The sequence below is a fragment of the Primulina huaijiensis genome, chromosome 3, assembly GCF_012295235.1.
Source record: "Primulina huaijiensis isolate GDHJ02 chromosome 3, ASM1229523v2, whole genome shotgun sequence".
NCBI classification, from domain to species: Eukaryota; Viridiplantae; Streptophyta; class Magnoliopsida; order Lamiales; family Gesneriaceae; genus Primulina; species Primulina huaijiensis.
The window spans coordinates 24,921,320-24,993,408 of record NC_133308.1 but is presented as its reverse complement, the minus strand read 5'-3'; the positions used below and the strand labels follow the sequence as shown (position 1 = coordinate 24,993,408).

General features: G+C 33.5%; 4 protein-coding genes, 2 long non-coding RNA genes and 2 pseudogenes across 8 annotated transcripts; 2 read left to right on the top strand and 6 right to left on the bottom strand.

Annotated features, from left to right (window-relative positions):
- Positions 1–3,452: 3,452 nt before the first annotated feature.
- Positions 3,453–4,573, bottom strand: LOC140972298 (uncharacterized). The gene is made up of 3 exons (XR_012174489.1): positions 4,130–4,573; positions 3,818–3,908; positions 3,453–3,671 (listed from the first exon to the last, which is right to left on the bottom strand). It is a non-coding gene; the product is annotated as an uncharacterized lncRNA (long non-coding RNA).
- Positions 4,574–5,360: 787 nt separating this feature from the next.
- LOC140972297 (uncharacterized) lies at positions 5,361–6,472 on the bottom strand. Its single transcript, XM_073434744.1, has 3 exons — positions 6,044–6,472; positions 5,721–5,811; positions 5,361–5,575 (listed from the first exon to the last, which is right to left on the bottom strand). Exons 1-3 carry the CDS (start codon positions 6,129–6,131, stop codon positions 5,395–5,397), a joined length of 360 nt encoding a protein of 119 aa, XP_073290845.1. The 5' UTR covers positions 6,132–6,472; the 3' UTR covers positions 5,361–5,394.
- Positions 6,473–7,237: 765 nt separating this feature from the next.
- Positions 7,238–8,045, bottom strand: LOC140972296 (uncharacterized). Its single transcript, XR_012174488.1, has 3 exons — positions 7,919–8,045; positions 7,594–7,684; positions 7,238–7,448 (listed from the first exon to the last, which is right to left on the bottom strand). It is a non-coding gene; the product is annotated as an uncharacterized lncRNA (long non-coding RNA).
- Positions 8,046–9,513: 1,468 nt separating this feature from the next.
- On the bottom strand, positions 9,514–12,050 carry LOC140974008 (probable CoA ligase CCL5; annotated as a pseudogene).
- A 9,309-nt stretch (positions 12,051–21,359) lies between these two features.
- On the top strand, positions 21,360–33,465 carry LOC140972611 (uncharacterized; annotated as a pseudogene).
- Positions 33,466–35,208: 1,743 nt separating this feature from the next.
- On the bottom strand, positions 35,209–37,056 carry LOC140974006 (lysM domain receptor-like kinase 3). Of its 2 annotated transcripts, XM_073437200.1 has the most exons (2): positions 35,667–37,056; positions 35,209–35,523 (listed from the first exon to the last, which is right to left on the bottom strand). In XM_073437200.1, exons 1-2 carry the CDS (start codon positions 36,947–36,949, stop codon positions 35,481–35,483), a joined length of 1,326 nt encoding a protein of 441 aa, XP_073293301.1. In that variant the 5' UTR covers positions 36,950–37,056; the 3' UTR covers positions 35,209–35,480. The 2 variants fall into 2 exon arrangements, with proteins under 2 accessions (XP_073293301.1, XP_073293302.1); XM_073437201.1 differs by having other exon boundaries at positions 35,210–37,053.
- A 1,333-nt stretch (positions 37,057–38,389) lies between these two features.
- LOC140974007 (uncharacterized) lies at positions 38,390–50,140 on the top strand. Of its 2 annotated transcripts, none has more exons than XM_073437203.1 (10): positions 38,390–39,519; positions 39,700–40,414; positions 41,322–41,814; positions 43,039–43,190; positions 43,297–46,671; positions 46,847–47,029; positions 47,646–47,849; positions 47,940–48,143; positions 48,975–49,133; positions 49,715–50,140. In XM_073437203.1, exons 1-10 carry the CDS (start codon positions 38,447–38,449, stop codon positions 49,817–49,819), a joined length of 6,663 nt encoding a protein of 2,220 aa, XP_073293304.1. In that variant the 5' UTR covers positions 38,390–38,446; the 3' UTR covers positions 49,820–50,140. The 2 variants fall into 2 exon arrangements, with proteins under 2 accessions (XP_073293304.1, XP_073293303.1); XM_073437202.1 differs by having other exon boundaries at positions 46,817–47,029; positions 49,715–50,139.
- Positions 50,141–65,108: 14,968 nt separating this feature from the next.
- LOC140972609 (uncharacterized mitochondrial protein AtMg00300-like) lies at positions 65,109–65,720 on the bottom strand. The gene has a single exon (XM_073435003.1). The coding sequence runs from the start codon at positions 65,718–65,720 to the stop codon at positions 65,109–65,111; it is 612 nt and encodes a 203-aa protein (XP_073291104.1).
- Between the last annotated feature and the right edge of the window lie 6,369 nt (positions 65,721–72,089).

The window sequence follows — 72,089 nt, the reverse complement described above, 5'->3', positions numbered from 1 at the left end:
AATGCACTGGCTCCTACACATGTCGCAATTGCACTCAACCTCGCCACCTTGTGACATTCCTGGAGTCAGTAAACGAGTCAAAGCACAATTCTAGTATGTAGAGCATCAGTGTTGTCCCGGGTCGTAAGGACTAATGGTGTACAATCACAACCACAGACTTTTCCTCTCGATGAATTATAACCACTTGGAAAGTCCGAGGGAGGGTTGTTCAGTACAATCATTGTATGATTACCCATCTGTATAATTGGACATCTCTATGTCCTTACCATGAAACACGGTAAACAACATCACATATGCTAGTCTCAAGCTCAAGCGACCTTTATCCTTATTTTATGCGGCTGAATCGACTAGGAACAAATTTAGAATACATAGTGTTTACAAATGAGTTTCATCATCGAATGATTCATTTGTATTAAAGTATAATCAAGGACTTTATCTATGCTGATTGCATGGGTATACAGATAAAGCAAAATAAAACCATAAAAATTTAAATTATATTTAAAATAAAGATTGTTTATTACACATGAGTCAATAAATTCCCTAGCCAACTATTGGCTTGCAGGGCATCTACTCTAACAGTTAGTATTAAATATATTGACTAAAAAAAACAAATAAAATATCTTACTTGCAATGGATGAAAAAATCCATTCAAAGTAAAGGCTCCATATTCCATAAGCTTTTTTTTTCTTTTACTTTGATAACAATTAAATATCGCTTTAAACTCTTAAGCACTTCCTTATAGAGCGTTCTCCAAGGATATTTGTTAAACAAATCCAAATCTTCTACCAAACTCAAATGCATATCGTCAACTTGAGGAACAACCTTTTTTCGTACTGGCCAAAGTACATTAACGCCAAAGTACAAATATAATAATTGAAAATTTTCCAAATTTATAGTACTTTCATATGTTTTTCTTATTTTCTTTGGCTTTGTAATCACCTCTTCAATACACACGTTTTCATTTCCACTAAAATTTTTATCACAAAAATCCATCGTTTCTTTAAATTCGGGAAAATCTTATGAACAATCAAGCCCAGTTATAAGTGCATATTCCATTTTGAAAATCTCAAAGGCTATTGATTCATAACCATCCGCAACTCATCATTAGTATTACATTATTAAGAACCGTATAATCTGGCTGGATAAATTGTAATCTCCTTTAAATTTCCAAATTGAGTTCTATCTGTTGGTCCCAGGTGCAGTATCTTGATATAGAAATATAAAAATAAATGTTAAATTTTGACACTAAGATTAATGTGAAAAATCTGTAAAAATTATTGGGGGGAACCACGAGAAAGATAAAAAGAATTATACTATAATATTTAATGGGTTACAACCTCTCACTGTGTTTTCATAAAGAACACTCATTCTCTTAATATATAATAACAAACACATCACAAATAATACAGAACTAAATACTCAAATTATATGAATGCTCTTACATGAGATAATGAAAATGCCGAAAAATGGATCTATTTATAGATGCTCTTCCTTTTGTGAACATTGAAGCTTCTGCACAATATCTTCATTGTCAAAGTTGGTTGTCTACTTTGCCTAACTTTGTCCGCACAACACGTTGCCAATTCCAACTTTGTCTGCACAATACGTCGTCATTTGGATAGAAATATACTCATTTCCCATTCATATACATGGAACTAGTCCAAATCTTTTGTCGTCATAAAATTAGAGGATGAATATTTCCTCCTTCCAAGAATTATTGAAGCAATCTTGAGAAGTTTTTCACAAGCATGAATCTCATCCAGTTTCTCCATTGCATTACGGTCCAATGAATGATATCGCGAAGGCTGGTAAAATGACATGTCCAAAACCCAGAATGTTTTTCACATTGACAAAATCCAAGAAACAAAGAAATAAACTTGGTTCGATTTTCAAGTAGCTAGTGCTGGGATTTTTAAGGATGCTACATTTGTCGAGAGAAGATTTGAAATGTGCAAGTATCTTACCATCTCCAAGAAGGTTGGCTTCGACATGACATCGTGTGTTCACACAGAGAGATGGTAAAAAAATCCCATGACCATCCAACAACTTCGATCCTATATAATAATTGTTAAAAAGATACATTAACGATGCAATATGCAACATGATAAAAAAAATGAGTTCACTCAGTGATCAAGATGAGAGATTCGTTAAATGAGGGAGTGTAGACATCAAGAAAAAAAATGAAAGATCGATTATAGACTTCTATAATCCATCTTTGTTTAGAAAGAAATCTTGCACACGAAATGACAAAAAGAAACAAGATAACACGGAAAAGTAACCCATACCTTATTAGGACCCGAAAAGGAGTAGAAGACAAAGTGCAACAACTGCTAACGGAAGCAAGTTGTGACTAAAGCCCACGAGCTGCAGCAGATAAATTATTGATGTGACTAATATATCTTCAGAGCCACATCCCACATCTTCACCAAATCCTTGTTCGATAAATTCTAACAAAGACCACAAAGTTCGGAGGCTCGATCTCTCCAACAAAATAGCAGTGTTAAATTTGCTTGATTTAGAGAAAATATTTCCAAGGATCACTGATGCAGTCAGCCAGCGCAAAAGCTTTTGTGCAAGGGAAACTATGTCTTGTTTTTTCATAAAAAAAACTTTTATCAAATGATATTTAGAATCTTCATGCTGAAGCATGCCAATTGAATTTGATTGTACAACAATTGTTATGGACTATCGCAGTAATTTTAGAAGGTTCTTATGATCCTGAATAATATTTATCAAAATGTTAAAATAAATAAAATACCAGAAAAATGTCAATTAAGGCAATAATCAAGCTAGTGGTGAAAAGGTCTCTCACGCCCCGGGGGCCGAGGCGTAAATGACATCCTGCATTGTTATACAACAATAAGCCTCGTAGCCAGACCTGTCTTTTTGATAAAGAAATATTGTCTTTTACAATGACAATGGAATAATAATAAAAATTTACATCCGTAGTTTGCGGAATTGGAATGCAATAGAAAACAATACTAAGAATAAACAAACTCTTGATCTTCAATCTTTTGATACTATCACCAGCCCCAGAACGTTTCTTGCTCTTCATCATTCATTTGTTCATCAATCTTATCTGGGAGAGATGTAAGGGGGGTGAGCATTTTAGAAATACACAGCAAGTGGGGGCCTGTCGATTACCACAAATACATATAGAGTAGATTTAAAATACATATCCAAAAAAATTTTCAAAACATAGTATATTGACTTATCATATCAGAAAATTAAGAGAACCAAAATCGAAATGTGGAACAGAGCTTATCTCAACAAATCAGAACAAACGAAACACTATTATTCATCTCGTTATCCATGGTCAAATTGTCCTCTATATGTTAATCCTCTAAAGGGTGCGGTCAGAACACAGTTTTATACCCACTGATGAGGGCCACACATAACATAGTTATATACCTACTGATGGGGGCCAGACATGATTTACAATCTTCGTCCGCACAACACGTTGTCATTTGGATAGAAATATACTTCTTTCCCATTCATATACATGGAACTTGTCCAAATCTTTCATCGTCATAAAATTAGAGGAAGAAGATTTCCTCGCTCCAAGAATTATCGAAGCAATCTTGAGAAGTTTCTCACAAGCATGAATCTCATCCAGTTTCTCCATTGCATTAAGGTCCAATGAATGATCTCGCCAAGGTTGGTAAAATGACCTGTCCAAAACCCAGAATGTTTTTTTCATCAACAAAATCCAAGAAACAAAGAAATAAACTAGGTTCGATTTTCGAGTAGCAAGTTCTTGGATTTTTAAGGATACTACATTTGTCATGAGGAGATTTTAAATGTGCAAGTATCTTACCATCTCCGGGAAGGGTTGGCTTCGACATGACACCGTATGTTCACACAGAGGGATGGTAAAGAAATCCCATGACCATCCAACAACTCCGATCCTATATAATAATGGTTAAAAAGAGACACTAAGCTGTGAAATAAGCAAAATGAGTTCACTCAATGATCAGGATGAGAGATTCATTAAATGAGAGAGTGTAGACATCAAGAAAAAAAATGAAATTATCGATTATAGACTTCTATAATAGATCTTTGTTTCGAAAGAAATTTTACACACGTAATGACAAAAAGAAACAAGATAACAAGGAAAAGTAACCCGTACCTGATGAGGAACCAGAAAGGACTAAAAGACAAAGTGCAGCAACTGCTGACGGAAGCAAGCTGTGGCTAAGCCCACAAGCTGCATCATGTAAATTATTGACATGACTAATATATCTTCAGAGCCACATCCCACATCGTCACCAAATCCTTGTTCTTAAAATTCTAACAAAGACTCCAAAGTTCAGAGGTTCGATCTCTCCAACAAAATGACAGTGTTATATTTGCTTACTTTAGAGGAAATATTTCCAAGGATCCCTGATGCAATCAGCCAACGCAAAAGCTTTTGTGCAAGGGAAACTTAGTCTTGTTTTTTCGTAAAAAAACGTTTATCAAATGATATTTAGAATCTTCATGCTGAAGCATGCCAATTGAATTTGATTGTACAACAATTGTTATGGACTATCGCAGCAATTTTAGAAGGTTCTTATGATCCTGAATAATGTTTATCAAAATGATGCCAAAGTTAAAATAAATAAAATACCAAAAAAATGTCAATTAAGGCAATAATCTAGCTAGTGGTGAAATTTCTCTCACGCCCCGGGGGCCGAGGCGTAAATGGCATCCTGCATTGTTATACAACAATAATCCTCGTAGCCAAAGCCAATCTTTTTCATAAAGAAATATTGTCTTTTACAATGACAATGCAATAATAATAAAAAATTTACATAACTTGTTTGCGATATCAGAATGCAATAGAAAATAATACTAAGAATAAACAAAGTCTTGATCTAATCTTTTGATACTATCACCAGCCCCAGAACGTTTCTTGCTCTTCATCATTCATTTGTTCCTCAAGCTTATCTGGGAGAGATGTAAGAGGGGTGAGCGTTTTGGGAAACACTCAGCAAGTGGAGGTCGATCGATTACCACAAATACATATAGTGATAGATTTCAGATACATAACCTAAATAGATTTTCAAAACTTAGTATATCGACTTTTCAAATCATAATATTAACAGAACCATAATCGAAATGTGGAATAAAGCTTATCAGAACATATCAAATCAGAACAAACGGAACATTATTATTCATCTCGTTATCCATGGTCAAATTGCCCCCCGTATGTTAGTCTTTTAAGGGTTGTGGCCAGAACACAGATTTATACCCACTGACGGGGGCCAGACAGAACACCGTTTTATACAAACTGTTGGGGGCCATAATACAGTTTTGTACCCACTGATGGGGGTCAGACAGAATTTACAATCTTCGTCTGCACAACTTTGTCAACACAACACGTCGTCATTTGGATAGAAGTATACTCATTTCCTATTCATATACATGGAACTTGTCCAAATCTTTCGTCGTCAAAAAATTAGAGGACGAAGATGTCCTCATTCCAAGAACTATTGAAGCAATCTTGGGAAGTTTCTCACAAGCATGAATCTCATCCAGTTTCTCCATTGCATTAAGGTCCAATGAATGATCTCGCCAAGGCTGGAAAAATGACCTGTCCAAAACCCAGAATGTTTTTCACATTGACAAAATCCAAGAAACAAAGAAATAAACTTGGTTCGATTTTCGATGGCAAGTGCTGGGATTTTTAAGGATACTACATTTGTCGGGAGGGGATTTGAAATGTGCAAGTATCTTACCATCTCCAGGAAGGGTTTGCTTCGATATGACACCGTATAATCACACAGAGAGATGGTAAAGAAATCCCATGACCATCCAACAACTCCGATCCTATATAATAATGGTTAAAAAGAGACATTAAGCGATGCAATACGAAACATGATATGAAAATGAGTTCATTCAATGATCAAGATGATAGATTCATTAAATGAGGGTGTGTAGACATCGAGAAAAAAAATGAAATTATCGATTATAGACTTCTATAATCAATCTTTGTTTTAGAAGAAATCTTGCATACGTAATGACGAAAAGAAACAAGATAACACGGAAAAGTAACCCGTACCTGATGAGGAATCAGAAAGGACTAGAAAAAAAAGTGCAGCAACTGCTGACGGAAGCAAGCTGTGACTAAAGCCCACGAGCTGCAGCATGTAAATTATTGATGTGGCTAAAATATCTTCAGAGCCACATCCCACATCTTCACCAAATCCTTGTTCGTTAAATTCTAAAAAAGACCACAAAGTTCGGAGGCTCGATCTCTCCAACAAAATAGCAGTGTTAAATTTGCTTGATTTAGAAGAAATATTTCCAAAGATCACTGATGCAGTCAGTCAGCGCAAAAGTTTTTGTACAAGGGAAACTAAGTCCAGTTTTTTCATAAAAAAAAACTTTTATCAAATGATATTTAGAATCTTCATGCTGAAGCATGCCAATTGAATTTGATTGTACAACAATTGTTATGGACTATCGCAGTAATTTTAGAAGGTTCTTATGATCCTGAATAATATTTATCAAAATGTTAAAATAAATAAAATACCAGAAAAATGTCAATTAAGGCAATAATCAAGCTAGTGGTGAAAAGGTCTCTCACGCCCCGGGGGCCGATGCGTAAATGACATCCTGCATTGTTATACAACAATAAGTCTCGTAGCCAAATGCAGTCTTTTTCATAAAGAAATATTGTCTTTTACAATGAAAATGGAATAATTAAAATTTACATAAGTAGTTTGTGGAATCGGAATGCAATAGAAAATATTACTAAAAATAAACAAAGTCTCGATCTTCAATCTTTTGATACCATGACCAGCCCAGAATGTTTCTTGCTCTTCATCATTCATTTGTTCCTCAGTCTTATTTGGGAGAGATGTAAGGTGGGTGAGCCTTTTGGGAAACACTCAGCAAGTGGGAGCCGATCGATTACCACAAATACATATAGAGATAGATTTAAAATACATATCCTAAAAATATTTTCAAAACTTAGTATACCGACTTATCATATAATAACATTAATAGAACCAGAATCGAAATGTGGAACAGAGCTTTTCAGAACAAATCAAATCAGAACAAACAAAACACTGTTATTCATCTCGTTATCCATGGTCAAACTGTCCCCCATATGTTAGTCCTCTAAGGGGTGAGTCAAGAACAGAGTTTTATACCCACTGATGGGGGCTAGATAAAACACAGTTTTATACCCACTGATGAGGTCAGACACAATTTACAGTCTTCGTTCGTACAACTTTTTCCGCACAACACATTGTCATTTGGACTGAAATATACTTATTTCCCATTCAAATACATGGAACTTGTCCAAATCTTTCGTCATCTTAAAATTAGAGGATGAAGATATCCTCCTTCCAAAAATTATTGAAGCAATCTTGAGAAGTTTCTCACAAGCATGAATCTCATCCAGTTTCTCCATTGCATTAAGGTCCAATGAATGATCTCGCCAAGGCTGGAAAAATGACCTGTCCAAAACCCAGAATGTTTTTCACATTGACAAAATCCGAGAAACAAAGAAATAAACTTGGTTCGATTTTCGAGTAACAAGTGCTGGTATTTTTAAGGATACTACATTTGTCAGGAGGGGATTTGAAATGTGCAAGTATTTACCATCTCCAAGAAGGGTTGACTTCGACATGACACCGTATGTTCACACAGAGGGATGATAAAGAAATCCCATGACCATCCAACAACTCCGATCCTATATAATAATATTTAAAAAGATATATTAAGCGGTGTGATGGGCAATATGGCAACAAAAATTGAGTTCACTCAATGATCAAGATGAGAGATTCATTAAATGAGGGAGTGTAGACATCAAGAAAAAAAATGAAATTATCGATTATAAACTTCTATAATCCATCTTTGTTTCGAAAGAAATCTTTCATACGTAATGACGAAAAGAAACAAGATAACACAGAAAAGTAACTCGTACCTGATGAGGAACCAGAAAGGAGTAAAAGACAAAGTGTAACAACTGCTGACGGAAGCAAGTTGTGACTAAAGCCCACGAGCTGCAGTAGGTAAATTATTGATGTGGCTAATATATCTTCAGATCCACAATAAGCCTCGTAGCCAAAACCTGTCTTTTTCATAAAAAATATTTTCCTTTACAATGACAATGGAATAATAATAAAAATTTACATTAGTTGTTTGCGGAATCGGAATGCAAGAGAAAATAATACTAAGAATAAATAAAGTCTAAATCTTTAATCTTTTGATACTATCACAAGCTCCAGAACGTTTTTTGCTCTTCATCATTCATTTGTTCCTCAGTCTTATTTGAGGAAAGATGTAAAGGGGGTGAACATTTTGGGAAACACTCAAAAAGTGGGGTCGATCGATTACCACAAATTCATATAGAGATAGATTTAAAATACATATCTTAAACAGATTTTCAAAACTTAGTATATCAACTTATCATATCTGAAAATTAAGAGAACCAAAATCGAAATGTGGAACAAAGTTTATCAGAACAATTCAAAACAGATCAAATCAGAACAAACGAAACACTGTTATCCATCTCGTTATCCATGGTTAAAATGTCCCCCCTTATGTTAGTCCTCTAATGGGTGAGGTCATAACACAGTTTTATACCCACTGATGGGGGTCAGACATAACACATTTTTATACCAACTGATGGGGGCCAGAACACAGTTTTCAATCCACTGATGGGGGCTAGACAGAATTTACAATTTTCGTTCTATATCCAACTCGAATCATAATTGTGTGTTATAGAATAAAATTCATCAAATATAACTTATTAGAATTTTGAATGGAAATAGCATAATCAAAGAAAATCAATAACAGAATAACATATATTACATCGATTGTGATCTAAAATATATTGTAGCATTTTTCAAACAATTAGTAGACATACTTACAATTAACAAACATGTCATATAATATTTATGCAAAAACTCACTTACAATAATTCAAAGGTGTGGTTCGAAACTTGCTCGATTCTTGAATGAATGTAAGGCCCTAGAATATATTATCTGGTAATTTAGCATAATTAGAATAATTATTGTGTTGATAAATTAAAATAATTATTTAGTCAAATAATTGTTGAATGTGTGTTAAAAATATATATTTTAGAATATCAGAGTAAATATGAATTTTAGAATATCAGAGCAAATACGATATAAAATATATATAGAGATTGAAATAACATATTTGATCAATTAAATGCAAAACCGGGACAATTGAGCTCAAGTTCAAGTTACTACTTTTGAAAGCAAACATACACATACACATACACATACACCCACACTTACCTCGAATATTAAGAAAGGAAACGAAGAAAGAAAGCCCCAAAATCCCCAAACCAAGCGCCAAGCCGTAGGTCATTTTTCCTCTCTCCATGTTACTCATCGATCTGCCGCCACAGTCGCAGGAAGTCCTCGTTTGAAGCTAGATATTGTTAGAGATCGTCCTTAGCTTCATTTTGGCACCAAAATCTTGGAGAAAGTTTGCCCCAATGCTCAATCCCGTCAGCCCTCTTTCTCCGTAGTTAGTTTCTGGTGAGTTTACTGCTTTTGCTTCTGATTTTCGGGTTTATGTGTAATGTGAACTAAGAATCTCGACTTGTGGTTCAAATATAACTTGTAGATATATTTGTTAGCTTTCTGTAGCCGTTAGAAAACTGGAATTCCAATTAGAAATCGATTTGATATGATTTTTCTATCAAACGATGTCAAAATCGGACTCTGTGTTTGAGCTGTGTAGAATGGCTATTATAATTCGAGGTTATGACCTTTTTGCAGTTGGATTCCGGATCTTTAGTTAAAATGAAAATTGTAGATCTATGTGTTATCTTTGGAATGAGGCTTGAATCGTTAAATTCCATTAAGAATTGAATAAGTTATGCACGTTTTACTGAAACTGCTCGTTTAAGGAAAAGTCAGATACAAGAACCGTTCCTTAAAGTACATACTTTAGATGCCAAAATTCTTTTATGTGTGATACCTGGTAGCCGTTGTGCTTTATCAGTTCTTTCATCCGGTCAACTATGTAAATGTAGCCCTCCTCATCAAAGTAACAAAGGTCACCAGTTTTAAGCCACCCGTCTGAATCAAGCGTTGCAGCAGTTGCCTCCTCATTTCCCAAGTATTCTTTCATCACACTTGGACTCTTCAGCCACAGTTCTCCCTCCCTATTTGGTGGCAAAGGAAGTCCAGTCTCTAAATCGACCACCTTAGCACTAAAGTATGGAGCCAACCTAGCTGATGAAGCTGGACGAGCCTTCACTTCTCCACGAGACTCAAAGAAATTAAGTACCAGCACCGCAACTCTGAGTCAACCCATAGCCTGGCCTCAGCTCAACCCATGGAATCTTCTCTCGGAATCTATCAGTCACCTCTTTGCTCAATGGTGCTGCTCCTGAGCCCACTCATCTCAAAGACGACAAATCATATCCATTATACTTCACCAGCCCAAGTATCACTGGAGGAACTGCAGGCATGTTACTCACCTTATGATTTTGAATAGCTTCAAGCATTCCTTGAAAATCAAATCTTTCCATTACCACAGTGGTAATACCCGAACAAAGTAATATATCCTAGTCCAAAAAATGCTTGACCGTAGATATGAAACATCGGTAGGAAGCATCGGAACACATCATCTTGTGCCTTTGATACGTCCACAGACCATTTGAGCAGTGTCCTGACAGATATAAAGTTAGAATGGCTTAGTACAACTCCTTTACTAGTTCCTGTAGTCCCAGAAGAATAAAGTATTGCTGCTGTATCTGTTTGAATCGGCTTCTCTTCTGGAATTTCCAATGGTTCACATTTCTCGATCAACTCTTCCACTGAAAGTTGGTCATTTTCTTTACTTCATGACGTGAGGAGAGTAGACACTCCAGTGGGGTGTAACTTTCTAATCTCTTCTGGGGCAGAAATGGCAAGTTTAGCACCCGAATCATGTACCTGCTTCGCTAACTCTGTCGAAGTATTGAGTGGATTAGCAGTTGTTATCACAGCTCCAATGGAAAGCACGGCAAGACAAATTGTCGGATACATGACGGAATTTGATGATAAGATGAGTACAACGTCACCCTTCCTTACCCTGAGTCCATGATACAATCCAGCAGCAAGTACAGTAATGGATCGGTGGAGTTGAGGGTAGGTGACCCTTCTGTTACTCGAGGAGTCAACGAGAGCCACTCGGGTCTCAGCTTGATCAGGTGCCGTGAACTGTGATAGAACATATGTGGCCGTGTCAAGGTTAGGATGAGTAGGAATCTGCTGTTGTTCACTGAGGCTAACAAGGGAATGGTGGATCCCTGTTTGTGGTTTGTAGCCGCTTCTTCTATCTACCATTATTGTATTCGTCACCGATCCTTCCTCAACGATCGCCATCCCGATCCACCTTTCGTCGCCCATTTTTGGGGTATATATTCCTATCAATTCTCTTTTTTGATTCAAACTTTTATATCAAATATATATATACGACGAATGAGTTTCTGTTTTGTGCTGATTTGTCCTGGTAGTTATCGCCATTGGTTTGAAGGGTTGTTGCCGGCTGGTGCTATCAAGGCGATTTAGTTGACGGAATGAAATTTATGTATATTCCTTAGAATTCTGTGTTCCTCGATCAAACGACAAACAAAGCACCAGTTTGTGTTTGGATTTTCTTACAAGAGTCCCCTCTCTCTTTTGCCGGCTTAAGGAATTGTAAAATGTTAATGTTCATTAGACGAGAATACTTTATTACAAGTGAGCCTAAGTTGGGTTGTGGAATCTATATTTTTTGTTTGAAGTGGTAGTCTAATTCATTTATAGTAGAAACATACAGTTTTAACATGTAAAGTTAAAATATATATGTATCGTTCAAGTAATTACGTGATTTCAATTCATTTATCTGTAAAAATAAATCTCTAATAATTTTTTTGTGATGTATACCGGTGGGTTAGTTTCATAGGATTGAGTTATTCCACTTACTCATGTATTTTTGGTGCACGTGAGGAACCTAGAATTAGATATATATATTTATAAATGTCTAGATAAAATTTTAAAACTAAATAAAAGCGATGTAAAATAAAAAACTGAACAGATATCATGTTTATATAAGATAGAGATATGATGATATCATCATTTAAGTTTTCATAATTTGTTTATTGAGATGTTATATTTTATCATTTTTTATACAAATATAAATTTAATTTTGTTTAAACAATATTTTAACCAAAAAAATTCTAATATTTTGTTTAAACAATATTTACTAAAAAATTTATTATCACAGTATAATGAGAAATATTATTTTTATATTTTGAAATCCATAATATTTTTTATACTTAATTTTATTAATAAAATATTTCTCTTTGTAGAATTATATAGTAAAGATAAGAAGAAGAAGATTTGTATGTATAGTATATAATATATGTTGAGAGGAAAATTGGCTGATTCACAATCAACAACAACAATACTAAATAATAATATATATATTAGCAAACCATGCAACCGTAGGACTATATTAATTAATGCCAAAATATTAACTATTCAATAGACAATGAACTTACAAGAAAACAATAAAGAAAAACAATTTGCTAACTTAAATATTAATCAATGCCAAAATATTAACTAGTCACTAGACAGTGAACTTACAAGAAACCCATAAAAAAAACAACTTGCTAACTTAAATAAAAAAAATAGTCAAAGGCATATAGAAAAAATCACAGTTGATAGTGATATATTTGTATTAAATATTGAATATTGATATTGATATAGATATTTAAGAAGATATAAAGCTAGCCAATAAAAAACTAGTAACATGAGATAACTAATGAAACTAGCTAGTAACCTATAAAATATATCTTGGAATGTCATGTCATTGTTAATATATCACCGTTACTCCAACCGTGTGTACAATTGCTATGCCATTTATAGATTATCACTAAACTAACCAACCAACCTTTGGAAGTTGAAAAATGTGATTTTACATGTTTCAATAATTGTCTCTCCACAGTTGTTTCAAGAAAGCTTCCTCCTTCAGTGCATTGTCGTAAATCACTGTTCGGGGCTTACAGAGATCCATGACCTTGCAATCACTTTTTCTTCTTCTAGTGACCAAGCTATCTTCTTCTTCTTCTTTTGAGCATCCTCTTTGTTGCTCGTATCCCTGTTGAGGGTAATGTTTCTGAGTCCAAATGATGACAAATGTGGGAGAAACGGATACTCTGGTAGATAAGATAGCGTTGGGTACTCTTTGTCGGTGCCAACAACATCTAAATTGACCCTTCTTGATTCATATGAAGGGAACGTGGATGCTTCTGTATGATTGGAATAATACGATGTTGCATGATATTACATGTTCAGGTTCATGTATTAATAACATTAAGCATAAATTGATTACTACTAAATTTTAAATGAGATAATGATTAAAAATACAAAAAGAAAACGTTATAAAACATAAATTTTGGAAGAATCGTGGAAATATTTTTTGGCCCATTTAAGAATTGACCTATACTTTTTAAAAACAATTTTCCTCCATTTGGTATTCATGATTCTTTGACCATTTGTCTTCCAATGTACAACAATCACTTTTTTTGATGTAGCAGTACTATAAATCTCGAAATTTAGAAATCATAAAACATATAGGAATTAAAAGGATTTGAATTTGAACATATTTGAGTGCATATATTTGTCATATGATGTCTCTATGTCTCTTTTTTTAATGCAATTTCGTATAGATAGATCTATAATTATATAAATTTGTTAATTAGTTACGTACACCCAAGGGAAAACCAAATTAAAGAAGCGTCTATGACTTGGCTTCAGCCCAACGTGACCTTTCCCCTATAACTCAATAACATAATACGTGTTTTATTCTTTAAACTAGCTCAATGTTATTCTAAATTTCTTTAACCCGATTTGCTCCCCTTTCTATTTCTTAAACGGGAAAATTAGAATTTAGGTCTTATAAGTTGTCATATTTTGGATTTTAGTTTTGTAACTTGTCGAAATTTGGTTGGAAATTTTTTGGTTTTGATCATTTTTTGCCCAAAATTACTATATTCAACGAATATTTCTTATTTGGCATCAATGTTCTCGTACGTGACTCATTCGACGATAAAAAAAACTGTATTACGTATATTAAAATCAATTCAAGCAAAATGATAGGTTTTTCCCTTCATTTTGAAATATTTGGCCCTTTATTTTTGTTTGAATTAATTTTAATGTATGTACCATTGACTTTATTTAAATCATATGAGTTATGTAAGACAAAGTCGGTGTCAAAAAAATCCAAGTTACTGGATGAAAACTAAAATTCAACAAGTTACAAGACTAAAATCCGAAACATGACAACCTACAAGACCAACATCCTAATTTTCTCTTCTTAAACCCTTATATTTTCACCATGCAATGCTCGAGTCCAAGACCAAGACTGTACCGACTCTAAGAGTTATGCTAACAAGTCATCGCTTGAACACACGCACGCCAAAATTTTGTAATTTTGTTCTAAGTTAAGTGGCCAGTAGGCTCATAGCATGCATAATTATTAAAATATTAAAAGTATATATTCTGGCTAAGGAAGAAGTCACTCACGTTTGGAACATTTTTGAGTAGTTGAGAAACAGACATCTCGTGGGAAATATTGGAATACTCTAAGACCATATAGGAAATTACCTAAAATGTGTTGGACAAGTGATTTGAACATTCTACGTCATGTGGAACGACATAAAATTTCGTGAAAAGTATTAAATATAAAAGATTTTTGAGCAATCATGTACAAACTTGAAGGAAGATCTAGATTATTTTAAAGATTTCTTATGTTAAAATATGAGTGTAGAAAGTTTTAAAACTCTCTATTTGTAATTAATTATTGTAGAATATTCTTGAATGAGGATCTCCACTTTTAAATTAGGTGGTGACTTGTATATATACTGATAGAACTTTACTTTCTGCAACAAGGTATTTTCTTAGTGATATTTTTTGTCCACTAATTCTCCAAATCATTTGTGTTTCACTCATAAACGGACACACTTATACATTCTTCCTTTTAATAAAAAAATATATAAAATCTACTTTACTAACTTCGTAACATATCTATATCTATTGCATCTCATGTTCTAATTATATTCAAAGTTATTAAAATATTTATCTATTTTTACCCATAACTTTGAATTTATAAAAATATAGGTTAGGTTGTTTATAGGGTTTAATCATATTTACGATTATATAATATAAAAAAATATAATCTAAAAAAAACAATCCAGTTTAAAAAAATCGCAAGGAAAACAAGGTACATTTCATAGCTTAATTTAATTTTTTTATATAAATTTAATTCAATTAAAATATTTATGCAAACAACCACACAAAATCCACTAATCTATTACGGTATAAAGGAGAGCTCTTTTTAGAAAATTAACTTTTGATTAAGTCATTTTCCTATTTCAAATTGCTATTTCATTAAATTTTTATCTTAACTAGTTTACCATTTGTTTGATGTATTAAGATAATATGGCAAATAGTTTATATAACATATTGCTATAATTAAATTTTAAAATATAATATTTATTTTTTTTGTCTAATCACTAATCGAAGTAATGAAATTGTAAATTATAATACAAATGATTTTCATTGACTTTTTAAAATTTATTTTAATTATAATGATTAGAAAAATTCATAATAAGAATATGATATAAACTTGTAGCCCTAGAACTAAAATTTAGTTACCAAACTGCAAAGAACCTGAAGCCATCCAAAACTAGATGTAATCTGAGTATGGTTTTGGTTCTCGAAGCTGTTCTCATGAGTGCTCCTCCAATCAATATTCTTCGGCTGGTATCTCTCCTTCACTCTTAAATGGTTTCATTCTACGTGTGGTATTCTGAACATCAATTGCAAGCATTAAAATGGACACAATTATACATTCTTCCTTTTAATAAAAAAATAGATAGAATCTACTTTACTAACATTTTAACATATCTATATCTATTGCATTCTCATGTTCTAATTATATTCAAAGTTATTAAAATAGTTATCTATTTTTACCCATAATTTGAATTTATAAAAATATAGGTTAGGTTGTTTATAGGGTTTAATCATATTTAAGATTATATAATATTAAAAAAAACAATCCAGTGTAAAAAAATTGTAAGGAAAACAAAGTACATTTCATAACTTTATTTTATTTTATTTTTATAAATTTAATTCGATTAAAATATTTATGCAAACAAACACATAAAATCCATTAATCTATTACTATATATAAACAACCACATAAAATCCATTAATCTATTACTATGTATAAACGAGAGCTTTTTTTAGAAAATTAACTTTTGATTAAGTCATTTTCTTATTCCAAATTGCTATTTCATGAAATTTTTTAATTTTAATTAGTTTACCATTTTTTTGATGTATTATGATAATATGGCAAACGGTTTATACATATTGCTATAATTAAATTTTAAAATAAAATATTTATTTTTTTCGGTCTAATCACTAATCGAAGTAATGAAATTGTAAATTATAATACAAATGATTTTCATTGACTTTTTAAAATTTATTTTAATGATAATGATTAAAAAATTCATAATAAGAATATGATATAAACTTGTAGGCCTAGAACTAAAATTTAGTTACCAAACTGCGAAGAACCCAAAGCCATCCAAAACTAGCTGTAATCTGAGTATGGTTTTGGTTCTCGAAGCTGTTCTCATGAGTACTCCTCCGATCAATATTCTTCGGATGGCATCTCTCCTTCACTCTTAAGTGGTTTCATTCTATGTGTGGTATTCTTAACATCAATTGCAATCATTAAAAGTATGACATGTGTAATGTTTCTTGAATTCTTGCTTTTGGATGTTTGTGTTATGTTGCTGTAGTTGTATCTTTTCCTATTTTATGCATGTTTATTTTTTGAAGATTGTTTTTGTCATTCGTTTTTCTTTAAAAGTATGTTTATTTCTTGTTTATTTCAAAACATTTTACTATTGTTATAAACATTCCCTCCAATCTCAAGGGGAATTGGTATTGAAATGGGAAATACGAGCACATAATTTATTGGTATGTTTCTATTTTTTTTTTCCCATTACATTTTCCATCACATTTTTAACTTGTCTGAGATGGACATTTTCATCACTAGCTTGATTATGGCCTTAATAGACATTTTTTCTTGTATTTTATTTATTTTAACTTTGGCATCATTTTGATAAACATTATGCAGGATCACAACTTCGAGATTATATTTCACAGTGGATTTTTCCATTGATTCTTAACATAAAATTGATATGATGATTTGAAAGGAAAAAAAATCAAAATCAAAAACAAAAACAAAAATAAAAAAAGAACGAAAGAAACTGGAAGTGAAAAATGAGTCCTCTCTTTTAAACCCTAAACCAGGAGAGCTCCCTTATGGGCCGGACTTTTTAGCATGATCGATTAACCGCTCGTAGAAACTCAGCCCGAAGTAGTTAGCCTTTCTTTTAATCTATAAAGTTTATTTATAATTATTTAAATTATACCAAGGATGCGAATAAATATGTTAAACAATTAGGGTTTCTTTTGGATAAATATTTGTAAATGTTTTTACAAAAATTTTATAAAATGTTTTAAAAGTTATTTTAAATATAAATATGTGTTTTCAAAACTATTTAAAAAAAATATTTTTATAGTTAAAAATAATTAAGATATGTGTTCTCTGAATTATTCTTTAAAAATTATATTTGAAGAACAATTTTTTTAAAATCTTTTACCAAAATCTTGTACAAACGCATACTTTATTTTTTCCATTTATAAAATTACTAAAAATGTTTTAAAGATACTTGTTTAACCAGACAAGTACTATAAATATGATACAACGGGGGTATTTTTGTTTGTATAATTTTTTGTGTATATTTTGTGAAGTCAAAGAATTTGATTTATAAACAATATATAACGATTACTTATTCGATTAAGCTCTTGGAAGTTGAATGTGATATTGAAGTTTATTAGAACGTGTAATTTCAGCAAAGACAATTGTGTGTGTGTGTGTGTGTTTTTTTTTTTTATCGAAAGTTGAAGATAAGTTTGGACAAATTAGTATAGAGTTTGGACTAAAATTGAGTTGTTGAGAGTTACATATATCAGTTGTATTAAGCTTAAAGTCCTTTGAATTATTCAATATCATCATCGCGGGATAATTAGCATACTCCAGTATGGACATAGTATCGTCAAAGTGGTTGTCTATGTTTGTATATATTTCGAAGGGTTGTAGACTTCAAAGTTAGGCATAGAACAAATATTTCATAAGAGTGGACGTAAAAGGTAATTACAAAATTTATATTCTATTTTCAATACAATTTTTACTTGGATAAAATTCATATTCACCCACGTTTGAAACCAATTTCAAAATACTATTTAAAATTACTTCATGTCAAACATGTCTTTGGATGGAGTCCAATTAATTATTTGTAAATCTATTAAATGTATGATAGATCCAAATATTAAATAATATAGTTTTAACATATTTATTCACATCCTTGATATAATTTAGATAATTATAAAGAGAGGCCAACTACTCCGGGCTGAGTTTATACGAGCGGTTAATCAATCAGGCTAAAAAGCCCGGCCCATAAGGGAGCTCTCCTGGTTTAGGGTTTAAACTAGAGGACTTGTTTTTCACTTCCAGTTTCTTTAGTTCTTTTTTCGATTTTGAATTTTTTTTTTCTTTCAAATTTCATATAATATTTATGTTCAGCATCAACGGAAGAATCCACTGTGAATTATAATCTCGAAGTTAAGCTCAAATAGCTACTCCGAAACCTCACGTCGGCATGCTCAAATCTTTTTGCCGAGTCTTCGAAGATGATTCAACATACACCCGAATATATACAGCACCCGAATATGAACTGAGGATTCTGATGAACTGCTTCGAAGACTCGGCAAAAAGATTTGAGTCTGCCGACGTGAGGTTTCGAAGTAGCTCTTTGAGCTTAACTTCGAGATTATATTTCACAATGGATTCTTCCATTGATTCTGAACATAAAATTGATATGATAATTTGAAAAAAAAAATGAAAAACAAAAACAAAAATCAAAGAAAGAACGAAAGAAACCGCAGGTGAAAAATGGGTCCTCTCGTTTAAACCCTAAACTAGGAAAGCTCCCTTATGGGCCGGGCTTTTTAACATGATCGATTAACCGCTAGTAGAAGGTCTCTCTTTTAATCGATAAAGTTTATTTATAATTATTTAAATTATACCAAGGGTGCGAATAAATATGTTAAACAATTAGGGTTTCTTTTGGATAAATATTTATAAATGTTTTTACAAAAATTTTATAAAATGTTTTAAAAGTTAATTTAAATGTAAATATGTGTTTTCAAAACTATTTAAAAAATATATTTTTATAGTTAAAAATAATTAAGATATGTTTTTGGATAAATAATTTTTTCTCAAAAAATATCTCTCAATTATTCTTTAAAAATTATATTTGAAGAACAATTTTTTTAAAAACTTTTACCAAAATCTTGTACAAGCGCATACTTTATTTTTTTCATTTATAAAATTACTAAAAATGTTTTAAAGATACTTGTTTAAACAGACAAGTACTTTAAATATGATACAACGGGGGTATTTTTGTTTGTATAATTTTTTGTGTATATTTTGTGAAGTCAAAGAATTTGATTTATAAACAATATATAAGGATTTCTTATTCGATTAAGCTCTTGGAAGTTGAATGTGATATTGAAGTTTATTAGAACGTATGATTTCATCAAAGACAATTGTGTGTGTGTGTGTGTGTGTATCGAAAGTTGAAGATAAGTTTGGACAAATTAGTATAGAGTTTGGACTAAAATTGAGTTGTTGAGAGTTACATATATCAGTTGTATTAAGCTTAAAGTCCTTTGAATTATTCAATATCATCATCGCGGGATAATTAGCATACTCCAGTATGGACATAGTATCGTCAAAGTGGTTGTCTATGTTTGTATATATTTCGAAGGGTTGTAGACTTCAAAGTTAGGCATAGAACAAATATTTCATAAGAGTGGACGTAAAAGGTAATTACAAAATTTATATTCTATTTTCAATACAATTTTTACTTGGATAAAATTCATATTCACCCACGTTTGAAACCAATTTCAAAATACTATTTAAAATTACTTCATGTCAAACATGTCTTTGGATGGAGTCCAATTAATTATTTGTAAATCTATTAAATGTATGATAGATCCAAATATTAAATAATATAGTTTTAACATATTTATTCACATCCTTGATATAATTTAGATAATTATAAAGAGAGGCCAACTACTCCGGGCTGAGTTTATACGAGCGGTTAATCAATCAGGCTAAAAAGCCCGGCCCATAAGGGAGCTCTCCTGGTTTAGGGTTTAAACTAGAGGACTTGTTTTTCACTTCCAGTTTCTTTAGTTCTTTTTTCGATTTTGAATTTTTTTTTTCTTTCAAATTTCATATAATATTTATGTTCAGCATCAACGGAAGAATCCACTGTGAATTATAATCTCGAAGTTAAGCTCAAATAGCTACTCCGAAACCTCACGTCGGCATGCTCAAATCTTTTTGCCGAGTCTTCGAAGATGATTCAACATACACCCGAATATATACAGCACCCGAATATGAACTGAGGATTCTGATGAACTGCTTCGAAGACTCGGCAAAAAGATTTGAGTCTGCCGACGTGAGGTTTCGAAGTAGCTCTTTGAGCTTAACTTCGAGATTATATTTCACAATGGATTCTTCCATTGATTCTGAACATAAAATTGATATGATAATTTGAAAGAACAAAAAATCAAAAACAAAAACAAAAATCAAAGAAAGAACGAAAGAAACCGCAAGTGAAAAAATGGGTCCTCTCGTTTAAACCCTAAACCAGGAGATCTCCTTTATGGGCCAGGCTTTTTAGCATGATCTATTAACCTCTATTAGAAGATTTCTCTTTTAATCTATAAAGTTTATTTATAATTATTTAAATTATACCAAGTGTGTGAATAAATATGTTAAACAATTAGGGTTTCTTTTGGATAAATATTTATAAATGTTTTTATAAAATGTTTTAAAAGTTAGTTTAAATGTAAATATGTGTTTTCAAAACTATTTAAAAAAAATATTTTTATAGTTAAAAATAATTAAGATATGTTTTTGGATAAATAATTTTTTCTCAAAAAATATCTCTCAATTATTCTTTAAAAATTATATTTGAAGAACAATTTTTTTAAAAACTTTTACCAAAATCTTGTACAAACGCATACTTTATTTTTTTTCATTTATAAAATTACTAAAAATGTTTTAAAGATACTTGTTTAAATAGACAAGTACTATAAATATGATACAACAGGGGTATTTTTGTTTGTATAATTTTTTGTGTATATTTTGTGAAGTCAAAAAATTTGATTTATAAACAATATATAATGATTATTTATTCGATTAAGCTCTTGGAAGTTGAATGTGATATTGAAGTTTATTAGAACGTGTGATTTCAGCAAAGACAATTGTGTGTGTGTGTGTGTTTTTTTTTTATCGAAAGTTGAAGATAAGTTTGGACAAATTAGTATAGAGTTTGGACTAAAATTGAGTTGTTGAGAGTTACATATATCAGTTGTATTAAGCTTAAAGTCCTTTGAATTATTCAATATAATCATCGCGGGATAATTAGCATACTCCGGTATGGACATAGTATCGTCAAAGTGGTTGTCTATGTTTGTATGTATTTCGAAGGGTTTTAGACTTCAAAGTTAGGCATAGAACAAATATTTCATAAGAGTGGACGTAAAAAGGTAATTACAAAATTTATATTCTATTTTCAATACAATTTTTACTTGGATAAAATTCATATTCACCCACGTTTGAAACCAATTTCAAAATACTATTTAAAATTACTTCATGTCAAACATGTCTTTGGATGGAGTCCAATTAATTATTTGTAAATCTATTAAATGTCTGATAGATCCAAATATTAAATAATATAGTTTTAACATATTTATTCGCACCCTTGATATAATTTAGATAATTATAAATAAGCTTTATAGATTAAAAGAGAGGCCAACTACTCCGGGCTGAGTTTCTACGAGCGGTTAATCGATCAGGCTAAAAAGCCCGGCCTATAAGGGAGCTCTCATGGGTTAGGGTTTAAACTAGAGGACCCGTTTTTCACTTCCAGTTTCTTTAGTTCTTTTTTCGATTTTGATTTTTTTTCTTTTAAATTTCATATAATATTTATGTTCAGCATCAATGGAAGAATCTACTGTGAATTTTAATCTCGAAGTTAAGCTCAAATAGCTACTCCGAAACCTCACGTCGGCATACTCAAATCTTTTTGCCGAGTCTTCGAACAGTTCATGAGAATCCTCAGTTCAGATTCGGGTGCTGAATATATTTGGGTGTATGTTGAATCATCTTCGAAGTTGGTTGAATTTTGGCAAGCCTGGGAATCTCGGAAAACGAAACCAGAGTTTTTGCATGTTTTGAAGTTAGTTTCTGAGATACTGAAGCATCATCGTGGAAAGGTTAGTGATGATGTGGGTCGCGTGTTGGATAAGTTTGGGCGTATAGTGATTGAGGAAAAGATGTGGGATTTATACAAGGAGTTGAACAGCAAAGAGGGCAAGAGACAGAATGTGGTGCTTTTGTTGTTGGCTTCCATTGTTCGGCGCAGTTCATACTTGGCGTGGGAGGTTGCCAAGATTTGTGATTTCAAGCTCCCGGTTTTTTCCAAGCTGGCAGAGGTTAGGTTGAGGGGTAAGCAATTTGGTAAGGGCAAGAGAAAAAGTAGTTCCACTAGAAAATCTTTTGTTGGTTTTGCTATGGCATTTTTGGAAGTAGGCTATCCAAGGTTGTTGAGGGGAATTTTGCAGCAGAAGGAGATGTACTCTGGGGTGTTGAGGGGGCTGGGGAATGATGATGATGAGACTGTGATTTATGTTTTATCCATTCTGTGTGACTGGGTTCTTGTTCCGGAGTCTTTAGTGCCTACAGGACTAAGGAGCGTGTTGTTTGGAAGTGTTACTTTGGAGCAGTTGATTAGCATTTCAGGGAGGAATGATTTTGGGGATGCCACAAAGTTGGCACATGAAGTGATGGTTTTGGTGTGTACTGACCCTTTGAACGGATTGATGCCAGACTTGAAGAGGCATCCAAGTCCTCACTTTGGTAATCGGAAGCGACTTCTGGATTTAATGAAGAAATTAAAAGCAACAGAAGTTGAGTACCATTTAGGCCTGCTTCTTGCCATTGTGAAAGTGACGCCCTCTTTTGGTTCTGCTTATCTGGATGATTTCCCGTGCAACATTGAAGATCTTTCATCATCTGACTGGTTAGAATTTCTCAGTACTTTTGTGTTATGTTTATGATGCTATTTATGCAAGTACACATATAAGTTATAGCATACAAAAGTGATGTGTTATGTAAATAAGATGTGGAGAACTTAATATACATATATGCGTATATATGTCTATGTATACAATTTTTTTATAATTACTTGCAACTTGCAGGTTAGCGGCAGTTTCCACCGCTGCTGAGGTGGTTTCGTCAGTGAGCGATGGGCTCAACCTTGGTTTTGCCGATCATCAAGAGCTGCTCACATTTAAAAGTCCATTTGTGCAGAATGTTATGAAATGCATTGTACCACGTCCTTTCAGTAGATCAGTTATTAATAAAGGGTTACTTCATTGTGAGCCTCTTGTAAAACATGGAACATTGAGGCTTGTACTGGTGGGATTAAAGTTACTGGATTCTTTTCTTAATTATATGGGCAGTTCTGTTCATTCAAATAATAAAATGACTCAGAAATGGAACACTTTAAGGACGGACATTGAAAATGAAGTCCGGATGTTGCTTCCCGACCCCCAAGTCCTATTATCATTACTTTCTCCTCTAACTAACCACATCAGTTGTCTTATGCATCTTACGAAGAGAAAATGTGAAACAGAAATTGGGCCAGAAAAATCATTACATGTTAGTAAGAGGATGAAAAGTTATGCTGCAAATGAAGACATTGATATTCTCGTGGGTGGGGTTTCTGAGGTAGATATGTCTTGGGTTGATCAAGGAAGTAGTCATTCGAGCAGTGAGCAGGGGTTAGAGAAAGGATCTGACGTTAAATCTATTGGTAATCTGTGGGGTTTACACCACTGTTCCATGGCGGATGTGAACAACGGTGAAACGTATTTTTACTCAAAGCTACTGGACACTCTTAAAATTTATCACGTAAGTTATGAGGGTTGAAATTGTTTTGGTCAATGTGAACTGTTAGGATAATTGAGAGATCAATTGATTTTTTGATTTTCAACTAGTTTTCCACCATGAAAGCAAATTTATGCGACATAGGGTTGAATCAATGATGATTCTTACTGAGTTTTGGCACTTCATAATCATTTTTTTTTCTTCCTAGAGGTTTTAGACTTGCAAATCTGTATTTTACTTTTTGCTCATATGTTAAGGGTGGATAATTTAAGGATTACACACATTGAACTCTCTTAGTTTATAGTATTAATTGCGTTATTATGTTCTACATTTTTTTGAAGCTGATTCAAGCAGTAACTATATTAGTTTGATGAGCATTTTGAATTTTAGAAAAGCCATGACTGATTGTTTTTAGTGGCTGGATGGCCTTTAAAGTCGCTTCTTTCTTGATATGCAAGCCTTAATTCAGACGACTTGTTAACTTTCAAAATCAACTCCTTACATGTCATTTAAGTATGTTAACTACTAATAATTGGGACGTTAATGTTGTTGCTTCTGGGTTGTCAATCAATTCTCTTGGATTTTCCTTTTTATTTATTTATTATCCTTTTCCTGTCATTTCAATTCTTTTACGAGGAAAAGTCTCAGCTAATAAGAACTCGTGTTTACCTATCTATACTTTCTTCAATCTAAGCTACATAGTTGGATTTTTCCTTGTGCTTTCGCTCCGTACGTGTGTGTTTGCCATGAACTGGTATTTTCTTGTTATTTTTGTGTTATTCAGCAAGTCTACTTTTGATTAAAAATAAGAATCTCCACATTCTATTTCTTGAAAATTTTCCATCCCTGCCCAGAGTTCTTGTATAAATTTAAATTCCATAGTTGATTTTTTGGCACTGCTTACAACTTATTGTGAACTCCGTTCTGTTGCAGCGAACGATGCCCTTGGCCTTGAAAGGACTGTTTGATTTGTTTAGGTTTCTGCCAAGCAATCCTCTATCCTTACCATCAATTCTGCAGCTGTCTCTGTTACAATTTCTGAGTGAACATGTCTGTCAGTTTTCTAGAGATGTGTGTCCTGTTAGAACCCAAGCACAAATGTACAAGCATCTTCATTCATTTATCGTCCTCTTGATGTATTCACCTGTCAGAGAGATAAAGGAACATGCTTATAATTTAGCCAATGCTGCCATGTCAAGCACCGGTGCATTTGACAACTCTAGGGAAATATGTGCATGGTTCTCTTTTATACCTGGCTATGGCTGCAATCATCCTTATGTCAGTGACGTGGAAGTTGAAATCTTCCAAAAGTTGTCATCAGTTATTATTTCATTTTTATGTGATGCTGTTTCTACGATTGGAAATAATTTATACAAGTATATGGAATTCTTGAGGCATTACACCTATGATCCAGAAGGTGGCAGAGGTAATCCACATTATATCCAATCTCCTTTTTTCTTATGAGAGTTTTGGCTGAAAAGCTATAGGCCTTGTGTCAACTTAGTTGGCATGCAATTTGTCATAGTCTTTGAAAATTGCGTGACTGTTGTTTCCGAATTAAGAATTGATAATTGAATGTTACGAAGAAAGTGATATAGGGAAATGTCTTCTAGAGGCTAAATTTTCAGGGGCTGAATCTTGAGAACTTAACTTGTCCGAATATAAATCTTCATAATAGCCAAGGACAAACTGGTTAAGAATTTGAGTTTTCTGTCTATGTTAATTATTGCTATTTGTGCTCAGTTGTGTAGGTTATGCCAAAATAACTATGTTGTCTTGCACTTTTACTTGTATTCCTTGAACTTAATGCTTTCTCGTAGTTTGGTCTTTTGTTGATGAATTTTGTGGAAAAGGTTTTGTTTTGCATTTTCATTACATTGCAGTGTTGGCTTATCAATTTTGATGCGACAGAACACTTGTCTTTGATCTCTCACACTCAGTTAAAGTCTTTTAGAACAACAAATCTTATTAAATAGAATGCTTAATAGACGTCACTTATTAGATTTCATATTCTTCTAACAGGGGAAAAATCCTCTGTGACATCTAATTGACAAGCTTGTTACCCCCTTTAAACTGTTATCTGAAGAATACTTCTTTTTCTTGTTTAGTTTTCTTTTTATTTATAGTTCAATAACTAATCTGGGTATATTGTAATTCATGTTTGTAGCATCTTGGTCTTTAGTGGCTGAAGATTATCATCCTTGTTCATCTATCGAAAAGGGGAAAAACTGTATATTTATTCGCATGGTAAAAAATCTACAAGAAACCTTTTTTTCTGCATATTCCTTTGCTACTAGTTCTTCAGCAGGTTAAAGAAGAAAATCAAAACAGAAACACAACCTACAGTTCAGGTTTAAAAATTTATATCCACTTTCTTACTTGACAGCTAGTTAAATAAGAAAATCAAAGGCATAAACATGATTACATTTGAGGTTATGAAAGTTATATCCACTGTCCACTTTAAATTGTTGGCGCATAATTTCTATGGTGAGGAAGTGTCGTTCTGAATTCTGAGCAGAATCGTGATTTTTTGTATTGTTGAACTTTTATAATCTGCTGCTTCCCTTTTCTTTCTTTTGCTGTTGAGCACTTGACCAGGCCATTCACCACAATACTCTGTAGGAATTAGATTTATCATTGTTGAAATTGAGGTTTTGGTCTTGGAGGTGATGTATTCTTTTTCACTAGAACAAGCACAGGTTTGCCGTTATATCTGTTGTGAAATTTGTGCTGAGGTTTTTCATATTGCAAAGATGCATCATCACCTCAGTTCATATTAGATTCGTGGCCCAATTTAATCTTCCTGAAGTTGCTTTATAGATCAATTTCTGTCCTAAAACAATTATAGATTCTAAAATTCCAGATTTTTGTTTCTTTCTGCCTTTGGTTTCAGTTTCTCACCGTTTTTATGTGAGTTAATTTCGCATCTGATTTCTGATGTGCTATTACTAGCAGATCAATCTCCTGATGTGAGCCCTTTCATTATTTGTGTTTTGGAGAAGTGCATCAGGTTGTTTAGCTCTGAGTCTGTGGCCTTCACACTACCTCAGAAGTCACTCATATCGCAATATGTTTGCAACACAATCAAATATTTATTGGATACTCAGGTAGAAACAATTTTTGACACAATTTTTCATGCTTTGTTCTGTTTTTCTGCGTTTTTGTTTTCTATATCATGAACTTTGACAAGCAAACACGATGAAATTATAAAACATTCCAGGTGAATTCTGGGCCATTATCATCTCTAATTGATCGTCTCTTATCTGAGAAACTTGAGAGTTTAAGCAGCATAGCCAATGTCTTGGAACTCGTCGAATGTCCATGTGAGCTGAGGCCATTGAAGACCCTGTTATACTTTTCACATCATATGTTGCATCGACAATCTTACAGAGTCAGTTCAAATGTTGTGGAAGTTATTCAATCCAGCTGTTGTTTTACGAATACTCTTTGCGAAATTAAAGGAGTTTTGAGAAAGGAATGTGACAGTGGCATCGTTGGATTGGCCGTGGGATTTTCCTCTTCATTGATATGCGCAAGGCGTATTGAGATACTGCAGAATTTTCCATTAGTCTTATGCATCTCAAGAAACTTACGTGAGGTCCCGTTCTCAATTGTCGCATCAATATTTTTTCTTGAACCAAGCTACCTTACGGATGTCTTTAACCTATGGCCTGATATGCTTATTAGTGGTGTGCAAAGTGTTATTCATGGTAAAGATGAGGAGGAAGAGATGCTTTCAATGGAAGCTGCTTCTATGGCATTTGCTTTTTATTTGAAGCTCTTTTCAGCGATTTTACGAAGCAGCAGCTTACACTTGTTTGAGCAGTCAGCCTTACAAAAGTTTCTTTTGGCTAAACTGACTGAGATGCCACCGGACCATTTGGTCTCTTCATTATGTAATATACTCTTTTGGATAAATGACATGCGTTCACCCCACAAAGTCAGGACTTTTGATGGACTTGAAATGCAATCTGAGATCTGCTTTATACTTGCAGAACACTTGTTGAGACAATTGCTGGTTCAAAGTTTGGACATTGTTACTCCTACTCATATTAATGGTCGCCAGCCCTTGCATTATGCTGTCTAAGTGGCAGAAATAATCTTAAATCATCCTGCCATGAGAGAATTGAATTTTCCTGTGTCTGGTGATATATCTGGTTCAATTTTTAAGGGAAATTTGGAAATACTTCTTGAATGGGCTGAACTGGGAATTCAGCGAATGGATCACCATGTCTTGAATCTATTAAGAACATCTAATCAGCTGTCGTTTAAGATTTGCAGTGGTCAAAGATCTGAACGAGTTTTAAATGCCAGGCAGAGAATTTTGAGAGCTTTTAAAGTGCTAATGCAAAAACTGTTCCTTGTTTTCAAAAAGGAGTTTGATGGATGTATCCGATTGATGGACTTTAAGGCTCTTGTCCCTAGGTTTTACACGTTACACACTTTGATTTGCTTCATATCTCCGTTTGAGCTGTTTGAATTGGTCAGCTGGCTGTTTTCCAAGGTTGATTTTCGTGATACTTCCTGGCCCCTATTCCCAAAAGAAGATGCTCTTTGTGTTGGTTTGCACTTAGCTAGCTTCGCTTTTGATTTTCTATTAGGCAATATGTTGCATCCGTACTCAAAAAATAAAGACAATATGGGTGCGATAGAGGAGATACATCTTAATCTTTCTCTCTTGGAACAAATCTTTTTTCAAGTATTCGAGATGGCCTGTATTTTTAATCTTGATGCTGCTGATAAATGTCTGCTTAAAGCTGTCAAGGTTGTGAAAATGCATAAAGACATTCAACAGCCTTGCATTTATTCTATTATGGATTTATCGGTAATTATTGCAAGTTCTCCTGTAGATATGATATCTCATTGCTTGAACAGGATGAATAGAACCAAAGCTGAACTATTATTTCTTGTTGCTGAATTGAGCCCCCTGCATCTGTCTGTCTTTGGACACCTGTTTTCTGAAACACTGAAAAATTCACTGCTACCTATGGCCAATTGGAAGCAAAAAAATTATATATCCCCTTTTTCTGATGAAGAATTATTGATGATTTTGCCCACGGTTTTCCTTTGTGTGAATTCGATTGAGTCAAAATTTGGCGGAGAACTCCGCGAGCCCTTCGAACATATAATTTTTCTGTATAAGCAGATAGTTTTGGATGGTTTTTCTTACTGAGATTATTTTTGAGATGGGATTTGGTGACTCTACACCGTCCTCCTTCCAAGAGTTCTTTACTATTTTCTCAAACACTCTTCTCGGGAAAACAATCCATGTGTTTAGAGACCACCTGGAGGCAAGTGGGGGTGTCATGAAGTTTGAAAGGAGGTTGAGTTTATTTGATTCTGTTTGCCCAGATGCTAGTGCTGCATGTGATGATTTATTCGACTGTTATTGTGATGAGAGTGGATTGCCTTCAGTGGCACAGTCTTTAGATTATGTGAACAGAGTGGTTGCGAAGATAAACTTGTCTTTAGATTATGTGAACAGAGTGGTTGTGAAGATAAACTTTTGTAGGGTGCTATTGCTTCCAGATTATAATCAATTTCAGAAACCGGATAATGGAGAAGAAAAGGTTTCGTTAGAAGTTGACTCTGCTGTAGCGAAGTCAAGAATCCGATTCTTAAGGATATTGATCAATTCCTGGACGTTGATGGTTCAGAAATCCTCTGCAAATATTAATTACCTGGACAATATCAAGAACCAGAATATTTTCTTGATATACGTTTTTGGAGAACTTTATAATGAGTAATATCTTGAACTTGACAGCAGAGTGGCATAATCATCTAATCCAGTTGAGTTCTCTTCCCTCATAGAACAGCTTCTAAAGTCATTTCTTCTTTATAGGTTTGAGGATCCTACAACAGTAAAGAATGTCTTAATTGTTCTTACTTCTTTAACTCGGGGAAAAATTTCATCTGATTCCTTCATGCAGCTGTTGCCTGCTCATTCGCAATTTGCAAAGTTGATTAATCCATCCTACAGATCACCTAATTCCACTCAGTTAGGCTTGGCTTTTACTCCTATGATGAGCATTTTAAAATCAATAACTTTTTTTGGCTCTGGACTAGTTCCCCCAGATTGCAAGAATAATATGTTAACATCTCAGCGGTGTTTACATCAGCTAGAACTTGTCAAACTGGTCAGGGTACTTTTTATTATTAATGTACAACACTTTACTGTGGAGAAGGCATTGGTGTACAGTCTAAGGAATTGATTTATTTGCTTTTGTCTTCATATGGGGCAACATGTAATGATGTTGATGTGGAAATATATAGTTTAATTTTAGAAATTGAGTAGGCACCATTGCTCAGATGGATTACCTATGGGGTATCGCCTCTTTAAGGGTGAGAAAAGATCGGGAAAAGTATGAGGATACACGAATGGTCAACCCAGAAACTGTAGAAGTCCTTGAAAGTCGAAATATTCGATTCAGAGAAAATCTTACAGTCGATCCTAAGTTGTGTGCTCAAACTGTGCTTTATTTTCCTTATGGTTGGAGTGTCAATGGCAGAACTTTACTCGAGTTTCAGAAGGATGACTCTACGATGGTAAACAAGGTACATTTCTGGCCAGATCATTGTGATAATTTTTAAGCTTTATTTCAAGTTATCTCCTTCACCACTTCAGTATATTTGTTACCTTTGATACGCAAATAGCTTTTCTGTGGGCTACACCTTTATTATATCAAATAATATTCTGTTCAGGGGCATTCTCTGACTGCTGATAAACTGCAGATGTATGATCCTGTCTTCATCCTCCGCTTCTCCATTCATTGTCTTTCAGTGGGCAATATTGAGCCCATTGAGTTTGCCAGTTTAGGCTTACTTGCCATCACTTTTGTCAGTATGTCTTCACCAGATGATAATGTGAGGAAATTGGGTTATGAAGCACTTGCCAAGTTCAAAGATGCATTAGAGGTATTGAAAGTTTCTTCTATCATAGGTATTTAGAGATATGGATCTTGATATGTTATTTTTTGTGTTATGGGTGCATTCTGTGGAAGGGCTTTCTGTTTCCCCAATTTACTAAAAGATCAAGCCAAATACATTTTTAATATTACTCTGTAAGTCTGAATTATCTTGTAGTTAATATCTGACGGTAATATATTAGTGTAGGTCAGTATATATTTTTGAAAACTAGAATACCGTGTTTTCATTGTTTGTTCCAGCATTTTAGGAACAGCAACATGGTTGTTGAATGCTAAATAATAAGTTCATGAATTTTTATTCATTGCTGGCTTGATCTATAATGCGATAACTTCTTAAATGAGAGCAGGTCTCAGCCTAATGATTGATGGCTGGAAGTTTTTCCGGAAGATCTAAACAGTATTATATCTTGCAAAAAAATTGTCTTGTCCTGATCTCTGTTCCAACAAAAATGATATCTTGGTCCTGTCGGTGACTTTTCTGTTAATTGTTATAAATATTGCAATCATGAAGCTTAAGTCAATTCGTATAAAAAAATTTGATGGTATGTTCAATAGCACAAGTAAAACTCAAGAATTAAAAGGTGAATTCAATTCCTATCAGAAATGTAAGAAGAAGCAGCATGTGGCACAACTTCGTCTCTTAGTCTTATATGTGCAAAATGGGATAGAAGAGCCATGGCAGAGGATTCCATCCGTAATTGCTGTATTCATTGCGGAAGCTTCTTTGGTGCTCTTGGACCCATCACATGACAATTATTCAACCATAAGCAAGTTTCTTATGAATTCTGCTCGTGTAAATATGAGGGTATGTTGGATCACGATTCTGTGTTCTATTAATTTGCTTCTGTAGAACAATATTCTAATGTTTGTCTGCTCTGTGCTTTAACCATGACAGACTATACCTTTGTTTGAGAATCTTTTCTGGAGTAGCTCTGTTAGTTTCAGAAATGACAGGGTGTGGATTCTTAGACTGTTGTATGCGGGATTGAATGTGGAAGATGATGCTCAAATATATATTCAAAACTCCATTTTTGAGAAGATTTTTGGTTTTTATTCTTCTCCTCTTTCAGATAATGATTCCCAGGAACTTATTATCCAGGTGAGCATGGTTAAATCTATTTAATTTATCTTTATACTGTGAGCACATGAATTGTATTTAAAAGGCATTTTTTTGTTTCCTTCTGGTGCGACCTCTCAATTTAAGTTGGTGTTTTATCGCTTCTACTAGAAATAATGGGCGGTTTGATGGCAGCTTGTGAGCCATTGTGGCCAGCAAAACAATTTATTATGAATGTATCGAATTCTTTGAATGTTTGAAGAAAGCTTCGCAAAATAAAGATTTCAGAATTACATGTGGGAGGGCATACACCGAACCATAATCTATTAAATGATATTTTCTGGGTAAAGCCTTAAGTTCAGTGATCTGCACATCCAAATTAACCCCATGAATGTGGGTGGAACTTCAGATACATCAATGAGACTAGTTTTTCCGACCTTTTGACCTTTCCATAAATGTTTTTTTGATGTTCCTAAAGACATCTCTAGCATCGTTAGGTTATGTTTGTTTTATTTTTGGATGTAATACTATGAGGGCAGAAATCTCGGTTTTTTACTCTATTATTTGAACCATGTCTTGACTGGCGCCAAAATGCTTGCCTGTCTGAGCATCATCTTTGAGCAGTCCAAAATTTAAATATACCCCTTGCATCTTTGTTGAAGGAAACAATTTATTCACTCGCCTTTTAATATCAAGTACCAATTGTTTTTCAACTCTATACTGTGAACATATGCTGTTCATTTTCTGCTTTTGATTATTTACAGTCTCTCAGTTTCACCTGTTTAGAAAAATTTTGTTGTCTGGTTCTGTGATTTTCGCTGACACACAACTCACAGCGAAGAGCTATATCCAAGTTAATCTTTTATTGTGCAGATATTGAGGAAGGCGGTCAAACTACACAAGTTGGCCCGGAATTTAGTCGAGCAGTGCGGTATGATTTTATGGTTATCATCTATTGTTTCATCTCACTACTGGACTGAATTTCAAAACAGAAAAAGATTTATATCCACGCAATTACCTATAATAATGGAACTCTTGCAAATGAAAAATCTCTTTTGAGATCTTTGATTAATCTTTTCAATGTGGTTAGGAGAAAATTTTGAGCAATTAATCAGTTGTATTCTTTGTGAACTTTAAATTTCCTTGACTTTTATTATTATCAGAAAAGGAAACATGATATAAAAAATGGAACATGATATAAAAAATGGTTGCAACAAATGTGTATTGTAACTTTTATTTCTCAAGAGCTCTCTTTTTCGATCTCTAACTTTCTATCCAAAACATATTCAAATTTTTTGTTTACATTTATGTTTTTATTCATGCTGTGCTAAATCTCAATAACAAGAGTGAACATAGATAATTTATGTAAAATATGGTAAGGCTGTTTGATGGGCATATATGTGTGATTGTTTATTCTATATACCACCTTGGCAGTGGCACTGGTGGCACTATATGTATGTGGAGCGATTTATACTTTTTAGCATTTTATCGATTTTAGTTTAGAGAGAATATAATACCATAGCAAGTTTATATGTTTTTCACTCCCTCTTACCCAGTCCAATTAGGAAATGTCGTAGCAGGAATTAATCATTTTTTAAAATTTATTTCAATTAATTCAAAGAAAGTAATTATATATATAATTTGGTGAATTGGATTTTGTTTTCTATTTTACTGATGTTGATAGGACTAAATTATTAAATTCCATTGCATTATGATATTATCCATATTATTAAAAAAATTATTGTTGACAGCTGTATTTGTCATTTGGATAGAAGCTGAGGAATTTTATTGTTGTCAAGGGCCGAGCTAGACGTTTTTTGTTGAATTTTTTTTTCTTTCAAAATATTTATATTAAATTTTTTTGTTTAATATATATTATTATTACTAACAAAATGATACTATTAATTATATTCACTGTATTCGAAAGTCATCAACGATGGAGTTAATGCTAATGTTTCAATCATCTACTAGTAATCTACAAACTCATTTTCCAAACGACTCATTCTTGAAATTTTACGACACGTCTCATGAATAAATTTTGCTCATATTTCAATAATAAATAATATTTTTTTACATAAAAATAATATTTTTTATGAGTGACTTAAATAGAAGATATGTTCACAAAATTGACTCGTGAGATCGTCTCACAAATTTTTTTTTATGAATTAATTATCCCCCTAATATCCAGTTAAAAGTGAGTATTTGATTATAATCGAATCAATCGACAAAAAAGCAACAAACTGAACCGACTTAAATTTACTATTAAAATCAAATAAACCATATCGATAAAAAATCTGTTGTCTAACCGAAATTTTTAGGAAAAATTTTAAAAATCAAGTTTGTAGGGTGATGGTGATGGTGACGAAGAATATAGATAACGTATTATACAACACTTCATGATAAATTTTATATTACGTTGACTAATATTCTTATTCATAAAAGGCTAATTAAATTATAGAACATAGGGAAAAGTAATAAATTATCACGAATGAAATATCTTTCCAAACCTTTGATTTGGACTAATTCAGTTGATTTCAACATATTTCACTATCACAAGTGAAAAGTTATCACAAAAAAAAAGTAAAATAAAAAGTTAAATCAATAACACAATTGCTAGTTTTTTTTTGAATGAAACACTAATAATACTAAACCAAATACTGAAGAATCATATTCTGAAATACATAAGGTTGAATGTAAACTCGGCTTTCAAGACCAGACAAAGAAACAACAGCCTTAACTAAAGCATGAGCAGTATGATTTACTGATCTACTAACAAAAACAGATGATAAAGATTGGAAATCCAACGCTAAAACAATTGCTAGTTTGAAAATGAATAGATTTGGAATAATTCAACTACTCAAATATTGAATGAAATTACTGAAACATTTCTTAACTTGTGTGTTGTATTGGTCAAATTTATCCGGTGTAACGGATGCCATTGTACCAAAACCTACATTTAATAAATGATAATAATGCATACCAAAAAAAATATCATATAGTCACCAAATCATCATGTTTCGATCGTTGTCCTATCTTGAACAACTTATATTTCAAACATATGAAATTTAATTCCATTCCTTTAGGGCAGAACACACAGTATTGTATAAAAGGTATAACGAATAAAGTAATGGAAAATTAAAATCTTTTAAAACGTATGCTAGCTTCATCACCGTATAATCTCTACAAAAGCTCAGGCTTCCGTCGGTCGCCTTAGGAAGAAGATGGAAGCTAGTCTAATTTCATCTTAAATTTCCTCCAATATAGCAAGAATATTGTTCGTTGTGCTCATTCGAATCCTCTGAAGATTTAAATGTTTCAACTGGACAATGACTAACAAGTTAAAACCTGGGATGGGGAACAATATATTTCAATGACTCGCCAATGGCTCAATGCATTTCTGTTCCTCTGAATCTCCCCAATATAAACCATCTCGTAAAAAAGTACAACTTAAGAAAGCACAAAAAAGAACTATCCAATCAATAGTCAAACTATAGTTTTGTACAGGTTAGTGTATATGCCTAAACTTAGAAAGGAAAAGAAAATATAAAAGAATTTGAGTCTAGAGGGGTCACCGTGGTGCTACAGAAATTGTAATATCTGTTACCGCACCCATCCTCTCAGACCAGTTCTGTGATTCTAAGAACATTTGTGAAATCCGACCCACCACCTTACCCATTTCCGGCCGGATTTCAGGATCATCAACCACACAATCCAATGCGAGACGTGCCAATTTCTCCACCACCTCCACCGGGTAAGAGTCATTCAACCTCCTATCAATCCACATCCTAATCCCACCACCACCACCCTCCATAGCCTCCCTAGCCGCCTCCACCACTGATATCCTCACATACCCTCCACTCTCCTCGTCAACAATATACCTCAATGCCTCCATCCCAGATAACAATTCAAGAATCACGACCCCGAAAGCATACACATCACACTTTTGTGTCACTATCCCGCTTGTCTGAAACTCAGGAGCCATGTACCCTCTTCTCCCCTCAAACTTCTTACTCTTACTATTCGATCTCTTCAATTCTTCTTTCCCCTCATGAACTCTAATTACCTCACCACAAAGCTCGGCAGTGCCGAAATGGCAAATCTTTGCATTCAATAACGGTTCTTCAATAATAATGCTACTACTATGTATATGATTATGCACAAAATCGAATCCTAATCCCGTGGAGTTATGAACATAATCCAAACCATGGGCAATATCAGATGCAACACGAACACGAGACATCCAGTTAGATAAAACAGTAAAACTAGGATTTTTGGTATTTCTCAAACAATCAGCAAGACTAGCACCTTGGACATATCCGTACACCAAATATATGTAACTACCAGATATGGAGGCGCCTTTCAACTTTACCAAACTGGAGTGATGCCCCCGGCAAACCACAGAAAGCCGTTCTACGAGCTGAGACGTGTCCATCTGCCTGCGGAACCTACGCTGAAAGATGATCACAGGCTGATCGCGAATGCTGCAGCGCCATGCGGTGGAGGAGGAGGAGGAAGAATGTGGCTTCAGCAAGAAATTATTGGTGGCTGCAGAAATTTCTCGCAATTCGTACACGTGGGGCTGTTCGGGGAGGACTGATTCGCGGATTCCGGACAGAGAATTTCGGCTGGAAGCAGAGGATTTCCATGATTCTTTGTTGAAGGCTGAGGTAGACGCCGTGCTCGGGAGTATAAAATTGCTGGTGCTGCTTGAATTTAAAGGCGTGGATGAAGAATTTTGAAGTGTTTTCTTGGATTTTCTTGATGATGGCGATCGAGCAGAGCGTGAATGTGGTGATTCGGGTTCAATTACCTGTTTCTGCATTTTTTTCTTGGATTTACACAGAGAGAAAAGCATTGAAAGAAAAGCAACAGAAAAGGGGTGAACTGAAAAGGGGCGGAGACGTATTCGTCGGCGGCGGAGCAGGTAGAGTACGCACTACGCACCTTGGAACGGGGTGCGTTTATTCTTGTACATTATTCTTGGGGTGCTTTACCAACACATACCAAACTTTATATGTTGCATAGTTTTATTACAATAATTTTTTTAACTGTACCATTTAAATAATATAAAACTTATTGGATTAAAGTCAATAGGAATGAAATTATAATTAATATTTTTATATATATATATAATGTTATAATATCTCAGATAGAGACTATAAATATATCATCATTATTTTTTTTTCCAAATTACCTTTATGCAAACTCTTTTTTTTCCCCCTAAAAATCGCTTTTGCAACTTATTTTCAATATTGTTCATATCAAATTTAATAATTTATACTATGATCTCTCAATAATTTTTACTAATCATTATTTTATTATAAATCAAGTTATTATAAAAAAATTTCACACATACGCACCACGTGTACGAGTGCACTAATGTATTATACACTATTATATAAAAAAATTTTTATCTTTTGTTTTTCAAATTATCCTTACACTAATATTTTTTTCAAAATCATCATTACAACTTATTTTTAAAATTATATTTCTCAAATTTATACTATGACATCTCACTGATTTCTATAATTATGATATAATTTTTATTTTAATATAAATCAAATTAATGAAAAATAATTTATACGCACACAATATGATACGATGGTAAGAAGCTTTAGACGTAGTTTGACACATGAAATGACATGTCCAGTGAATTTATGTTGTATGATCTAAAATCGCTGCAAAAAAATAACAAACAAATAAGTAAAACTATATTATTTAATATTTAGATCTATCAGATATTTAATCGATTTGCAAATGATTAATTGGACTCCATCCAAAGCATGATGATCCATATCGAACACTTTGACTTCACAAAATATACACAAAAATAATTATCCAAATAAAAATACCTCGTTGGCTCATATTTATATTACTTATATGTTTGAACAAGTATCTTTAAAATATTTTTAGTAATTTTATAAATAAAAAAATAAAGTATGTATTTCAAGATTTTTTTAAAAGTTTTTTTTTTAAAAGTTGAAAAATAAAGTATGTATTTCAAGATTTTTGTAAAAGTTTTTTTTTTAAAAGTTGTTCTTCAAATATAATTTTTAAAGAATAATTGAGAGATAATTTTTGAGAAAAAATTATTTGTCCAAACACATATCTTAATTATTTTTAAATATAAAAATATTTTTTAAAAATAGTTTTGAAAACACATATTTATATTTAAAATAAAATTTTAAACCTTTTATAAAATTTTTGTAAAAACATTTATAAAATTATTTATCCAAAAAAAACCCTAATTGTTTAACATATTTTTCAAACCCTTTATTTAATTTAAATAGCCGGCCCATAAGGGGTTCAGGGTTTAAACATTTTTTCTCTTTCGACTTTCATATCAGAATCAATGGAAGTGGAATATAATCACGAAGTGAAGCTGAAAGAGATTCTTCGAAACCTCACCTCCGCAACCTCCCATCTTTTTGTCGAGTCTTCAAAGCAGTTCATCAGAATCCTCAGTTCAGATTCGGGTGCTGAATATATTCGGGTGTATATTGAATCATCTTCGAAGTTGGTTGAATTTTGGCAAGCCTGGGAATCTCGGAAAACGAAACCAGAGTTTTTGCATGTTTTGAAGTTAGTTTCTGAGATACTGAAGCATCATCGTGGAAAGGTTAGTGATGATGTGGGTCGCGTGTTGGATAAGTTTGGGCGTATAGTGATTGAGGAAAAGATGTGGGATTTATACAAGGAGTTGAACAGCAAAGAGGGCAAGAGACAGAATGCGGTGCTTTTGTTGTTGGCTTCCATTGTTCGGCGCAGTTCATACTTGGCGTGGGAGGTTGCCAAGATTTTTGATTTCAAGCTCCCGGTTTTTTCCAAGCTGGCAGAGGTTAGGTTGAGGGGTAAGGAATTTGGTGAGGGCAAGAGAAAAAGTAGTTCCACTAGAAAATCTTTTGTTGGTTTCGCTATGGCATTTTTGGAAGTAGGCTATCCAAGGTTGTTGAGGGGAATTTTGCAGCAGAAGGAGATGTACTCTGGGGTGTTGAGGGGGCTGGGGAATGATGATGATGAGACTGTGATTTATGTTTTATCCATTCTGTGTGACTGGGTTCTTGTTCCGGAGTCTTTAGTGCCTACAGGACTAAGGAGCGTGTTGTTTGGAAGTGTTACTTTGGAGCAGTTGATTAGCATTTCAGGGAGGAATGATTTTGGGGATGCCACAAAGTTGGCACATGAAGTGATGGTTTTGGTGTGTACTGACCCTTTGAACGGATTGATGCCAGACTTGAAGAGGCATCCAAGTCCTCTGTTTGGTAATCGGAAGCGACTTCTGGATTTAATGAAGAAATTAAAAGCAACAGAAGTTGAGTACCATTTAGGCCTGCTTCTTGCCATTGTGAAAGTGACGCCCTCTTTTGGTTCTGCTTATCTGGATGATTTCCCGTACAACATCGAAGATCTTTCATTATCTGACTGGTTAGAATTTCTCAGCGCTTTTGTGTTATGTTTATGATGCTATTTATGCAAGTACACATATAAGTTATAGCATACAAAAGTGATGTGTTATGTAAATATGATGTGGAGAACTTAATATAAATATATGCGTATATATGTCTATGTATACAATTTTTTTTTATAATTACTTGGAACTTGCAGGTTAGCGGCAGTTTCCACCGCTGCTGAGGTGGTTTCGTCAGTGAGTGATGGGCTCACCCTTGGTTTTGCGGATCATCAAGAGCTGCTCACATTTGAAAGTCCATTTGTGCAGGATGTTCTGAAATGCATTGTACCACGTCCTTTCACTAGATTAGTTATTAATAAAGGGTTACTTCATTGTGAGCCTCTTGTAAAACATGGAACATTGAGGCTTGTACTGGTGGGATTAAAGTTACTGGATTCTTTTCTTAATTATATGGGCAGTTCTGTTCATTCAAATAATAAAATGACTCAGAAATGGAACACTTTAAGGACGGACATTGAAAATGAAGTCCGGATGTTGCTTCCCGACCCCCAAGTCCTATTATCATTACTTTCTCCTCTAAGTAACCACATCAGTTGTCTTATGCATCCTACAAAGAGAAAATGTGAAACAGAAATTGTGCCAGAAAAATCATTACATGTTAGTAAGAGGATGAAAAGTTATGCTGCAAATGAAGACATTGATATTCTCGTGGGTGGGGTTTCTGAGGTAGATATGTCTTGGGTTGATCAAGGAAGTAGTCATTCGAGCAGTGAGCAGGGGTTAGAGAAAGGATCTGACGTTAAATCTATTGGTAATCTGTGGGGTTTACACCACTGTTCCATGGCGGATGTGAACAACGGTGAAACGTATTTTTACTCAAAGCTACTGGACACTCTTAAAATTTATCACGTAAGTTATGAGGGTTGAAATTGTTTTGGTCAATGTGAACCGTTAGGATAATTGAGAGATCAATTGATTTTTTGATTTTCAACTAGTTTTCCACCATGAAAGCAAATTTATGCGACATAGGGTTGAATTAATGATGATTCTTACTGAGTTTTGGCACTTCATAATCAACTTTTTTTTCTTCCTAGAGGTTTTAGACTTGCGAATCTGTATTTTACTTTTTGCTCATATGTTAAGGGTGGATAATTTAAGGATTACAAACATTGAACTCTCTTAGTTTATAGTATTAATTGCGTTATTATGTTCAACATTTTTTTGAAGCTGATTCAAGCAGTAACTATATTAGTTTGATGAGCATTTTGAATTTTAGAAAAGCCATGACTGATTGTTTTTAGTGGCTGGATGGCCTTTAAAGTCGCTTCTTTCTTGATATGCAAGCCTTAATTCAGACGACTTGTTAACTTTCAAAATCAACTCCTTACATGTCATTTAAGTCTGTTAACTACTAATAATTGGGACGTTAATGTTGTTGCTTCTGGGTTGTCAATCAATTTTCTTGGATTTTCCTTTTTATTTATTTATTATCCTTTCCCTGTCATTTCAATTCTTTTACGAGGAAAAGTCTCAGCTAATAAGAACTCGTGTTTAGCTATCTATACTGTCTTCAATCTAAGCTACATAGTTGAATTTTTCCTTGTGCTTTCGCTCCGTATGTGTGTGTTTGCCATGAACTGGTATTTTCTTGTTATTGTGTTATTCAGCAAGTCTACTTTTGATTAAAAATATGAATCTCCACATTCTATTTCTTGAAAATTTTCCATCCCTGCCCAGAGTTCTTGTATAAATTTAAATTCCATAGTTGATTTTTTGGCACTGCTTACAACTTATTGTGAACTCCATTCTGTTGCAGCGAACCATGCCCATGGCCTTGGAAGGACTGTTTGATTTGTTTAGGTTTCTGCCAAGCAATCCTCTATCCTTACCATCAATTCTGCAGCTGTCTCTGTTACAATTTCTGAGTGAACATGTCTGTCAGTTTTCTAGAGATGTGTGTCCTGTTAGAACCCAAGCACAAATGTACAAGCATCTTCATTCATTTATCGTCCTCTTGATGTATTCACCTGTCAGAGAGATAAAGGAACATGCTTATAATTTAGCCAATGCTGCCATGTCAAGCACCGGTGCATTTGACAACTCTAGGGAAATATGTGCATGGTTCTCTTTTATACCTGGCTATGGCTGCAATCATCCTTATGTCAGTGACGTGGAAGTTGAAATCTTCCAAAAGTTGTCATCAGTTATTATTTCATTTTTATGTGATGCTGTTTCTACGATTGGAAATAATTTATACAAGTATATGGAATTCTTGAGGCATTACACCTATGATCCAGAAGGTGGCAGAGGTAATCCACATTATATCCAATCTCCTTTTTTCTTATTAAAGAAGAAAATCAAAACAGAAACACGATCTACTGTTCAGGTAGAGGTGGCAAAATGCAACACGACCCGTCAACCCAACCCGACACGATTCAACACGAAAGAAATCAGGTTCGGGTTGGGGTTTTCCGGGTTCGGGTTGGGTCGGGTCGGGTCGCGCGTTGACCCGAAAACTTTTTTTTTTAAAATATTACCTATATTTTTATATATTGTATGTTTGAACAAAATTTATCATAAAATTTATTGTATATTTATATGATAAATTTTCATCATTTAATATTTATTTTGTATATTTTTTTAACAATTGTTTATTTGATTTAGTAAATATACTTTTAATTTTTTACAATTAAACTTTCAAATTTAAATCGGAAATTTTGTTATTATGTGTTTAAATTAAAATATTATTATTATTTTTTATTTTTTCGAATTTTTTTCATTAATTTTTTTAAAAAATAAAAAAAATAAAAAAAATTCGGGTTAGACGTGTTGAGTCGGGTTAGACGGGTTCGTGTTCGGGTTTGGTTCGGGTTGAAAAAAAATTCGCGGGTTGACCCGAAACCCGACCTGATTGACACCCCTAAGTTCAGGTTTAAAAATTTATATCCACTTTCTTAATTGACAGCTAGTTAAATAAGAAAATCAAAGGCATAAACATGATTACATTTGAGGTTATGAAAGTTATATCCACTGTCCACTTTAAATTGTTGGCGCATAATTTCTATGGTGAGGAAGTGTCGTTCTGAATTCTGAGCAGAATCATGATTTTTGCAGTGTTGAACTTTTATAATCTGCTGCTTCCCTTTTCTTTCTTCTGCTGTTGAGCACTTGACCAGGCCATTCTCTACAATACTCTGTAGGAATTAGATTTATCATTGTTGAAATTGAGGTTTTGGTCTTGGAGGTGATGTATTCTTTTTCACTAGAACAAGCACAGGTTTGCCGTTATATCTGTTGTGAAATTTGTGCTGAGGTTTTTCATATTGCAAAGATGCATCATCACCTCAGTTCATATTAGATTCGTGGCCCAATTTAATCTTCCTGAAGTTGCTTTATAGATCAATTTCTGTCCTAAAACAATTATAGATTCTAAAATTCCAGATTTTTGTTTCTTTCTGCCTTTGGTTTCAGTTTCTCACCGTTTTTATGTGAGTTAATTTCGCATCTCATTTCTGATGTGCTATTACTTGCAGATCTGTCTCCTGATGTGAGCCCTTTCATTATTTGTGTTTTGGAGAAGTGCATCAGGTTGTTTAGCTCTGAGTCTGTGGCCTTCACACTACCTCAGAAGTCACTCATATCGCAATATGTTTGCAACACAATCAAATATTTATTGGATACTCAGGTAGAAACAATTTTTGACACAATTCTTCATGCCTGTTTTCTGCGTTTTTGTTTTCTATATCATGAACTTTGATAAGCAAACACGATGAAATTATAAAACATTCCAGGTGAATTCTGGGCCATTATCATCTCTAATTGATCGTCTCTTATCTGAGAAACTTGAGAGTTTAAGCAGCATAGCCAATGTCTTGGAACTCGTCGAATGTCCATGTGAGCTGAGGCCATTGAAGACCCTGTTATACTTTTCACATCATATGTTGCATCGACAATCTTACAGAGTCAGTTCAAATGTTGTGGAAGTTATTCAATCCAGCTGTTCTTTTACGACTACTCTTAGCGAAATTAAAGGAGTTTTGAGAAAGGAATGTGACAGTGGCATCGTCGGATTGGCCGTGGGATTTTCCTCTTCGTTGATATGTGCAAGGCGTATTGAGATACTGCAGAATTTTCCATTAGTCTTGTGCATCTCAAGAAACTTACATGAGGTCCCGTTCTCAATTGTCGCATCAATATTTTTTCTTGAACCAAGCTACCTTACGGATGTCTTTAACCTATGGCCTGATATGTTTATTAGTGGTGTTCAAAGTGTTATTCATGGTAAAGATGAGGAGGAAGAGATGCTTGGTACTGTTGAACTCGATTCAATGGAAGCTGCTTCTATGGCATTTGCTTTTTATTTGAAACGGGTTCCTTTTTGTGTGCTCTTTTCAGCGATTTTACAAAGCAGCAGCTTACACTTGTTTGAGCAGTCAGCACTACAAAAGTTTCTTTTGGCTAAACTGACTGAGATGCCACCGGACCATTTGGTCTCTTCATTATGTAATATACTCTTTTGGATAAATGACATGCGTTCACCCCACAAAGTCAGGACTTTTGATGGACTTGAAATGCAATCTGAGATCTGCTTTATACTTGCAGAACACTTGTTGAGACAATTGCTGGTTCAAAGTTTGGACATTGTTACTCCTACTCATATTAATGGTCGTCAGCCCTTGCATTATGCTGTCGAAGTGGCAGAAATAATCTTAAATCATCCTGCCATGACAGAATTGAATTTTCCTGTGTCTGGTGATATATCTGGTTCAATTTTTAAGGGAAATTTGGAAATACTTCTTGAATGGGCTGAACTGGGAATTCAGCGAATGGATCACCATGTCTTGAATCTATTAAGAACATCTAATCAGCTGTCGTTTAAGATTTGCAGTGGTCAAAGATCTGAACGAGTTTTAAATGCCAGGCAGAGAATTTTGAGAGCTTTTAAAGTGCTAATGCAAAAACTGTTCCTTGTTTTCAAAAAGGAGTTTGATGGATGTATCCGATTGATGGACTTTAAGGCTCTTGTCCCTAGGTTTTACACGTTACACACTTTGATTTGCTTCATATCTCCGTTTGAGCTGTTTGAATTGGTCAGCTGGCTGTTTTCCAAGGTTGATTTTCGTGATACTTCCTGGCCCCTATTCCCAAAAGAAGATGCTCTTTGTGTTGGTTTGCACTTAGCTAGCTTCGCTTTTGATTTTCTATTAGGCAATATGTTGCATCCGTACTCAAAAAATAAAGACAATATGGGTGCGATAGAGGAGATACATCTTAATCTTTCTCTCTTGGAACAAATCTTTTTTCAAGTATTCGAGATGGCCTGTATTTTTAATCTTGATGCTGCTGATAAATGTCTTCTTAAAGCTGTCAAGGTTGTGAAAATGCATAAAGGCATTCAACAGCCTTGCAATTATTCTATTATGGATTTATCGGTAGTTATTGCAAGTTCTCCTGTAGATATGATATCTCATTGCTTGAACAGGATGAATAGAACCAAAGCTGAACTATTATTTCTTGTTGCTGAATTGAGCCCCCTGCATCTGTCTGTCTTTGGACACCTGTTTTCTGAAACACTGAAAAATTCACTGCTACCTATGGCCAATTGGAAGCAAAAAAATCGTATATCCCCTTTTTCTGATGAAGAATTATTGATGCTTTTGCCCACGGTTTTCCTTTGTGTGAATTCGATTGAGTCCAAATTTGGGGGAGAACTCCACGAGCCCTTTGAACATATAATTTTTCTGTATAAACAGATAGTTTTGGATGGTTTTTCTGACTGGAAAACTTTTGTCTCTGGTAATATTTTTGATATGGGATTTGGTGACTCTACACCGTCCTCCTTCCAAGAGTTCTTTACTATTTTCTCAAACACTCTTCTCGGGAAAACAATCCATGTGTTTAGAGACCACCTGGAGACTGGTGGGGGTGTCATGAAGTTTGAAAGGAGGTTGAGCCTATTTGATTCTGTTTGCCCAGATGCTAGTGCTGCATGTGATGATTTATTCGACTGTTATTGTAATGAGAGTGGATTGCCTTCAGTGGCACAGTCTTTAGATTATGTGAACAGAGTGGTTGCGAAGATAAACTTTTGTAGGGTGCTATTGCTTCCAGATTATAATCAATTTCAGAAACCGGATATTGGAGAAGAAAAGGTTTCGTCAGAAGTTAACTCTGCCGTAGCGAAGTCAAGAATCTGGTTCTTAAGGATATTGATAAATTCCTGGACGTTGATGGTTCAGAAATCCTCTGCAAATATTGATTACCATGAAAATATCAAGAGCCAGAATATTTCTTGTTATACGTTTTTGGAGAACTTTATAATGAGTAATATCTTGAGCTTGACAGCAGAGTGGCATAATCATCTAATCCAGTTGAGTTCTCTTCCCTTCATAGAACAGCTTCTAAAATCATTTCTTCTTTATAGGTTTGAGGATCCTACAACAGTGAAGAATGTCCGAATTGTTCTTGCTTCTTTAACTCGGGGAAAATTTTCATCTGATTCCTTCATGCAGCTGTTGCTTGCTCATTCGCAATTTGCAAAGTTGATTAATCCATCCTACAGATCACCTAATTCCACTCAGTTAGGCTTGGCTTTTACTCCTATGATGAGCATTTTAAAATCATTAACTTTTTTTGGCTCTGGACTAGACCCCCCTAATTGCAAGAATAATATGTTAACATCTCAGCGGTGTTTACATCTGCTAGAACTTGTCAAACTGGTCAGGGTACTTTTTAATATTAATGTACAACACGACAGACTTAACTGTGGAGAAGGCATTGGTGTACAGTCTAAGGAATTGATTTATTTGCTTTTGTCTTCATATGGGGCAACATGTAATGATGTTGATGTGGAAATATATAGTCTAATTTTAGAAATTGAGTCAAATAATCAGTCATGTGCTGGCACCATTGCTCAGATGGATTACCTATGGGGTATCGCCTCTTTAAGGGTGAGAAAAGATCGGGAAAAGTATGAGGATACACGCATGGTCAACCTTGAAACTGTAGAAGTCCTTGAAGAAAGTCGAAAAATTCGATTCAGAGAAAATCTTCCAGTCGATCCTAAGTTGTGTGCTCAAACTGTGCTTTATTTTCCTTATGGTAGGAGTGTCAATGGCAGAACTTTATTCGAGTTTCAGAAGGATGACTCTACGGTGGTAAACAAGGTACATTTCTGGCTAGATCATTGTGATAATTGTTAAGCTTTATTTCAAGTTATCTCCTTCTCACTTCAGTATATTTGTTCCCTTTGATACGCAAATAGCTTTTCTGTGGCTACACCTTTATTATATCTAATAATATTCTGTTCAGGGGCATTCTATGACTGCTGATAAACTGCAGATGTATGATCCAGTCTTCATCCTCCGCTTCTCCATTCATTGTCTTTCAGTGGGCTATATTGAGCCCATTGAGTTTGCCAGTTTAGGCTTACTTGCCATCACTTTTGTCAGTATGTCTTCACCAGATGATAATGTGAGGAAATTGGGTTATGAAGCACTTGCCAAGTTCAAAGATGCATTAGAGGTATTGAAAGTTTCTTCTATCATAGGTATTTAGAGATATGGATCTTGATATGTTATTCTTTGTGTTATGGGTGCATTCTGTGGAAGTTCTTTCTGTTTCCTCAATTTACTAAAAGATCAAGCCAAATGCTTTTTTAATATTACTCTTTAAGTCTGAATTATCTTGTAGTTTTTATCTGACGGTAATATATTAGCGTAGGTCAGTATATTTTTTTGAAAACTAGAATACCGTGTTTTCATTGTTTGTTCCAGCATTTTAGGAACAGCAACATGGTTGTTGAATGCTAAATAATAAGTTCATGAATTTTTATTCATTGCTGGCTTGATCTATAATGCGATAACTTCTTAAATGAGAGCAGGTCTCAGCCTAATGATTGATGATGTCTGGAAGTTTTTCCGGATGATCTAAACAATATTATATCTTGCAAAAAAATTGTCTTGTCCCGCATCTCTGTCCCAACAAAAATGTTGTCTTGGTCCTGTCGGTGACTTTTCTGTTAATTGTTATAAATATTGCAATCATGAAGCTTAAGTCAATTCGTATAAAAAAATTTGATGGTATGTTCAATAGCACAAGTAAAACTCAAGAATTAAAAGGTGAATTCAATTCCTATCAGAAATGTAAGAAGAAGCAGCATGTGGCACAACTTCGTCTCTTAGTCTTATATGTGCAAAATGGGATAGAAGAGCCATGGCAGAGGATTCCATCCGTAATTGCTGTATTCATTGCGGAAGCTTCTTTGGTGCTCTTGGACCCATCACATGACAATTATTCAACCATAAGCAAGTTTCTTATGAATTCTGCTCGTGTAAATATGAGGGTATGTTGGATCACGATTCTGTGTTCTATTAATTTGCTTCTGTAGAACAATATTCTAATGTTTGTCTGCTCTGTGCTTTAACCATGACAGACTATACCTTTGTTTGAGAATCTTTTCTGGAGTAGCTCTGTTAGTTTCAGAAATGACAGGGTGTGGATTCTTAGACTGTTGTATGCGGGATTGAATGTGGAAGATGATGCTCAAATATATATTCAAAACTCCATTTTTGAGAAGATTTTTGGTTTTTATTCTTCTCCTCTTTCAGATAATGATTCCCAGGAACTTATTATCCAGGTGAGCATGGTTAAATCTATTTAATTTATCTTTATACTGTGAGCACATGAATTGTATTTAAAAGGCATTTTTTTGTTTCCTTCTGGTGCGACCTCTCAATTTAAGTTGGTGTTTTATCGCTTCTACTAGAAATAATGGGCGGTTTGATGGCAGCTTGTGAGCCATTGTGGCCAGCAAAACAATTTATTATGAATGTATCGAATTCTTTGAATGTTTGAAGAAAGCTTCGCAAAATAAAGATTTCAGAATTACATGTGGGAGGGCATACACCGAACCATAATCTATTAAATGATATTTTCTGGGTAAAGCCTTAAGTTCAGTGATCTGCACATCCAAATTAACCCCATGAATGTGGGTGGAACTTCAGATACATCAATGAGACTAGTTTTTCCGACCTTTTGACCTTTCCATAAATGTTTTTTTGATCTTCCTAAAGACATCTCTAGCGTCGTTGGGTTATGTTTGTTTTATTTTTGGATGTAATACTATGAGGGCAGAAATCTCGGTTTTTTACTCTATTATTTGAACCATGTCTTGACTGGCGCCAAAATGCTTGCCTGTCTGAGCATCATCTTTGAGCAGTCCAAAATTTAAATATACCCCTTGCATCTTTGTTGAAGGAAACAATTTATTCACTCGCCTTTTAATATCAAGTACCAATTGTTTTTCAACTCTATACTGTGAACATATGCTGTTCATTTTCTGCTTTTGATTATTTACAGTCTCTCAGTTTCACCTGTTTAGAAAAATTTTGTTGTCTGGTTCTGTGATTTTCGCTGACACACAACTCACAGCGAAGAGCTATATCCAAGTTAATCTTTTATTGTGCAGATATTGAGGAAGGCGGTCAAACTACACAAGTTGGCCCGGAATTTAGTCGAGCAGTGCGGTATGATTTTATGGTTATCATCTATTGTTTCATCTCACTACTGGACTGAATTTCAAAACAGAAAAAGATTTATATCCACGCAATTACCTATAATAATGGAGGTATGAGAATTTCCTTGTTACATCATATTGCAAGTTCAGCTTAAAAAGTTAGATCTCTATGTCTGTTCTTTTAACTCTTGCAAATGAAAAATCACTTTTGAGATCTTTTATTAATCTTTTCAGTGTGGTTAGGAGAAAATTTTGAGCAATTAATCAGTTGTATTCTTAGTGAACTTTAAATTTCCTTGGCTCTTATTATTATTAGAAAAGGAAACATGATATAAAAAATGGTTGCGGCAAACGTGTATTGTAACTTTTATTTCTCAAGAGCTCTCTTTTTCGATCTCTAACTTTCTATCCAAAACATATTCAAATTTTTTGTTTACATTTATGTTTTTATTCATGCTGTGCTAGAACTCCATAACAAGAGTGAACATAGATAATTTTTTTGGTGGCACTTAAAAGGAGTTTTTTAGCACTTAAGAGTATTTTTCGGAAGAATTTTACAGAAAGTAGAACTTATAAATTTTTAAATAACATCCTAGATTTAAAAACGAGAATATAGTGAAAAGAACGGTTTTGTTTTGTTTTTTTTTTGGAATTTTTTCTTTTCACTGATTTTTCATTTCTTGTCAAATTAGGTGTTAAATGCTATTACATTGCCTCGAAAAATTGATAAGTTGTTGCAAAAACATGCTTTGGAGCAGCTCTCAGAACTTTCAAACTGCCCAAGTTTGAACAGCTAACTCTTCGAACTCGGACTTCGTTGGCATCTCCATCCATTGGCAGAGGTACATTATGTATTCGCCTGTAGCAGCCTTTAGTAGGTGCGCAAATCTGGTTGCCTTCCAAATATGTCTAATTGCCGAACAATAGAATAGGGAATGATGTGTTGTATCAAAAGGAGATGCACACAGGGAACACATACCAGAAACTGGGACATGATGTCTATATAAGTTCATATATTCCAAGTTAAATATGTTACTCATTATTCAATTTGAAGTTTTATAACATTAATTTTGTAAAATATAGTAAGGCTGTTTGATGGGCATATATGTGATTGTTTATTCTATAGAGACTCCCTTATCTTCGACACATCCTCCGGGTTCGTATCCTTCCCCTGCAAGAACCGGCTGCACCCACAACGTTAAAATATCATATATTCCCTTGAAGAAATTAATGTTTATTTTACTTTAAAAGTTTATTGAATCGCCAAATATCTCATGATCAAGTGGTAAGGATGAGACTTCGAGACCTACGAACTCAAATCTCACTCGTGTTGGTAGTTTAGATATTTTAGAACAGAAAAGACCTAGATTGTATATATATATATATTTTTAAAAAAATTAGACATTCCAAGCAATCTGAATTAAATGAGCAGAATTTAATTTCTTTAAATATTTTCACCAAATGAGAGCCAAATATAGCTGAAAATTTAGTATAGTTGCAGTCTTATCAACTAAAAAAGAAAAGGAAAAGGTTACCAGTTTCTGCCTATGACCTCCTTTGAAGTGTATCCAGTCATCTTGAAGAATCCTCAATCAATAAATGCCATTCACTGAGGAATATTATATTAATTATTTTTATGATATAAAATCATTTCAACTGAGTTAATAAATTTTAGTATAAGGCATGCATTTTACTAAGATAGCTGAATATATGAAGATGAATTTTTTTTTTTAGTAAATTAAAATGAAAGGTTTGATTTATTATGATATAAAATCATTTCTCGTAAAGGATTTCAGTCGACAAACGACTAAGAGACACGATATAGACACGTCATATTAGTTATGTATATTTACACAGGAGTCCATCAAAAAGCTGTTGCACATTTCGTGCAAAAATCCCATAGATTACTTATCGGGAGGAGGTTGATGGTAGAGATGACAATTTCTTTGGAATTTAATGGAGGATTTGATATTAGGCTGAACGAAGGAGTGTATGAATGAGATTTTTTTATCTGATTAAATAAATGAGTAATTGAGTATAAAGATTTTTGGGTATGTGATGGAGACGGGTATTAAAGAATCCTATTTTTATTTTATAATGTTTAATTTGCTAATTTTTATATTTAATTTTTTGCTTATTGATCAAATTTGACAAAATGCAATTATATATCATAATAAGATATTTGGGTAAGATATATATATATATACAATCTCCCGACGGGTGTCGGGATGATGATGAAATTGAATGCCCGATAACGATGAGGATGATGATAAATATATTTAATGAAGATGAAGACGGATGATATAAAATCATACTTAAACATGTCTCACTGACATCCCTAATTAATAGGGATCAATAATTTCATCTATTGAAAGAACGATCGAAATATGATGCTTAATCCGATCTAAAAAATGTGAGTTCCACTAACAAATATAACCTTTCATCAATCGACAAGATGTCGATTGACAAAAATTTTAGGCTGGTTTATTTTTGTAGGGGGAAATAAAAGATTCATTCAAAAGTTAATCCATTTATAATATTTCCTCGCCAAATTTTCTTAAATGATATTATTTACGATGTGTACTTACTCGACGTGAACCATGCTTACTTTTTTTTTTTTTTTTGGATCTATGTAGTTGATGGCTAGTTAAATTTCGTACCGGATCTATATATACAGGGAATAGGGCAGAATATTATATGCTCCACTCCATCGATACTTGGATAAGAGCACTTTAATCAAGTGGTGTATTTCTTCCAAGATTAGTCATATGCCAAATGAACAAATGGGGACAAACACAAGACTCTTCCGATAAAAGTGAATTTATGATCATTGATAATCTACTCTAACAACTCATACATCTTCTTGGGACTAACTGATATTCACTGCGTGTTTCTCCATTTCGTTTGTACCGTTTGAACATATCTTATAAACAATCACTTAATGTATGGAATATTCTAAATATTAATCGATCGTTGATCGAACTGGCTTACTTACAAGATGATGCTAATTTTTAATCAAATGGCACAATACTAAGAGAACTCCAAAGTGATATTCAGTATTCTAGGATTGACTTTGATTAGTTATTTATGACAACTATATGTCCAAGAATTAAATACTATTCTGCATTGATATTTTCTGTTACTTTTGTTTCGATGCTGTTCTCCATGTGTAAATCCAAGAAGAAATTTGCCGAAACAGGAACCAAATCACCCGCTGCTCGACAATCAAGAAAATACAAGAAAACCCTTCAAAATTCTTCATCGATTCCTTTAGATTCAAGCAGCACCAATAATTTCATACTCCCGAGCACCGCGTCCACCTCCACCTTCAACAGAGAATCACGGAAGTCCTCTGTATCTGGCCTTAACTCTCTGTCCAAGATCCGCGAGTCAGTCCTCCGGGAGTAGCCCCACGACTAGCTGGAGCCACATTCCTCCTCCTCCACTGCCTGGCGCTGCAGCATCCGTGACCAGGGCGTGCGTAGGCTCCGCCGGCAGATGGACATGTCCCAGCTCGTCGAACGGCTTTCGGCCATCAGCCGGAGCCATCACTTCATTATTTAGCATATGAATATGTCCAAGGTGCTAGTCTTGATGATTGTATGAGAAAATTAAATGCCAAGAATCCTAGTTTTACTGTTTTATCTAACTGAATGTCTCGACTTTTCGCGTTGCGTCTGATATAGCACATGGTTTGGACTATGTTCATAAATCCACAGGATTAGGATTTGATATTGTGCATAATCATATAAGTAGTAGTACCATTATTATTACGGAAGGAACCGTGGTTGAACGGTAAGATTTGCCATTTTGGCACTGCCGAGCTTTGTGGCGAGGTTGTTAGAGTTAATGAGGAGAAAAAAAGCGGATAGTACGAGTAAGAGCTTCGAGGGGACAAGAGGGTATTGAATTTCAAAGAAGAGGGATCGTGAGACAAAAGTGTGATGTGTACGCTTTCGGGGTCGTGATTCTTGAATTGTTATGAGGTATATAGTTGATGAGGAGAATGGAAGGTATGTACTGGTGGAGGTGGCAAGGGAGACATCGGAGGGATTAGGATGATCGGAGATTGAATCACGTATATAGAATGAAACCGTCTTATGAGATATATACTCATTGTTAAATATAAAATGATGTTTATCTTAAAAATTCATAAAATAAACTTTTTTTATGGACTCAACATATGAGTAATNCGATTTTTTTTCATGTTATCGATCAATTTACAGTTTATTTTGTTAATTTGTATTTTTTAAATATTAATCATTTTTCACCATAATGTTGATTTACCAACGGATAATAGCAATGTTCGTTATTATGTCATCATTTTCCGGTGCAGCGTCAACACAGTGATAGAAAATTACTATAAGTGAAAAAATTGCAAATTGATATATTATAAGATTGTAAATTGACCGAAAACATGATAAAAATGAAAAACATGTAAATTACATAACAAAAAACATGATATTTGGTTTTTAACTACATTACTTTTAAGTGGTTATTTCTTAAGATAGATCAACATATGAGCACATCGCTTTATTAATTTTAAACTTGGAAGTTATGCCATGAATTGAAGAGATCTATATTTATAGAAAATCAAAATAATAAATTATAAGGATAGTTATAAAATTGTATTTTAATAATAATAATAATGATAAAATAAAATATAGCGAAAAATATAGATAATTATATATGTAATCCGTCCTTTATAATATAATAGAAATACAAAAAAAAAAGTGGATTATAGATAAATTTTATGCAATTAAAACACTGTGATCCGTACATTAGGATTCTTAACACTTATAACTCTTTGTTTGACTTTGACCAATACATTATTTACATTTTTAAAAATTAATTTCATAATAAAATTTAGAATTGAACAGTTAGTAAATGGAATATTTTTTATCTTTAAAATAAAAGAAAATTATAAAAGATACGGGAAATTTATATGCTAGCAATCTAAAGCACACAAAATACGTGTGTAACCCAATGAATATTTTTGTTTTTGAAGTATTTGATTTAGTTAGTGAGTAGGTCTAATGTGAGACTGTCTCACGGATCTTTATTTGTGAGACGGGTCAACCCTATCGATATTCACAATAAAAAATAATACTCTTAGCATAAAAAATAATATTTTTTCATGGATGACACAAATAAGAGACCCGTCTCACGAAATTGATTCGTGAGATCGTCTCATAAGAGTTTTTGTATTAGTTAGGATATTATATAAAACCGATAATGTATGATGTTTTATAATAATAAATTAAATAATTTTATAAACATCAACTTATTTATTTTGTCATAAAAAATATAATCAACTAAAATATAAAAAATGAAAATAATAACGAAGCAAAAATCATAATCACCAAAATCAGATCAAATAAGCATTTTTTTATTAGGTCAACATCTTTTGAGATCCCAATATAATTTTATTCTCTAAATTCTGAATTCTCACAATATTTGAATATATTAATCATAAATTGTCGCTTAAATAGATTTGACAAACTCTAGCCAAATATATAAAAACACATAAATTGTACCACAAACATTGCATTCATTCTTGCATCATGGATCTTACAAAGACTAAAAATTTGCTAAAAGTTTTAATATTTTTTTCGATCGTTCTCCAAACAATGGCCGTGTCAAAACGAAAATGCAGATTCACCAAAAAATATGAAGTTGTAGTTGCCAACAATCTTCCTCCGAACTCACCATCGCTTTTGGTGCATTGTGCTTCCAAAAATGATGATATGGGATATCATACGCTCTACAAGGGTGGAGAATTCCGCTTCAACTTTTGCGCAAATGTGTTCCAGAGAACCTTATTCTTCTGTCATATTTGGTGGGATAAAAAAGACCTCTCTTTCGATGTTTTCAATAATACACTTCTTCATATGTATTGTTTTGACGTGTGCTATTGGCAAGTATCTGGCGACGGTATCTATTATTCGAAATCGTTTCCTTTATATAGCCCAGAGAAAGTGATGGACTGGCCGAAGATGCCCCAAGCTCTTGCACCCTGATCGACCATTTCATGATTTTATGTGCGTATGAATATGTAAAATTATACTTGATGAAGAGAATAAATTTTAAAATAATATATCTCCCTCTAATCTAATTTGTAGAGAGATTTCACGAATTATAACAAGACCAAGTACATGTTTCACTTTAGCTTCTCGCTTTCTTTCACGACTCTATTTTTTCTGTCGGATCTGGTGGGGTGAAAAATATGTCAGTTTCGACATTATTAAGTACAATTTTTTTTTATACCTAGCCATGCTATTGCAAAAAGACACATAGTCACTTTCAAAGTTTAAAATTCCTGTCCTGAATAAATTTATTTTTATTTGATAAACAATTCCTTTATTTTTAAATTACATTTATAAAAAAAATTTAACTAGCATTAATGTATTGGAAATTATGGCAATCTTCATTACTCAATTTTGTGTTTTGATCTTGTAAATAAATATTCACTTTTGGTCTTTGGTCTTGTGGTTATGTTTTTGCTTTTGGTCATTTTTTGTCGAAGTGGTGACGTGACGCCGGAAAACACTGAGATGCCAGCGTAAAATGCTGATGTGATATTGGAAAATATTGACGTGTCCGACGTCATGTTAGTACTCCGTAAAAAGAACTAAAGACAAAAACACAACCTAACTTATAAGACCAAAACTCAAAACTGAATATTTACAGGACCAAAACACAAAGTAGACAAACTTGCAGACTCATTTTGGCTATTATCCATATGTGCGTGTGTGTTTCAAAATTAAGGATTAAAAGAAGGGACACACATAAATCATTTAATTTAGGATATGATTTTGTATTACTATGATATATTTAGTTGTTATTATAAACTATATAAATAATTCAAACTGATTTCTGCATCATTTTTAGACAATCAATTTTCAATAAAAATAAAAATTACAAAATAGGTGCAGCGTTCAGTATCACTCGTGAGATAAATCTTTCAAAAAAACATTTGACGCTTAAACTCTTATTAATTCGTTGATATGATGTACCTGCATATGAAAACAACAAAAATTTCAGTTTACAACGTATTTTCCATTATCAAAAGTTTTTAATTATTTCCCAGAATTAAAAAGAATTGAATGCTCATATATTGAATCAACGTGAAAAATGCCACTGGAGCCAACTAAATGGTCAAAACGAGCTTATGTACATTTCCACTAATCCTATGCTATATCTTATTCATGAGAGATGGTCAATATATCTTATAGACTATAGTAACTCTTCAAATTCCCTCCTTAAATTATATCAGTTACGACATTTATTTAATTTCCCCTCAGAATTTACAATATTTAGAATGTGAAATTTGTTGGAAGAAGACCATAAATTACACATGATTGAAAACTTAATAAAAATAATGTTATAATATATGAAATTTATTTGCTAATTATTTGACATTGAATTCTATTCAATTTATAGGTAAGTAGTTGGCAATAGTATATTTTCATATGATATATTGATTTGATTTTAAATTGAGGTCTAAATTATAGCCAGTCCACTAAATCATGGCCGGATCGAACGGCTTTCGGCCATCAGCCGGAGCCATCACTTCATTATTTAGCATATGAATATGTCCAAGGTGCTAGTCTTGATGATTGTATGAGAAAATTAAATGCCAAGAATCCTAGTTTTACTGTTTTATCTAACTGAATGTCTCGACTTTTCGCGTTGCGTCTGATATAGCACATGGTTTGGACTATGTTCATAAATCCACAGGATTAGGATTTGATATTGTGCATAATCATATAAGAAGTAGTACTATTATCATTACGGAAGGAACCGTGGTTGAATGGTAAGATTTGCCATTTTGGCACTGCCGAGCTTTGTGGCGAGGTTGTTAGAGTTGGTAAGGAGAAAAAATGGATAGTACGAGTAAGAGCTTCGAGGGAACAACTGAGTTTCAAAGAAGAGGGATCGTGAGACAAAAGTGCGATGTGTACGCTTTCGGGGTCGTGATTATTGAATTATTATTCGGGATTTTAAATTGTAATATTTATAATACTTATAACTCTTTGTTTGACTTTGACCAATACATTATTTACATTTTTAAAAATTAATTTCATAATAAAATTTAGAATTGAACAGTTAGTAAATGGAATATTGTTTATCTTTAAAATAAAAGAAAATTACAAAAGATACGGAAATTTATATACTAGCAATCTAAAGCACACACAATACGTGTGTAACCCAATGAATATTTTTGTTTTTGCAAATATTTGATTTAGTTAGGATATTATATAAAACCGATAATGTATTATGTTTTATAATAATAAAATAAATAATTTTATAAACATCAACCTATTTATTTTGTCATAAAAATATAATCAACTAAAATAAAAAAAATGAAAATAATAACGAAGCAAAAATCATAATCACCAAAATCAGATCAAATAAACTTTTTTTATTAGGTCAACATATTTTGAGATCCCAATATAATTTTATTCTCTAAATTCTGAATTAACACAATGTTATTGGATTATATTAATCATAAATTGTCACTTAAATAGATTTGACAAACTCTAGCCAAATATATAAAAACACATAAATTGTACCACAAACATTGCATTCATTCTTGCATCATGGATCTTACAAAGACTAAAAATTTGCTAAAAGTTTTAATAATTTTTTCGATCGTTCTCCAAACAATGGCTGCGTCAAAACGAAGTTGCAGATTCACCAAAAGATATGAAGTTGTAGTTGCCAACAATCTTCCTCCGAACTCACCATCGCTTTTGGTGCATTGTGCTTCCAAAAACGATGATCTCGGATATCATACACTCTACAAGGTTGGAGAATTCCGCTTCAGCTTTTGCGCAAATGTCTTCTTTAGAACTGTATTCTTCTGTCATCTTTGGTGGGATAAAAAAGACCTCTCTTTCGATGTTTTCAATAATACACTTCTTCATATCAACTGTTTAGACGTGTGCTATTGGCAAGTATCCGGCGACGGTATCTACTATTCGAGATCGTTTCCTTTATATAGCCCGGAGAAAGTGATGGACTGGCCGAAGATGCCCCGAGCTCTTGCACCCTGATCGACCATTTCATGATTTTATGTGCGTATGAATATGTAAAATTATACTTGATGAAGAGAATAAATTTTAAAATAATATATCTCCCTCTAATCTAATTTGTCGAGAGATTTCATGAATTATACCAAAACCAAGTTCATGTTTCACTTTAGCTTCTGGCTTGGTTTCACGACACTCTATTTTTTTGTCATATCTGGTGGGGCAAAAAAGACATTAGTTTCGACATTATTAAGTACAAATTTTTTTATACCTAGCATTGCTATTGCAAAAAGTTCCTGTCCTGAATAAATTTATTTTTATTTGATAAACAATTTCTTTATTTTTAAATTACATTTATAAAAAAAAATTTAACTAGCAGTAATGTTTGGAAATTATGGCAATCTTGATTACTTAATTATTTAAATAAAATTTCCAGTATTACCAGGAAAATATTACATAATTAGTTTTTAAATTAAACGACTAGGATTGTATTTCATTGATAATTCGCCATTTGAAATCAGAAATTAGATTGTATATTAATTTGTATTATAATTATTTGTACCGATATATTTAATTTTCCTAAAATTTGTTCAGTATCTTATAGACTATAGTAGCTCTACAAATTCCCTCCTTGAATTATTTCAATTACATAATTTATTTAATGTCCCCTCAAAATTTCCAATACTGTATTTAGAATTTGAAATATTACTGGAAGAATACCATAAATTACACATGATTGACAATTTAATAAAAATAATTTGATGATATATATGAATAAATAAATTTTTTTCTTTGTTAATTATTTCGACATTGAATTTTTTCAACTATTTTTATATTTTCTTATAATAATATATCCAACATTTGCATCAACAATTATTCTGATACCACAATATTCTAGCATCATGAATTTCACCAAAACCAATTCCATGTTTCAGTTTCTGATCATTTGTGTTCTATTCTTCTCCCTCCAAGCAATGAGATTGTTCGAAGAAAAATGTTCTCGCAAAAAAATATCGAGGCGAGCTCCCCATGAATTTTAAGCCGATGTGGGCACATGATTTCTCCGGGGACAACAAACTCGGATACCATAGTCTCCACAGAAATCAGAATTTCACCTTTAGCTTCTGTGCGGGTTTCAAAACCGAGTTCTTCTGTCATCTCTGGCGGGATAAGAAGAAAGCTAAATTCGATCTTTTCAAAACGGAGAAGTTGATATATGCTCGGTGTGAAGATGTATGCTATTGGGGCGTCCGAGCCGATGGCATATATTATTCACCTTCTTATCCTTCGGAACCACAAAAGAAAGTGATTAATTGGTGATAAAAGATAAATTAATGATTATATTTTATGATTTTGTGTGTGTGACAACACATATATGATGAAAAATCTGTAAATAAAGCTTGAATAATTTGTGGATCTTCAAGGCATTAATTACCTACATTCTTCATAATGAGGTTTGTGCATGGCATTGTGCTTGTTGAGACTTATAATTATATAACAATAATCATGGGATATCTTATATATAAAGAATCTATGGAAAATGGATAAAGTAGTGTTGTAATTTTGCCAATTTTGTGTTTTGATCTTGTAAGTATTCACTTTTGGTTTGTGGTCAAGTTAGGTTATTAATTTGGTTTCTGGTCATTTTTTGTCGAACTTGTGACATGACGCTGGAAAAGACTGTCATGCCATGTGATATCGAGAAGACGTGGACGATGTCATGTCAGTACTTGTAAAAAAAAAAAAACTAAAAATCAAAACACAACCTAATTTACAATACCAAAACCCAAAATTGAATACTTACATAACCAAAGCACAAAATAGACACACTTACATGATTATTTTGGCTATTATCCCTATATATACGTGCGGTTTTTTAACACAAATAAATCTAGCTATTTACAATATATTAAGATAAATAACTGGAGAAATTTGACGAAAAAGAAAAACAAAAAAATATTATTGCAAAGCCGATTTTAATTTTCTCATCGATAAGTATTGTTATTACTTGTCAATTATTTATATAACCATTATTTACTATTTTTTCCCCTATAAAACCACATCCCTCAAATTTAACTTATTTATCTTATCTTAAAATAAAAGTGATAATGACTATAATGGTTAATGATGGCCAAAATTGATTAATAATTGCATAAAAATATAAAACCATTAAAATTATTGATAGCATATTGATCTGATATCAAAATCTTGAATTCGAGATGAATTCTCGTGTTCGATACCTAATTGATATACATATTGTTGACTCTATCACTCTCTTCCATAAATAAAATGAATTGATTGCTCATGTATTGAATCTACATGAAAAATGCCACGGGAAGCAAGTAAATGCTCAAAACGAGTTTATGTACATTTCCACTAATCCTATGCTATATCTTATTGAGATATGGTCAATATATCTTATAGACTATAGTAACTTCTTCAAATTCCCTCCTTAAATTATGTCAATTACACAATTTATTTAATTTCCCCTCAGAATTTACAATATTTAGAATGTGAACTTTGTTGGAAGAAGACCATAAATTAATCATGATTGAAAACTTAATAAAAATAATGTTATAATATATGCATAATAATACAAATTTTTTGCTAATTATTTGACGTTGAATTCTATTCAACTTATAGGTAGCTATTTGGCAATAGTGTATTGTCATATGATATATCGATTTGATTTTAAATTGAGAATAATTATCGTACATTATATGAAGTTGTTCGTCATTACACAAAATATATGAAGTTGTTCGTCATTACACAAAATAAATTATAGTTTTAACAAATATTATTAGAAAACTCATAAATTAATGAAAATTTAATTAATATGACCGAATAAATGAATTATTAACCTAAAACCTTTATATTTGTCCTGCATGATTATTCTCTCGAGCGTCTTGAATTTTTGTCTTAAACTATAGATTTTAACATTTGAAAAAAATTCATTTGTAAAAATTTTATGTTGTTAGTGACGAAGAATTTTTATATAAAAAAATTATAGTCTTTATAACTTAATTTATTGCGAACAACGAGCTTTCATTAATATATTAAAAATTTGCATTAATTACATTTTAATTCATATTTTTTATTAATATATTCATAGTAAACAATTCGATGTAAACTTGTTGGAAAAACGTCAAATTTGCACCATGATCACCTTTAGGATGTAGCATTGCTTAACAGGAAACAACAAATCATTAATTAGCTCAGAAGTTAAGTTATGATTTTATTTGGCATTGAATTAAATAAAAAAAATATTTAATCATTTACTCTCTCCTTCCTACATATCAAACCTCATATAAGTTTCCGAACAAATTAAGAAAATTATTGAGAAATCAAATTTTACAAAGAAATTTCCCGTTTTACCTATTATTTAATGAATGCTTTAGTAATTAAATGAACAAATTGGTAATATATAAAAAAGCAAATTAAATAAAGGAAATTTGTTCAACCTAAATATATTTGACAAATGAAGTACCATATGAACCACTAATTAAAAAACAAAACTAAGAGTATAATATTTTTTTCGAAAAATTATCATCTAGGTTTAGGATATTATTCATTTTATGGAGTTCAATCAATAAATAATAAAATAAGTTAGAGTAGGCCTTTTTGACTTTTGTTATATTATAATTTAATTGTACTGTCAAAAACATATTCCCTCGTCTCAGAAAACTTTTTCCTGCACCACTACCACTGCTGCTCGTCTCCTCTCCTCTCCTCCCGTACGTTTCACATTTCTCGCCTCTGTCCTTCAACGCAGACGATGAAGACGACGTTCGCACATCTTAGTTTCTTTTATAAAAACTGTTCACTGGGGCACCAATACTATTCACTTGGGCACCATTGGCGCCGTGAGAGAGGCTTTCCATTTTCGAAATCTGCTTTTGCTCGATGGGTGACAACAGGTAAGTCACGAAATTAAATTCGTTTTTTTTTTTTTGGAATAGCAATATTAGAAACCAGAAAGAAGAAAAAATCTCGGTTATTATTTTTCCCAAATGAACTCAAAGACAGTGTTATGAATAGATTTTATCTGTTGTTGAGTTTCTGGAAATGTGCTTCGATTAGTGTTTGAGGAAGAACACACTATTGCTTGAACCAAGTATTGAACTCGATATCAAATTTGGTGAGTATGAATGTGATGCTTCGAACAAATATATATGCAACAACACAAACGAATTTACGTGGTTCGGTCAAAGACCTACATCCACTGGAGAATAACCAAGCTTGTTTATTGATGTCACCACAATGGTTTTACAGAGTTTTTATCAAAGAAAAAAGAGTGTCCCTAAATCCAGCATTAGCTCTCCTTTTATAACTCGAGGCTATAGTTCCCACAACGGCATGGATTCTACCCCATGTTGTGCTTAACTAGATTTGCTCTCCAAATATCAGTTTGTCCAGCTGTTGTGTTTATCTGCACAGGTTGCCAACAAGGCGTCATTCCAGCAGAAGAGTTCTTGTGATTCCCTATCAGTTATTGAGTCCAACTGAGATAGGTTTCTTGTCCATCTGTATTTAGTTTGAGTGGTCCAACTCTTTGTGAGACATACTCCAACAATCTCCACCTTGTCTTCAAAGGTTGGCTATTCTCCATCCCCTTTCGGGTCATCCTCTTGCCAAAATATTAACCAAGTTCAGACAGTGTTTAAACTTGGTTTGTGGTAGAGCTTTTGTCATAGCGTCAGCCGGATTGTCATTGGTGGAAATCTTTTCAACTTTGACATCTCCCTTTGACAGAACGTCCCTTACAGAATGTAGTTTGACATCAATGTGCTTACGCCTTTCATGATAAATTTGATGTTTGGTGAGGTTAATAGCACTCTGATTATCACAATGTACTGTTAGGCATTCTTGTTCTATCCCAAGTTCACATATTAGCCCTTTGAGCCACATAGCTTCTTTTATGGCTTCGGTGAGGGCTATATACTCTGCCTCGGTAGTGGACAGAGCAACAACGGATTGGAGTGTCGCTTTCCAACTGATTGCAGTTCCAAAGAGCGTGAGGATAAAGCCGGTTAAGGATTTCCTAGCGTCTAAGTTTCCAGCATAATCTGAATCCATGAATCCTTTAATTGGTTGGGTTACATCTTCTTGTTTCTCAAACCATATTCTTAATTCAGTTGATCCCTTCGAGTATCTTAAGATCCATTTCAATGCTTCCCAATGTAATTTTCCAGGATTTGCCATGAACCGTGATACTACACTTATGGCATAAGCTAGATCTGGACGGCTGCACACCATGCCATACATCACACTGCCTACTCCACTAGAGTATGGGACATATTTCATTTCTTCCCGCTGGTCATCACTTTTAGGTGATTGATCACATGAAAGTTTGAAGTGTTGTCCTAGTGGTGCAACACTTTTCTGATATAAGATTCTTGGCTTAAGAACAACCTCTTCGATCTCCTGTCTCTCTTGATCTGCATACCCAATATCCTCTTTGCTCCCCCCAGTTCCTTCATTTCGAATTCAGATCGTAACATGCCTTTAAGAGTTTTAAGCTCTTCTTTGTTGACACTGGCAATTAGCATGTAATCTACATATAACAATAGAAGAGTTCTTATTTTATTGTCCACGTTCTTTATGTATACGCAGCTGTCAAATTTACATCTTGTGAAGGATATTCGTGTCATAAATTCATCAAATCGCTTGTACCATTGTCGGGGACTTTGTTTGAGGCCATACAATGATTTTTTAAGCAAAATACCTTATTCTCATCACCAGGTTTTATGTAACCCTCTGGTTGTTCCATAAAAATGGTTTCTTCGAGTTCCCCATGAAGGAACGCAGTCTTTACATCGAGTTGCTCGAGTTCAAGGTCCAAATTTGTGACTAGTGCAAGCATTATCCTTATTGAGTAGTGTTTCACAACAGGTGAATATATTTCGTGAAAATCCACACCTTCTATTTGCGTGAATCCTTTTGCAACAAGTCTAGCCTTGAATCTAGTTGGTGTGACAGTGGAAGAATCTTCTTTTACTTTAAAGATGCACTTGCATCCAACAACTCTTTGACCATGTGGTTTGATTACTAGCCGCCAAGTGTTGTTCTTCTTTAGTGAACTAATCTCTTCGTTCATTGCATCAAGCCATTTGTCCGTTTCCTTGTTAGTGATGGCTTCCTTGTATGAGGTTGGTTCTGAGTATTCCACCTGTTCTGCTATTGCGAGTGCATATGAGACAATATCAGCTTGTGTTTGAATCTTTGTGGTGGTCTTATTTCTCTCCTTACTCGATCCCTAGCAAGCATGTAACTATTGTCTTTTCCTTCTGACTGTCCTTCTTGTTCTATGTTGCTTTGATCATTATCATCTTCATGATGTTTTTCAGCCTCTTGTTTCATATTCCCTCTTTGATTCTCCACCTCAATTTGTAAGCCTGAGTCATTCATTCCTTCTGTCAAGGAATTGTTGTTTCTGTAGGTGTATCCCATTTTGGATTCATCAAATGTTATGTCCCTTGAGTTAAAGCACCGCGGTCCTGTGGGCTCGAGATTCCAAACTTTACAGCCCCTTATCCTTCTGGATATCCGATAAAGATACACCTGAGAGCCCTCGCATCCAATTTATCTTGTTGTACATGCGCATATGCTAAGCATCCAAATACTCTCAAGTGTGAGTAGCCTGTAGGAGATCCTTTCCAGAGTTCCATAGGGGTCTTGAAGTTTAAGGCACTTGATGGACACCTGTTGATTAGATAGGAGGCAGTGGTGACTGCCTCACCCCAGAACGACTTTGGTAAGCCAGCGTTTAAGATCATCGATTTGACCCTTTCAAGTAATGTGCGATTCATGCGCTCTGCCAGGCCATTCTGTTGTGGTGTCCCCGCAACTGTCATGTGTCTTGTAATGCCTTTCTGCCTGCATAACTCTTTAAATTTTTCTGACAAATACTCTTACCCATTGTCGGTCCTTAGATAAATAAGTTTCTTGTTCAACTTATTTTCGATTAGTGTTAACCATTCCTTGAACTTATTGTAGGCTTCATCCTTTGATTTCAATATATAGACCCACACTCTTCTTGAGTAATTTTCTATTATTGACACAAAGTATCTTCCCCCTCCGTGAGTTGTTGTTTTTGAAGGCCCCATAAGTCGGAATGGATGTATTCAAGAGGTCTTGATGTATTATGGTTTCCCGTGCCAAATTGAACTATTTTAGCCTTGCCCAGTGTACAATATTCACAAGGTTCTAGTCCTTGTATCTTGTCTCCACATAGCAAGTTTTGTCTTGACAATTCACTTAAACCTCTCTCACTCACATGTCCAAGCCTTAAATGCCACAGCTTGGATGTGTCTAGCTTGCTTTGGATAAACGAAGCTCTTCCAACCACTGTGTTGCCTAGAAGGATGTATAATGAATTTTGTCTTACTGCTTTCATTATAACCAGTGAGCCCTTTGTTACTTTGACGCAGACCATCTCAGATTTAAAAGAGTAACCATTTGATTCTAGAGTGCCGAGGGATATTAAATTTCGTTTTAGCTCTGGAACATACCTCACCTCTTGCAAGATTCTGTCTATTTCATCTTGCATCCTTAATCTGATGGAGCCTATCCCTTTGACTCTACACGCTTTATCATTCCCCAAAAGAACGAGACCTTGATCTGATTCCTCAAGTTTTTCAAACCAGGATTTAGTTGGGCACATGTGGAAAGTGCAGCATGTGTCCAGTATCCATTCTTTAGTGGAATCTTGATCTGCTATGGCTAGCAGTTCAGCTGACTCAGCCATCCGAGGCTACTGCTGCTTCTCCATCGTTTATGAGTCTTTCTTGAGGCCTTTTCTTCCTGTCAGGGCAGTCCTGTTTAAAATGCCCTTCCTTGTGACAATGTAAACACTTATACACCCCTTTGCTTCTTGATCGAGGCCTGCTTTTAAGTCCCTTGTTAATTCTCTTTTCTGTTCTTCCCCGACCAAGCAAAGTTTCTCCGTGTGATTCTCCATTGTTGTTTATTTTCTTTTGTAACTCCTTTGATTGAATGGCAGATTGGACTTCTTCCAAGGATATTGATTGTTCTCTGCCATAAAGCATGTCATCTCTGAAGTTTTCATAGAACTTTGGGAGAGCATTTAGTAAGATTAATGGCTTGTCTTCCTCCTCCAGTTTGATTTCGATATTCTCAAGATCATCCAAAATCTTTATGAATTCGTCGACTTGATCAACTAAGCTCTTCTCCTCTCGAATCTTGAATGAATAAAGTCGTTGTTTCATATATAATCTGTTTGCCAAGGATTTGGTCATATATAGATTTTCGAGTTTGAGCCACATCCCCGCGGCTGTTGTCTCCTTGGACACTTCCCGAAGTGGTTTATCCCCGAGACATAGAATTATAGTACTTTGTGCCTTTTCTATTATATTGGTCTTCGTGCCATCATCCTTGCTTGTTCCAGATGATCCATCATCTTTCTTTAATGCTTCGATGAGGCCTTGTTGAATTAGGATTGCTCGCATCTTGATTCTCCATAGTCCGAAGTCGTTTCTCCCAGTAAATTTCTCGATATCAAATTTCATCGATCCCATCGTGTGTTCGCTTCCCACGGACGGCGCCAATTGTTATGAATAGATTTTATCTGTTGTTGAGTTTCTGGAAATATGCTTCGCCTAGTGTTTGAGGAAGAACACACTATTGCTTGAACCAAGTATTGAACTCGATATCAAATTTGGTGACTATGAATCTGATGCTTCGAACAAATATATATGCAACAAGACAAACGAATTTACGTGGTTCGGTCAAAGACCTACATCCACGGGAGAATAACCAAGCTTGTTTATTGACGTCACCACAATGGTTTTACAGAGTTTTTATCAAAGAAAAAAGAGTGTCCCTAAATACAGCATTAGCTCTCCTTTTATAACTCTAGGCTATAGTTCCCACAACGGCATGGATTCTACCCCATGTTGTGCTTATCTAGATTTGCTCCCCAAATATCAGTTTGTCCAGCTGTCGTGTTTATCTGCACAGGTTGCCAGCAAGGAGTCCTTCCAGCAGAGGAGTTCTTTTGATTCCCTATCAGTTATTGAGTCCAACTGAGATAGGTTTCTTGTCCATCTGTATTTAGTTTGAGTGGTCCAACTCTTTGTGAGACATACTCCAACAGAGAGGTTACAGTAATTATATGAAAGACAAAAAAATAAAGCCAAGGCATATCAGAACAATCAAAATGAGAAATAGGAAATACTAAAAGCGTGCTTTCCCAGTTGCCTTTTATATGATCTTCAATAAGCAATTTTATAACTTGTTTGTTTGGGAGTTTGTGTGGATACTTAAGTGAAATTACTGTTTGACCAGGGATAGATAAATGAACATCATTTACAGCTACATTGCCAGGAAATTTTTGTGACTGTAGTTTACATTTCTTACACAATCTTACATAGACAATTTTATAATTTTTTTAATCTGAAGGAATCCTTTGATTGGTTAGCTATCAAGGGGTTAGAGTTTGAGAATTCGATTTTTAGCTTTGAAAAATGATGAGAGTGGAGATGGTTAAATGTGGTTAGGAATTTCTTCTAAGTTTTTACAAAAACTCATACTGGAACTCGACCCTACAATTGCATTGAATTTACTAAAACCTGATTTTTTTTTTGACAGAAAAGCAATATGTTTGGAAAAAATAAAATATCACGTTGATCCTTTTCATTATATCCTCATTAGAATTATTTATTTATTTTTTTCTAAAAAATGATTTTGTTCTATATTGACAGTAATATTAAAGGAAGTTTGTTGACTCACCTTTCACATTATGGTATTCGCGAGGATGATATAAGCGACTTCAATATTTTAGATGCTTATTTATCTCCCATTAGAGCTCAAAAAAATACAAACGGTTGCTTATTTGTTGCCACGGCTGCTTGCCTGGAAATGACTTTAAGAATACTTCGTATACAAGTTCCTTGTTGGGACAATGTATACTTTTTGGATGTACGTGATGCCATGGACAGACTATTCAAAATATACCCTGCTACTAATGCTAGAGGAACATGTTCGATGGAGTACATGGTATCATTTGTCACCCACTATGGCTTTAGAGTGACGAGTTTATGCAAGCAGCCTCGTGCAATCGACGAGCTTGTGAATTTTGATGACGAGGTAAACTTATATATTAAATTATATTACTTTAAACATTTTTATAATAAATTGTGTTTGTCTTATAGGCATTAAGATGTAGAATACATGGGCACTCCATGTTAGATCAAAGCGAAGTCCTTAAGCATTTAGAAACATTTCCCATCATCGCTGGTGTTTTTCTTTATCGTTCTATGTCGATTTGTACTCAGGTATGCTTCTTATTGTTTTGTATATTCCACTCAAGAAACCTGAAAAATTATTCAAAATTCGATCTCCTCGGACATGCTAATTAGCAAACAATTTATTATCGATTGAATGAATTTATCATAATTAACATACGAATTAATATAACATTAGATTTCAAGAAAGGAAATCAGCACACATCATTTACGTGTTTCGGTTTTATTGAACCTATATTCACATTTGCCAATAGCAAGAAGAATAATCCACTATGAACTTTTAGAAAGGAGTTTGGTTTTTTTAATCCAACTAGCTTTAATGTATATATATGAGTCAACATGTGTGGTCTTAACTGCCACAATTCCCTAACAATACAACTAAGCTTGTAAGCCTCTATAAGTCTTTTTACGTCCTGAATGTTGAACTCCTTATCTTCATAGCGTCTCGCAAGTTCCCAAGGAACAACTATCAACAAACTCCATCTTGGTTCTGTTTTACTCTCATTCGGAAATAGTTTCTAGAAGTATTTTTCCCTTATTGAACTCCTTGTCTTCACGGTGTCACAAGCTCTTAAAACAATGACCAACTATCAACACTTAAATATATATGAAGCTAATTGGAATTAGTATTTACTAATTATGTGTGTGTGTGTGTGTGTCTATATATATAAAACTTATAGGCAGTTTATGGAGGGCCTACCATTGATGAGAAAATGCACAGAGATGATACAATGGACCAACATGCTTATTTGGTCGTTGGGAGCATGAAACTTCATACGATTAGTGGAACTCAAACATATATGATCGTCCAAAACAGCTGGGGGAAGACTCATGGATTTTCTGGATATTTATTATTACCATTTGACTGTTTTGATTTATTTACTAGCTTTCTCGGGCTACAAATAGATCCAGAAAAATTTCCTTACAAAAAAATGGAGGTATATACATTTTTTGTTTCCAATAACTGAATTTAATTTAAAATGTTTATAAACATTTTATTTTTATTTTAACATAACTGTATGTTGTGTATTTAGAATGGAACAATACAATTTGTGGAAAGACGTCGTCGCAAACGTGTGAGGTTTGGAAAGGAGGAGACCTGTCATCCTTCGGTATGTCAAACTTGTATAAGACTTTATCGTAATTTGCTTTTATTTACGTAAAAAGTCAGGATGTTGATTTTTCTTGTATTTTTCTAGCCTAGTGACGACATTATGGATTTGGATCTCTGATAATGATTTTGGCTTTTCAGAATACTCCTTCTCTCGTACACTGTAAGTCTTCAGACACTATTATTTAATAGGTTCACCTTGATATTTACTTTTCTTTTGTCATTGTTGTGTATTTTTATATTAATTCTTGAAGATGGTGAAATTGTTAAAAAGACCTCGAAGTGTTTTTTATTTCCTAATAATTAACTTTTAATTTTCATATTTCTCCAAATTTAAATTCTTAAAATATGTTTGTGATTGTTATGTTCTTTGATTATGTACCAGTTCTACATTCAAATTACAGGTTTCATATTCAATGAACGTTCATCTATTTCATGTGAATTTGATCTGATTCAATCAAGTAGCTATGTGAATGACATTGAATGGTGGGAGCTGACATAGAAAACAATTCGTAGATACACCAGCAACTTCTTATGTAGGACATCAAATGGTGTGGTGATGCTGCGTGTGCACGGAAAGTAAATTGCATGAAGATTTTTTTTTAAAAAAAGAAAAATTATGCGTGCAGGTATTGTGATGCTAGAGTGAGGCTACACGAGACTTTGTTTGGAGTGTAAAATAACTGACCATTCAAGAAGATACGAATTTTAGAGCATATTCTAAATTCTAAATAGGTGAAACAGGAATATGTGTATCACCAAAACCAAGCCTTTTATCCATTTTTTTTATTATTATTGGCAAAAGAAGTTCACTTTTGTTGCATTTTTTTGGATGGTGATGAAAGTAAGGATCTGGGTGACGACATTCTTTCCTTTGTTAGACCATCATGTCACTACATTTGGTATGTTTTCAAAAATTATTCTTTAACTGGTTCCTTCTCATCATTTTCTTGGTTATTTTTATGCTCTTGCTAATGATCACCATGATGATGAATGTATCAAAGTGTTGTATTCTTTACTTAAGTTTGTGACCTGGTAATTTGATAAATGGGAGATTGATGCTTCATCTTATCTTTATAATATTTATATTCTAGTCTACTAGATACGATGGCTTTATTTTTTTTTATATATTTGGTTAGGATTGGATTTGTTTTTAAAGTCTGCTTTGGTTTTGAAGTACTAGATTAGGTGTTGATATTATTATCCATAGGGCTTTTGTTCTTTCTTTCGGTGACCTGTTTTGGAATCAATAAAATTTAGCTCTTTGCAAGTGCTACCCACAGCGTGTTTCCAGATCGGTGTGCATCATAATCATCTTCAAATTTTCATATTACTTGATTCCGATTTGAAGTCACGAGTTGTGGCCTAATAAGTAATAACTATCTTCGAATTTTCATGTTTTGTTTCCAACTTCAAGTCCTTGTTTGATGTGGTTCTGACGTTTGATTATGCTCAGAGTTTACTTCCAAGACTGCTTGTTTAATGAACATGTCTTTCTTCCTTATGTCACACTGTTTTGTTAGCGCAATTGTCATTATACATTATCCGTCTCTTTTACTATGCAGTGTATTTTTAGAAGTTCTTTCTTTCTTATACACTTCTTTTTCTGTTTTCTTTGTGTTCGAATTTCAAAGCTTTAAACATGAACGTGGCGAATGCCACTCTACCGATGGTTCACTCGGTGGCAAATGCGACTACACTGTTGGTTCAAGTTGTGGTAAATGTATGTGTGTGGTTTGTTCTGCTCATAAGGATAAAAGAATGACCACCATCAAATGAAGTCCAAGTTTGTCACTTTTNTTTATTATATCTCTGTATTTCCATAAATACTAGATATTAACACATTTTTTTTATTATTATTAAAAAAAATGTTAATACTAAAAATGTTAATACTAATCAAATGATTTTATTCATGAAATTACTTTTATTACTTAAAACATATTACTATAGTAGCAATGCCTTCTGCTCGTCCAAAGATGGTTTCATTTGCCAATGAAAAAGAAGACATCATGTTTTTAATAGAATAATTACTTTGTGTGTAAAACTAAAATAATTTTTATTTAATATTCAAAATACTGATTACATTAAAAATTTATCACGCTAATAATAGCGAGTATAATTAATGAAAATAATATTAATCGTAATAATATAATAAACAATAACTTAAAATCAAATGTAAAATAAGCTAATATTATTTGTAGTTGTCTTTGTGTTTTTTTTGTGAAATTTTATGTGATTATCAACTAATATGAATTGAATGATCAGCTGATAAGTAGTCGCTGTTAGCTCATAACTGAATATCTCGACCGATCAATTTTCAACTGATCAGTCAGTTCTCTTCGTTAATTCAGTTTAGCTGGTTTCAGTTGCCTTTGATAATTTACGCGATATCCTCCAGTTAGGCAATCTGTCAGTCGAATGTGTAGATCAGTTTACTTCGGATTGTTTGATCAGTTAGTCCAATAAATTGATACTTAGTTTGTCAAATCACCGAAATTTAGTTTCCAACATAATTAATAAAATTAATATTAATAGTAAAATATAATAATAACTTAAAATTAAATACAAAATAAACTAATATTATTTGTAGTTGACTTTGTGCTTTCTATATTTCACTTAATATATAAATATATAATTAATTTACAAACTCGAGTTC

Excerpts from the sequence above, each read along its gene's own strand:
- LOC140972297 (XM_073434744.1), bottom strand. The coding sequence starts at position 6,131 with ATGCTGCAGCTCGTGGGCTTTAGTCACAGCTTGCTTCCGTCAGCAGTT. Across the intron at positions 5,812-6,043 it reads CCTTTCTGATTCCTCATCAG|GATCGGAGTTGTTGGATGGT; the intron begins GTACGGGTTACT and ends ATTATTATATAG. Across the intron at positions 5,576-5,720 it reads GCAAACCCTTCCTGGAGATG|GTCATTTTTCCAGCCTTGGC; the intron begins GTAAGATACTTG and ends GGTTTTGGACAG.
- LOC140972609 (XM_073435003.1), bottom strand. The coding sequence starts at position 65,720 with ATGTGCCCAACTAAATCCTGGTTTGAAAAACTTGAGGAATCAGATCAA.
- LOC140974006 (XM_073437200.1), bottom strand. The coding sequence starts at position 36,949 with ATGCTTTTCTCTCTGTGTAAATCCAAGAAAAAAATGCAGAAACAGGTA. Across the intron at positions 35,524-35,666 it reads ACAATTTCTGTAGCACCACG|ATGGTTTATATTGGGGAGAT; the intron begins GTGACCCCTCTA and ends CTTTTTTACGAG.
- LOC140974007 (XM_073437202.1), top strand. The coding sequence starts at position 38,447 with ATGGAAGTGGAATATAATCACGAAGTGAAGCTGAAAGAGATTCTTCGA. Across the intron at positions 40,415-41,321 it reads ACACTCTTAAAATTTATCAC|CGAACCATGCCCATGGCCTT; the intron begins GTAAGTTATGAG and ends ATTCTGTTGCAG. Across the intron at positions 41,815-43,038 it reads TGATCCAGAAGGTGGCAGAG|ATCTGTCTCCTGATGTGAGC; the intron begins GTAATCCACATT and ends TATTACTTGCAG.